This window comes from Mytilus trossulus, chromosome 1 (genome assembly GCF_036588685.1).
Source record: "Mytilus trossulus isolate FHL-02 chromosome 1, PNRI_Mtr1.1.1.hap1, whole genome shotgun sequence".
Taxonomy (NCBI): Eukaryota; Metazoa; Mollusca; class Bivalvia; order Mytilida; family Mytilidae; genus Mytilus; species Mytilus trossulus.
This window is the reverse complement of record NC_086373.1, coordinates 32,664,577-32,736,665: the sequence shown is the minus strand read 5'-3', so window position 1 is coordinate 32,736,665 and position 72,089 is coordinate 32,664,577. Positions and strand designations below refer to the sequence as shown.

At 31.8% G+C, this 72,089-nt stretch overlaps 4 protein-coding genes across 5 annotated transcripts; 1 reads left to right on the top strand and 3 right to left on the bottom strand.

Annotated features, from left to right (window-relative positions):
• Nucleotides 1-16,583: 16,583 nt before the first annotated feature.
• Nucleotides 16,584-29,807, bottom strand: LOC134707558 (sodium-dependent lysophosphatidylcholine symporter 1-like). Its single transcript, XM_063567436.1, has 14 exons — nucleotides 29,686-29,807; nucleotides 28,314-28,484; nucleotides 27,660-27,781; nucleotides 26,403-26,529; nucleotides 26,005-26,083; nucleotides 24,791-24,918; nucleotides 23,651-23,741; nucleotides 23,177-23,289; nucleotides 22,534-22,617; nucleotides 21,685-21,768; nucleotides 19,635-19,747; nucleotides 18,783-18,920; nucleotides 18,341-18,517; nucleotides 16,584-17,465 (listed from the first exon to the last, which is right to left on the bottom strand). The coding sequence occupies exons 1-14, from the start codon at nucleotides 29,701-29,703 to the stop codon at nucleotides 17,348-17,350; spliced, it is 1,563 nt and encodes a 520-aa protein (XP_063423506.1). The 5' UTR covers nucleotides 29,704-29,807; the 3' UTR covers nucleotides 16,584-17,347.
• Nucleotides 29,808-36,652: 6,845 nt separating this feature from the next.
• LOC134721858 (ribosome production factor 1-like) lies at nucleotides 36,653-47,413 on the bottom strand. Its single transcript, XM_063585118.1, has 9 exons — nucleotides 47,229-47,413; nucleotides 43,842-43,898; nucleotides 43,248-43,325; nucleotides 42,100-42,195; nucleotides 40,533-40,686; nucleotides 39,582-39,664; nucleotides 38,736-38,914; nucleotides 37,528-37,654; nucleotides 36,653-36,927 (listed from the first exon to the last, which is right to left on the bottom strand). The coding sequence occupies exons 1-9, from the start codon at nucleotides 47,373-47,375 to the stop codon at nucleotides 36,886-36,888; spliced, it is 963 nt and encodes a 320-aa protein (XP_063441188.1). The 5' UTR covers nucleotides 47,376-47,413; the 3' UTR covers nucleotides 36,653-36,885.
• Nucleotides 47,414-55,270: 7,857 nt separating this feature from the next.
• Nucleotides 55,271-58,599, bottom strand: LOC134721866 (mitochondrial import inner membrane translocase subunit Tim29-like). The gene is made up of 2 exons (XM_063585131.1): nucleotides 58,455-58,599; nucleotides 55,271-55,825 (listed from the first exon to the last, which is right to left on the bottom strand). The coding sequence occupies exons 1-2, from the start codon at nucleotides 58,552-58,554 to the stop codon at nucleotides 55,302-55,304; spliced, it is 624 nt and encodes a 207-aa protein (XP_063441201.1). The 5' UTR covers nucleotides 58,555-58,599; the 3' UTR covers nucleotides 55,271-55,301.
• A 240-nt stretch (nucleotides 58,600-58,839) lies between these two features.
• LOC134721845 (protein YIPF1-like) lies at nucleotides 58,840-70,818 on the top strand. 2 transcript variants are annotated; one of them, XM_063585097.1, is made up of 8 exons: nucleotides 58,840-58,904; nucleotides 60,586-60,610; nucleotides 61,766-61,863; nucleotides 65,909-66,083; nucleotides 66,550-66,666; nucleotides 67,335-67,489; nucleotides 69,272-69,454; nucleotides 70,125-70,818. In XM_063585097.1, exons 1-8 carry the CDS (start codon nucleotides 58,872-58,874, stop codon nucleotides 70,431-70,433), a joined length of 1,095 nt encoding a protein of 364 aa, XP_063441167.1. In that variant the 5' UTR covers nucleotides 58,840-58,871; the 3' UTR covers nucleotides 70,434-70,818. The 2 variants fall into 2 exon arrangements, with proteins under 2 accessions (XP_063441167.1, XP_063441176.1); XM_063585106.1 differs by lacking the exons at nucleotides 58,840-58,904; nucleotides 60,586-60,610; nucleotides 61,766-61,863 and adding an exon at nucleotides 62,515-62,547.
• The last annotated feature ends 1,271 nt before the right edge of the window (nucleotides 70,819-72,089 follow it).

Genomic DNA, 72,089 nt, shown 5'->3' with positions numbered 1-72,089 from the left:
TTCCAATGAAATGTTATTACAATACTGTCGCAGTGTAATTAATTGTCCATTTTTAAATATCTCTTGAACGAAGAGCTACTTGTTATTCAATTCCTGAACTGACTAGAGCACTTGTGAAGATATGACCATATGAGGGGGAACAAGTTATGGTACATAGTAATTTCGTGTATACAATTTTGCATTGTAGTTTTATAACTCGATAGAGAATAACTTGGCGTAGATAACTATTTTGATCTGAGCGTAACTGATGTGTCTTATATAGACGAAACGGGAGTCTGGCGTTTAAATCATAGGGTATCACCAGCCAAGTAGTCAGCACTTCAGTGTTGGCATAAATGTCAATTATATGGTCATTTTAATTAATTTTCTGTTTGCAAAAGTATGATTTTTTTCAAAATACGAAGGACTTTCTTATCACAGGCATATATTACCCACAACTCAATGCTCTTCATCTTTATATTTGTTTGGCTTTATACTTATTTTGATCTGAGCGTCACTGATGAATCATGTGTAGACGAAACGCGCGTCTGGTGTATAAAATTATAAGCCTGGTACGATAACTATTGACACCTGTCGATGATAAATAGAGACAATCACATTACGCGGGATTTATACATGTACCTATACGCGTTAGCGCTCTCTCTATATATGTAACGACATGGTTGTTATGTGTTAACGTCATTTTATCATATACTTGTATAAAATAATACTAAAATTTTACAGTTCAATAACATTTGAAAATATCAAAAGGCTATAAAGCTAGGAAGGATTACTAGGTTTATTGACCAGATTCCTAAGAATTTCCATAGCGGGCTGATAAAGGTACCTTTATTAACTGCTTCCGGAATGTTATCACATGCCTTTCCGTTAATTTTCGTGACGTTCATCACATGCAACTTCGTGCATTTACGAAATTTGTTTGAAAACGACAACAGAACGCGGAAAACGGCAAGTGATAAGACTTTTCACAATTTAAATGGTTGAGGAGCAAAAACGAATTAAGTTAAACATGTTTTGAAAGACATAAATGAGGTGACAATATTATTGAAAAACATGATAATTGTTGTAAAAAGATAAATTAAATATTTGTTATATCAATACAATAATAATAACATTTAAAGATAAGATTTTTTTTTTGGTTGTCTGTAAATATTATCCGAAAGTGCAAAGATTATTTTAATAGTTCTTGTCTGTTTTTCTTCTGCTGAAGTATATGATAAAAAGATAATTACATGTCATTTTTCATATCAGACCCTTTATCGGCCCTTGGGCTGATATCATAACCTTGGGCCGATAAAGGGTCTGATATGAAAAATGCCATGTAATAATCTATACGTATTCCAGCATTAAATCATCTATTTGTATAGACGTCTTTTTCGCAATTCATAACACAACGCAAACTTCAATTATACGACCACGAGACACCACTGAATAGATGCCACCGCTAGTGGACGTTTCTTCCCTGATAGTATCATCAACACAGTGTTAAGAACTTCTGTGTTGACATGAATATCAATGATTTGGTCATTTATATAAATTTAAAGTTTACAAAAGTATATATTTTTTCAAAATACTAATGATTTTCTTAACCTAGGCATATATTGCCTTATCATCCGTTTTTGGAATTTTGGGTCCTCAATGCTCTTCAACTTTGTACCTGTTCGGCGTTATATCTATTTTGATCTGACCGTTTCTAATGGGTCTTATGTAGACGAACCGCCTATCTTGTGTATAAGTATATAAGCCTGGTAACTTTGATAACTATTTGGAATTTTGTTACTTTACTCTTTTTTGCAAAGAGTACAACCTATTTTGTTTAAACAGTTCTCCAATTCTTACACGATTTTATTGGTATGATAATTGTAAAACCGTATATTGTAATATTAAGAAGATTGAACAACTAGTAAATAGTTATCAAAAGTACCAGGATTACAATTTTATACGCCAGACGCGCGTTTCGTCTACATAAGACTTATCAGTGACGCTCATATCAAAATAGTTAAAAAGCCAAATAAATACAAAGTTACACAGCATTTAGGACCCAATATTCCAAAAAGTTGTGCCAAATACGGCTAAGGTAATCTACTCTTGGGGTAAGAAAATCCTTAGTTTTTCGAAAAATTCTAAGTTTTGTAAACAGAAAATTTATAAAACTGACCATATAATTGATATTCATGCCAACACCGAAGTGCTGACTACTGGGCTGGTGATACCCTCGGGGACGAAACGTCCACCAGCAGTGGCATCGACCCAGTGGTGTAAATAGTTATCAAAAGTACCAGGATTACAATTTTATACGCCAGACGCGCGTTTCGTCTACATAAGACTCATCAGTGACGCTCATATCAAAAAAGGTAAAAAGCCAAATAAATACAAAGTTGAAGAGCATTGAGGACCCAATATTCCAAAAAGTTGTGCCAAATACGGCTAAGGTAATCTACTCCTGGGGTAAGAAAATCCTTAGTTTTTCGAAAAATTCTAAGTTTTGTAAACAGAAAATTTATAAAACTGACCATATAATTGATATTCATGCCAACACCGAAGTGCTGACTACTGGGCTGGTGATACCCTCGGGGACGAAACGTCCACCAGCAGTGGCATCGACCCAGTGGTGTAAATAGTTATCAAAAGTACCAGGATTACAATTTATACGCCAGACGCGCGTTTCGTCTACATAAGACTCATCAGTGACGCTCATATCAAAATAGTTAAAAAGCCAAATAAATACAAAGTTACAGAGCATTGAGGACCCAATATTCCAAAACGTTGTGCCAAATACGGCTAAGGTAATCTACTCCTGGGGTAAGAAAATCCTTAGTTTTTCGAAAAATTCTAAGTTTTGTAAACAGAAAATTTATAAAACTGATCATATAATTGATATTCATGCCAACACCGAAGTGCTGACTACTGGTCTGGTGATACCATATGTCGTTTTGATTTGCTGCTTTTAAATATTTTGAGTGTTAAGATCCCAAACATTTCTCTTGAACGTACTGAACAAAGTTATGTTTTATGTTATTGAATAGGGATGAGCGTCTTTTCGATATTACAGCACGTACCACTATTTGTAATTATAAGCAGTTATCGATGCACAAATATGAATTCAAATTGTTTGCTGATGATTTAAGTACATAAAAGAATCACTCAGAAAAAAGTTTTTTGTATCCAGTTATATCACTCTTCAAAGTAACATTGGTATATAAGATTTAATGAAATATTCGTGTCTTTAACCATCTGAAATAAAATACACAACAAAACTATATCTAATTTTTTTAACGTTTCGTAAAATTGAAACTAAATGACTCAACAGTTTTAAGTATATAACTTCATTTAAGTAATTTATTACATTTTATCATTTACTAATAATGTTAATTTTAATGAAACTTTTGTAACACATCAAACCCGTAAGTTTTTTCTTTCTTCAAAGAGGGTCCATAAAGTTAACTTGAAGAACATCATAAACAAAAACACCAGACACAAGTTGGTTCCTTTTTCCTTTTTCCTTTTTCGATATTCAAATTTTGAAAAATATTACAAGTCCAAACTAAATTTTTTTTTGCTTCAAATTTTTTTTTCCTCAAATTTTTTTTTCCTCAAAATTTTTTTTTCCTCAAAATTTTTTTCCTCAAATTTTTTTTTTTCTCAAATTTTTTTTTTCCTCAAATTTTTTTTTCCTCAAATTTTTTTTCCTCAAAATTTTTTTTTTCTCAAATTTTTTTTCCTCAAAATTTTTTTTCCTCAAATTTTTTTTCTCAAATTTTTTTTTCCTCATTTTTTTTCGTTTCTTTATTCAATTTCTTTTTCCTTATTCGATTTTTATTTCCTTTTTCATATTCATTTCCTTTTTCGGTTTCTATTCCCTGAATCGGATTCTATTTCCTTATTGGGTTTCTATTTCCTTATTCGGTTTCGATTTCCTTATTCGGTTTCTAGTTTTTTATTCGATTTTCATTTCCTTATTCGGTTTCTTTTTCCTTTTTCAATATTCATTTCCTTTTTCATTTCTATTTCCTTATTCGGTTTCTGTTTCCTTATTTGATTTCTTTTTCCTTATTCAATTTTCATTTCCTTATTCGGTTTCTAGTTCCTTATTCGATTTTCATTTCCTTATTCGGTTTCTTTTTCCTTTTTCAATATTCATTTCCTTTTTCGGTTTCTATTTCCTTATTCGGTTTCTATTTCCTTATTGGATTTTCATTTCCTTATTCGATTTCCATTTCCTTATTCGGTTTCTTTTTCCTTTTTCAATATTCATTTCCTTTTTCGGTTTCTATTTCCTTATTCGGTTTCTATTTCCTTATTGGATTTTCATTTCCTTATTCGATTTCCATTTCCTTATTCAAATTTCATTTCCTTATTCGGTTTCTTTTTCCTTTTTCAATATTCATTTCCTTTTTCGGTTTCTTATTCCTAATTCGGTTTCTGTTTCCTTATTAGATTTCTTTTTCCTTATTCAATTTTCATTTCCTTATTCTGTTTCTATTTCCTTATTGGATTTTCATTTCCTTATTCAATTTCCATTTCCTTATACGGTTTCTTTTTCCTTTTTCAATATTCATTTCCTTTTTCAGTTTCTATTTCCTTATTCAGTTTCTATTTCCTTATTCGGTTTCTATTTCCTTATTCGGTTTCTTTTTCCTTATTCAGTTTCTTTTTCCTTTTTCAATATTCATTTCCTTTTTCGGTTTCTATTTCCTTATTTAGTTTCTATTTCCTTATTGGGTTTCTATTTCCTTATTCGGTTTCGATTTCCTTATTCAGTTTCTAGTTCCTTATTCGATTTTCATTTCCTTATTCAGTTTCTTTTTCCTTTTTCAATATTCATTTCCTTTTTCGGTTTCTATTTCCTTATTCGGTTTCTATTTCCTTATTGGATTTTCATTTCCTTATTCGATTTCCATTTCCTTATTCGATTTCCATTTCCTTATTCGGTTTCTTTTTCCTTTTTCAATATTCATTTCCTTTTTCGGTTTCTATTTCCGTATTCGGTTTCTATTTCCTTATTCGATTTTCATTTCCTTATTTGATTGCTGTTTCCTTTTTCGGTTTCTATTTCCTTATTCTGTTTCTATTTCCTTATTTGGTTTCTATTTCCTTATTGGATTTTCATTTCCTTATTCGATTTCCATTTCCTTATTCGATTTCCATTTCCTTATTCGGTTCCTTTTTCCTATTTTGATATTCAATTTTGAAAAATATTACAAGTCCAAACTAAATTTTTTTTTGCTTCAAAATTTTTTTTCCTCAAAATTTTTTTTTCCTCAAAATTTTTTTTTCCTCAAATTTTTTTTCCTCAAATTTTTTTTTTTCTCAAATTTTTTTTTTCCTCAAATTTTTTTTTCCTCAAATTTTTTTTTCTCAAAATTTTTGTTCCTCAAAATTTTTTTTTTCTCAAATTTTTTTTCCTCAAAATTTTTTTTCCTCAAATTTTTGTTCTCAAATTTTTTTTTTCCTCATTTTATTTCGTTTCCTTATTCAATTTCTTTTTCCTTATTCGATTTTCATTTCCTTTTTCATATTCATTTCCTTTTTCGGTTTCTATTCCCTGAATCGGATTCTATTTCCTTATTGGGTTTCTATTTCCTTATTCGGTTTCGATTTCCTTATTCGGTTTCGATTTCCTTATTCGGTTTCTTTTTCCTTTTTTAATATTCATTTCCTTTTTCGGTTTCTATTTCCTTATTCGGTTTCTATTTCCCTTATTGGATTTTCATTTCCTTATTTGATTTCCATTTCCTTATTCGATTTCCATTTCCTTATTCGGTTTCTTTTTCCTTTTTCAATATTCATTTCCTTTTTCGGTTTCTATTTCCTTATTCGGTTTCTATTTCCTTATTCGATTTTCATTTCCTTATACGATTGCTGTTTCCTTATTCGGTTTCTATTTCCTTATTCGGTTTCTATTTCCTTATCGGTTTCTATTTCCTTATTGGATTTTCATTTCCTTATTCGATTTCCATTTCCTTATTCGATTTCCATTTCCTTATTCGGTTCCTTTTTCCTATTTCGATATTCAATTTTGAAAAATATTACAAGTCCAAACTAATTTTTTTTTTTGCTTCAAAATTTTTTTTACTCAAAATTTTTTTTTCCTCAAAATTTTTTTTTCCTCAAAATTTTTTTTCCTCAAAATTTTTTTCATCAAATTTTTTTTTTTTCTCAAATTTTTTTTTTCCTCAAATTTTTTTTTCCTCAAATTTGTTTTCCTCCAAAAAAAAATTTTCTCAAATTTTTTTCCTCAAAATTTGTTTTCCTCAAATTTTTTTTCTCAAATTCTTTTTTTTCCTCATTTTTTTTCGTTTCCTTATTTAATTTCTTTTTCCTTATTCGATTTTTATTTCCTTTTTCATATTCATTTCCTTTTTCGGTTTCTATTCCCTGAATCGGATTCTATTTCCTTATTGGGTTTCTATTTCCTTATTGGGTTTCTATTTCCTTATCTTGGAAATGATCGCGATCCCCAACTCTAAATCATATACATACGTGTATATGGGACAATAAAACAAATCAAATGAAAATAAAATAAAAAATCCCCGATGTCGCCCAACCTCCTTCTGTTTGAGGATTTGTGAACGCTCAAGGTCCCCACAACTAAACCACATATATTCATTTATGGGACATTATAACAAATCAAATGAAATATATTGGAGTCCATGGGGTCACCCAATCCCTCCTGGTTTTGAATTTTGAATTGGTCGAAATCCAAACCCCTAAATCATAAATAGTCATGTATGGGACAATAAAACAAATCAAATCAAATATAGCAAGTGTCCCTTAGGGTCACCTCACCCCTCCGTTTTAGAATTTGGAAATTGTCGAGATCCCCACCTGTAAACCATATATGTTCATTAATGGGACAATAAAACAAATCAAATGAAATATAGGGGGAGTCCCTTTGGTCACTCAACACCCTCCTGTTTGAGATCTTGAAATAGGTCAAAATTCCCAACCCTAAACCATATACATTCATGTACGGGACAATAAAACAAATCAAATGAAATATATTGGGAGTCCCTAGGGTTACCAAACATCCTCCCGTTTGAGAACTTGAAATTGGTCGAGATCCCCATCCCTAAACCATATATATTCCTAAATATCAAAACAAATAAAATTAAATATAGGGGGATTCCCTTGGGTCACTCAAACCCCTCCTGTTTGAGAACTTGGAAATGGTTCAGATCACTACCACTAAAACCATATATGTTCATGTATAGACAATAAGACAAATCAAATGAAATATAGGAGGAGTCCGTGGTTTTCCCCATCCTCTCCTGTTAAGAACGTGTAAACGGTCGAATTCCCAACCACTTAATCATGTGAAGTCATGTATGGGACAAATCAAATGAAATATAAGGGGAGTCCCTGGGGTCACATCACCCCTTCTGTTTTAAAATTTGGAAAATATCGAGATCCCCACCCCTAAACCATATATATATATATATAAATAACCAATAAGTCAAATCAAATAGATTATAGGGAGAGTCCCTGGGGTTACCCAACACCCTCCTGTTTCAGAACTTGGAATTGGTCGAGATCCCCACCCCAAACCATATATCCATATATAGAAAATTAGAAAAATCAAATAAATTATAGGCAGAATCCCAATTGTCACCCGCCCCTTTCTGCTTTAGAAATTGTAAACTGTCGAGATCCAAATCCCTAAACCATATATAGTCATATATGGGGCAATTAAACAAATCAAGTGAAATATTGTTGGGAGTCTTTAGGATCACCTCACCCCTCCTGTTTTAGAATTCAGAATTGTCGAGATAACCACCCCTAAACCATATTTATCTATGTATGGGACAATTAAACAATTAAATGAAATATAGGGGGAGTCCATGAGGTCACCTACCAACTCCTGTTCGAGTTGCCGGGTGACCTAAGGGACTCCCCCAACTCATGTTCGAGAACTTGAAAATGGTTGAGTTCCCTTAAACCATATATATTCATGACAATATTACAAATCAAATGAAATACACGAGTCCCTTGGGTCACATCACCCCTCCTGTTTTAAAAATTTGGAAATTGTCCCCACCCCTAAACCATATATATATTCTTATCGGACCACAGATGAATTATCACGTTGTAATTGGTTGAAACTCCCTATGGATTTTACTAACCCTCTATGGATCCATAGGGGGTCAGTAGCGAACTATATAACTTATAATATATAACCAATAAGACAAATCAAGTAAAATATAGGGAGAATCCCTGGTGTCATCCCACATCCTCCTGTTTGAGAACTTGAAAACAGTCGAGATCACACTTCGTAGCCATATATATATATTCATGTATGGAACAAGAAAAGAAATCAATTAAAATATAGGGGAGTCCGAGGACTCACCACGACCCCTCACGTTTGGGAACATAGCAATGGTTGAGATCCCCACCTCGAAAAAATTATATGTTCGTGTAAAAGACAGTGAACAAATCAACCAAAATATAAGGGGGGTCCCATGGGTCACCCACCGCCTCATGTTTGAGACCTTGTAAACAGTCAAGATCCTCACCCCTAAACCATATATATTCATGTATGGGACAATAAAACAAATCAATGAAGTAAATGGGGAGTCCCTGTGGTAACAACATCCCCTCCTGTTTGAAAACTTGGAATTGGTCGGGATCCTCTTCCCTTGAACCATACATTTTTACGTGGGGGATGCTAGAACAAATCAAATGAAATAACAAGAGTCCCTGGGGTCACCAGCCCCTCCTGTTCTAGAACTTGTAAATGGTAGATCTCCACTCTTAAATCATTGGTTGTCATGTATGGGACAATAAAACAAATCAAATGATATATTCAGGGAGTACGTGGGTCATTATTTCCATCCTGTTTGAGAATTTGTAAACGGTCGAGTCCCCCACACCTTAACCACATATATGGGACAATAAACAAATCAAATGAGATATATGGGGATTCCCTGTGATCACCCCACCCACTCCTGTTTTAGAACATGGAATTGGTCGAGATCCCAATCCTTAACTATATATATCTATGTATGAGAAAATAAAACAAATCAAATGAAATATAGGGTGAGTCCCTTGGGTCACCCACCCATACCTGTTAGAGAACTTGGAAATGATCGAGATCCCAACCCCAAACCATATATATTCATCCCGCCACATGTTTTATGTATGTGCATGTCCCAAGGCAGGAGCATGTAATTCAGTGGTTGTCGTTTGTTTATGTGTTACATATTTGTTTTTCGTTCATTTTTTTAAACCAGAAAACATAATGCCCCTCTACTATCGTAGGTGGGGGCATACAAAAATTAATAAATAACACTCATAATGCTTAGAATGGTTGTCCTCGTGCAACACAGTTAATAACACCATATAGGAAAAACAGAACTCATTTTGTCATAAGACACTGTCAAACATCCATACATACTATCCACACTCATCTGTGTCCACACTTGTTTTTTTTACATAAATAAGGCCGTTAGTTTTCTCGTTTGAATTGTTTTACATTGTCTTATCGGGGCCTTTTATAGCTGACTATATGCGGTATGAGATTTGCTCATTGTTGAAGGCCGTACGGTGACCTATAATTTTTAATGTGTGTGTCATTTTGATCTTTTATGGATATTTGTCTCATTGGCAATCATACCACAACTTCTTTTTTATATCATGTATAACAAATATAATAAGGTTTATGGCGAGTCCCTGGAGGTCACCTCACCCTTCCTGTTTGAGAACTTGTAAACGGTCAAGATCCCCACTCCTAAACCGTATTTATTCCTGTTCGTCATTTCAAAAAGATTTGAATGTCATACAAGATCATTCTCCTATGCGTCGCATATGTATATCACTTTACTACTCTTAACCAATGTGTACTGGACTTTGTCCAATGTCAGGCTTCAACGTGAATGACGAATTGTTGGAGCTTTATTTGGGAGACTTCGTAACGGAATCCCGTTACAAATAGTATGTTTATTATAAAATTTTATTGGTGCATAAAATGAGACTAGGTTAATTGAATTTACTTTAATTATTTTAGGAATTATTTCTGGGCCTATCACAATTTTTAACCGGATTTTTGTGACAAAAATGTCGGTTATTGATTTGGGGATGTACGGCGGGCGGCCGGGCGGGCGACAACCAAATGTTGTCCGTGCATTTACTTATGAACCATTCAACCGAAGCTTTTCAAATTTTAATATGTTGTTACAGACAACAAAATGAAGGTCAAGTTCAATAATGACGATTTTGACTTTTACCGTTCAGGAGTTATGGTTCTTGAAAGATAGAAAAATGGCATTTTCAGTCGATTCCTTGCATTTACGCACTAACTGTTCAACCAAAGCTTCCCAAATTTTAATATGTTGTTACTGATGACAAAATGGAAGTCAAGTTCAATAATGACGATTTTGACTTTTACCGTTCAGGAGTTATGGTTCTTGAAAGATAGAAAAATGGGCATTTCCAGTCGTGTCCGTGCATTTACGAATGAACTGTTCAACCAAAGCTTCCCAAATTTTAATATGTTGTTACAGACAACAAAATGAAGGTCAAGTTCAATAATGACGATTTTGACTTTTACCGTTCAGGAGTTATGGTTCTTGAAAGATTGAAAAATGGCATTTCCAGTCGTGTCCGTGCATTTACGAATGAACTGTTCAACCAAAGCTTCCCAAATTTTAATATGTTGATACTGATGACAAAATGGAAGTCAAGTTCAATAATGACGATTTTGACTTTTACCGTTCAGGAGTTATGGTTCTTGAAAGATAGAAAAATGGTCATTTTCAGTCGTGTCCGTGCATTTATGCATGAACTGTTCAACCAAAGCTTCTCCAATTTCAATATGTTGTTACTGATGACAAAATTGAGGTCAAGTTCAATAATGACGATTTTGACTTTAACCGTTCAGAAGTTATGGTTCTTGAAAGATTGAAAAATGGCTTTTTTAAGTCGTGTCCGTGTATTTACTCGTGAACCATTCAACTTAAGCTTTTCAAACTTTAATATGTTGATACTGATGACACAATGAAGGTCAAATTTGATATTGACGATTTTTACTTTCACCTTTCATCAGTTATGGTTCTTGTAATATTGGCAGGACACAAATAAATGTTAATAACTCCGGTTTGCTGTCGTTGTGACAGCCTCTTGTTATTTATGGATCATTGTTAATTAATTTGCCATTAAATAAACATAAATTTACAATAAACGAATGTCTAATGTTTGAAATAAATTGAAGCAACACTGCCACAGTTTCCATAATTACGTTTGCCTTGCTTTTTGGTTAACTGCCTACATCGCTTATAGTGCTTTGATTACTTTCTTTGGATACTCACACCGATAGTAGAAAGGTTAATTTTGTATAATTCCGTATTTGATTTTGAAATTTAAAAATCAAATGAGGCGTCATTTTGCATTTGCGCCGATCTGCACTTCATTTGCGCCGATTTTTTCTTTCATTTGCGCCGATATTTTCTTTCATTTGCGCCGATTGTTTTACAGGTAAATTACAGGTGAATAATTCAGTTCAGTTCAGTTCAGTTCAGTTTCTTGTATATTCCTCCATTAAATGTGGAGCACTACCCAAAGGGTATAGTTTGAGCAACTATTTACACCTTAAAACATAGGGAAACAATTAATTATATTATATACAGATGACTGAATTTGGTCATAATGATCACTAAATAATAGATATCATAATTAATTCATAGGATTGTCATCATAAAGTTTTGTGTTTTTTTTGTATTTTTTTTTTTAATATATAATAATTTATATGTGCTAGGGTGTAGGAAAATGCCGATTAAAAAAAAAACCTGCATATACATGTATTTACAGGAATTAAAATGGTCAAAAGTTTTAAATTACTTATAATCATTAGCTGAGAGTGCTATACATATAATAATTACATTAGATGTATGTTTCATTGTAATACGTTATTCTAATTGGCTAACAGTACATCACATGTTATTCCGTAAACACTTGCATGAGACAATAACATTTATCATGCATGATGACACAAGGTCCCACAATAAAGTGCACGGGTGAATTAAATAAAACTGGATAACAATCGTGTTTTCATGATCCTAGCTAAAAAATGTAATTATAAGTATTGAATGCTTCTTTTTGTAACTTTATAGTGTTGTAAAAGCGTTGACCGTGCGTACATTTTAAGAATGAAGCGCGGAAGCGCTTCATACAAAATGTACTTCGGTCAACGCTTTTACACCCCAATAAATTTACAAAAAGAAGCATTCAATTCTTTAAAAGATATAAGAAGATGTGATATGAGTGCCAATGAGAGAACTCTCCATCCAAGTCATGTTATTTTTCATTTTACATTATAGACCTCTTCCATTAGCCACTTGTACAAATTTATGAATTGTCAATCATAACATGTATATAACTGTTGTCCCCTGCTCACAGTGGGGAGGTGGAAGAAGGCCTACAAGATACATCTCCAGACATTTTCCCTGAACGTAACCGTAGTTCTTCACCCTCTGTCTTTCGGACATCTGCCACATATTTATGCTCGATCTGTGTTTTGACAATAAAATCCGTGGTGACTCTGGCTTTACACAGTTTTATAGTACATTAGTAAGATATGTTGTTATATTTCAGGACACTTATCTTCCGATATGTATGGCCCTTGATGATTAAAGAATTGTCTCCGCGGCTAGTTTCAGTGGGCAATATGTCTATCATGTTACAATGAAGTTGCAGAAACATATGAATCAAAATTATCTTAAAAACATAAATGAAAAACATTTAGAACCAAATTTTACCACTGGTATAGTACATGTACAAGTATTAACTTACCTGTAAATCTAATTAGGAGCAAATAAAAAAAATCGGCGCAAATGAAAAAATGAAATCGGCGCAATGAAAGAACGAAAATGTTCAAAATCGGCGCAAATGTCATACGCCCAAATGAGGATGAGAGTCGAGAACTGACATTTGATCTCGAGTGTTCGAATTGATATATCAATCAATCTACCTTTTCTCTTATCATAAAAACATGTTCTTTAGTAGAATAAACAATGCAAAAAATTTAAAGACAATAATGAATTCAGCGTTGAAAAAACGATTTGATATGTCTACATCGCTCAATATATAACGTCGACTGCTCGTGCCACGCAAGGTCAAGTAATCGACATTTTTAAGCTAGTGTCCGAGATAGCAAGTCGAACACTTCCGATATTTAGTTAGTAACTTGATTGTTTTTATAATTAAGTCGAACGCTACAGGTATTATGTTGGGCGCCCAAGATATTGTAATCGAGGCTCGAGATATAATGTCTAGCGCTTCAGATGATATCAGTGATATTGTTGACTTTTTTCAAAACTCAAATGATGAAATCATAATCTTTCAGTCAGTTTAATTGAAGTCTGGAGCTGGCATGTCAGTTAACTGCTAGTAGTCTGTTGTTATTTATGTATTATTGTCATTTTGTTTATTTTCTTTGGTTACATCTTCTGACATCAGACTCGGACTTCTCTTGCACTGAATTTTAATGTGCGCATTGTTATGCGTTTACTTTTCTACATTGGTTAGAGGTATAGGGGGAGGGTTGAGATCTCACAAACATGTTTAACCCCGCCGCATTTTTGCGCCTGTCCCAAGTCAGGAGCCTCTGGCATTTGTTAGTCTTGTATTATTTTAATTTTAGTTTCTTGTGTACAATTTGGAAATTAGTATGGCGTTCATTATCACTCAACTAGTATAAATTTGTTTAGGGGCCAGCTGAAGTACGCCTCCGGGTGCGGGAATTTCTCGCTACATTGAAGACCTGTTGGTGACCTTCTGCTGTTTTTTTTTTATTAAGTCGGGTTGTTGTCTCTTGACACATTCCCCATTTCCATTCTCAATTTTACGTATGGTTTGGGTTATAGGTTGAGATCTAGACATTATAAGCATAGTGCTCATTAGTTTAGCCTTGGTATAAAACACATAGTGCTCAGGACGATGAATATTGAAAAAGGAAAAAGAAACCGAATAAGGAAATGAAAATCGAATAAGGAACTAGAAACCGAATAAGGAAATCGAAACCGAATAAGGAAATAGAAACCCAATAAGGAAATAGAAACCCAATAAGGAAATAGAATCCGATTCAGGGAATAGAAACCGAAAAAGGAAATGAATATGAAAAAGGAAATGAAAATCGAATAAGGAAAAAGAAATTGAATAAGGAAACGAAAAAAAATGAGGAAAAAAAAAATTTGAGAAAAAAAAAATTTGAGGAAAAAAATTTTGAGGAAAAAAAAATTTTGAGGAAAAAAAAAATTTGAGGAAAAAAAATTTGAAGCAAAAAAAAATTTAGTTTGGACTTGTAATATTTTTCAAAATTGAATATCGAAATAGGAAAAAGGAACTGAATAAGGAAATGGAAATCGAATAAGGAAATGGAAATCGAATAAGGAAATGAAAATCCAATAAGGAAATAGAAACCGAATAAGGAAATAGAAACCGAATAAGGAAATAGAAACCGAATAAGTAAAACAGCAATCGAATAAGGAAATGAAAATCGAATAAGGAAATAGAAACCGAATAAGGAAATAGAAACCAAAAAAGGAAATGAATATTGAAAAAGGAAAAAGAAACCGAATAAGGAAATGGAAATCGAATAAGGAAATGGAAATCGAATAAGGAAATGAAAATCCAATAAGGAAATAGAAACCGAATAAGGAAATAGAAACCGAAAAAGGAAATGAATATTGAAAAAGGAAAAAGAAACCGAATAAGGAAATGAAAATCGAATAAGGAACAAGAAACCGAATAAGGAACAAGAAACCGAATAAGGAAATCGAAACCGAATAAGGAAATAGAAACCCAATAAGGAAATAGAAACTAAATAAGGAAATAGAAACCGAAAAAGGAAATGAATATTGAAAAAGGAAAAAGAAACCGAATAAGGAAAAAGAAACCGAATAAGGAAATAGAAACCGAATAAGGAAATAGAAACTGAATAAGGAAATAGAAACCGAAAAAGGAAATGAATATTGAAAAAGGAAAAAGAAACCGTATAAGGAATGGAAATTGAATAAGGAAATGAAAATCCAATAAGGAAATAGAAACTGAATAAGGAAATGAAAATTGAATAAGGAAAAAGAAATCAAATAAGGAAACAGAAACCGAATAAGGAAAAAGAAATCAAATAAGGAAACAGAAACCGAATAAGGAAATAGAAACGAAAAAGGAAATGAATATTGAAAAAGGAAAAAGAAACCGAATAAGGAAATGAAAATCGAATAAGGAACTAGAAACCGAATAAGGAAAACGAAACCCAATAAGGAAATAGAAACCCAATAAGGAAATAGAATCCGATTCAGGGAATAGAAACCGAAAAAGAAAATGAATATGAAAAAGGAAATGAAAATCGAATAATGAAAAAGAAATTGAATAAGGAAACGAAAAAAAAATGAGGAAAAAAAAAATTTGAGAACAAAAATTTGAGGAAAAAAAATTTTGAGGAAAAAAAATTTGTGAAAAAAAAAATTTTGAGGAAAAAAAATTTTGAGGAAAAAAAATTTGAGAAAAAAAAAATTGAGGAAAAAAAAAAATTGAGAAAAAAAAAAATTTGAGGAAAAAAATTTTGAGGAAAAAATATTTTGAGGAAAAAAAAATTTTGAGGAAAAAAAATTTTGAGGCAAAAAAAAATTTAGTTTGGACTTGTAATATTTTTCAAAATTGAATATCGAAATAGGAAAAAGGAACCGAATAAGGAAATGGAAATCGAATAAGGAAATGGAAATCGAATAAGGAAATGAAAATCCAATAAGGAAATAGAAACCAAATAAGGAAATAGAAACCGAATAAGGAAATAGAAACCGAATAAGGAAATAGAAACCGAATAAGGAAACAGCAATCGAATAAGGAAATGAAAATCGAATAAGGAAATAGAAACCGAATAAGGAAATAGAAACCGAAAAAGGAAATGAATATTGAAAAAGGAAAAAGAAACCGAATAAGGAAATGGAAATCGAATAAGGAAATGGAAATCGAATAAGGAAATGAAAATCCAATAAGGAAATAGAAACCGAATAAGGAAATAGAGTCCGAAAAAGGAAATGAATATTGAAAAAGGAAAAAGAAACCGAATAAGGAAATGAAAATCGAATAAGGAACTAGAAACCCAATAAGGAAATAGAAACTAAATAAGGAAATAGAAACCGAATAAGGAAATAGAAACTGAATAAGGAAATAGAAACCGAAAAAGGAAATGAATATTGAAAAAGGAAAAAGAAACCGTATAAGGAAATGGAAATGGAATAAGGAAATGAAAATCCAAAAAAATTTTGAGGAAAAAAAAATTTGAGGAAAAAAAAATTTGAGAAAAAAAAAAATTTGAGGAAAAAAAATTTGAGGAAAAAAAAATTTGAGGAAAAAAAAAATTTGAGAAAAAAAAAATTTGAGGAAAAAAATTTTGAGGAAAAAAAAAATTTGAGGAAAAAAAATTTTGAGGAAAAAAAAATTTTGAGGAAAAAAAAATTTTGAGGAAAAAAAAATTTGAAGCAAAAAAAAATTTAGTTTGGACTTGTAATATTTTTCAAAATTTGAATATCGAAAAAGGAAAAAGGAAAAAGGAACCAACTTGTGTCTGGTGACAAAAACATAAGTGTACAATTATGATACAATGTACATAAACATAAAACAAAAGCAAACAATGAATTTATGATATATATGTTATTTAGTCTTACAAAACATATGCATATATGTCTGAGGTTGGCAATGTCATAAGTTTTAAAATTTGATTTGTGTATTTGTCAGTTTAAACAATGTAGCCTTCCTTTTACCAAAAACTTTGAAGTTTTTTCATTTTGAAATATTAAATAGAAATTTCATCATGCAATGTTAATTTAAGGTTCACTTTGCATTCAACTTGTCCAAACTTTCCTTTAAAAATTAGTGCAAAAAATATTTTGACAATTAAAAGTTTTATGTTATTATGTTTTAACAGAGGACAAAATGTAGGTCAAGTTTAATATTGATGAATTTGGCTTTCGCAGTTCAGGAGAGAAAATTAAAACAAAAATACTCAACTCCGAGGAAAATTCAAAGCGGAAAGTCCGTAATCAAATGGCAAAATCAAAAGCTCAAACACATCAAACGAATAGATAACAACTGTCATTACTGACAGTGTACAGGCGTTTTCGTATGTAGAAAATATTGGATTAAATCTGGTTTTCATAGCTAGCTAAACCACTCACTCGTATGACAGTCCCATACTGTTCTATTAATTTGATAACGACGTTTGAAAAAACCCAAGACATAATCAAATAATTTACAAGGTGTTTTTCTTTTAAATTAGAGAATCAGAGTACGCCTTCGTGTTAAAAAGTTTAGGCCTCCAAGTAAAATGTTCTAGATGTTAAAGTTATGAAGATCAACTATCCGCGGTGAGATTTTCTCCAATATTTTGATAACTACGTGATGATTGACACATCTCATCTGGAGGGGGAGGATCTTCTACTTGATCCACTTCCTTAGGTTTTCGATCTGTTCTGGAAAAAAGAATATATGAATCAATCAAGACAAACAAGTATTGTCTCTTACATGTAGGTTTCATCATTTAACAATGTTGACTTCGATTTAGAAATAAAGATAGCAAATAGGAAGAGAATAAATTAAAAACAAGACTTAACGATATACATGAAAATTGCGTCCCAATGCGTTTTCCTCCCATTATATTCGTAAGTTGTCATTGACATGCTTCAATTGAAGTAACCGTGAAAGTTATGATTTCATGATAATTTGTTGCCTAGGTATAGTTATCTTTGGATAAGATGCAGTCTCTTTTCCTTTATACATGCCATCTGAATGCCTTTTAATTGTTTTTGTCGTAAAGTTGCTAATTCATTGATTCTTACTCCATGTTTAATTCAGTCATGTAGACAATCTTGTTTATTTGGAGGAATTATGATCAATTATGAAATAATTTTGCAATGGTGCAGTTTCCATTTCCTATTTGAATATTTCATTTTTCGTGTGGACTTGGTAATATTACATATAAATGTTTTGTTTGTACATCGTTCTTTTGTAATACTATTTCCTGTCTCGGCGAAATACTGTAAATGTAGAAATAATTGCGCGTGCTTTCATTTGCATTTGTTAAATAATTAACGAACATATAAGACTAGTAATTGCGATTTCATGATGCATACAAATTATGCTACCAAAACTAAACTGCGGGTTTTTATTTTTGCGAAACCGATCCGATCTTAAGAATAAAAATATCGCAATAATTTCGGAATTCATCAAATTGACATTATCATATTTCAAGTCTTTCTGTATGTACAAACGAATGCATATAACAATAAAAATGATTGCTAGAAAATAAAACAAGCATATTATAAAAGTGTTTCTCTCTCTCTCTTACTTTAATTGTTCAAGCTCTCTTTTAATTTGTTTTCTTCTGTTTTCATCAATAGGGTATCGCCATAAAATCAGTAGAGCTATAAGCGTGAACACAACAGGACCTGGTACTACCAAGTATCGTAAAGCCTGTCCGACCGATGCTGGTTGATCACACTCCCCTGTTTTATAGCCTCCAACACTAAAGCAGAACAAGGTCGTAAAACATTATTTCAAAATGAATTGAATAATCATAATACGATACTATTAACTGATAACAATGTTCTCTGTTCGGGAGCGAATAAAACCATTTACTTTTTTTTAAACAGAAGAGTTTAAAATATTGTTCGAACACATTTTTATTAATTTTGCAGTTATTTCAAGCTGTAAATCATAAAGGACTCAAAGAAATTCATGGAAAGAGTTTTTTACGAATCATAAACACTCGAATATTATACTTTACTTACCCTAATGCGAGCTGAGAAAATCCAAGGCCTACACCTACGGCTAATTTACTAAAGAATACATAAAAAGAATAAAAAATGGCGTCCTGCCTTGTTCCTGTCTGGAGCATGAATTCATCCAACACGTCGGGCAACATAGACCTAGTAAAGATGAAATTGCAGATCAATCTTAATTGCAGAATCCTTAAGTAAACTTATAAATAAAATATATAGGCATGATCACCTCAGTTTTCTTCAAAGAAGCTAAACGGGACAGTCGATTTGTTTATTTGGATTGAATCGGGTAATATGAGTCTCAGGCAATGAATATCAAATAGTAATAAACAGATTGATACAGAAATCTTCAGGCTTAAATGTCGTTGAGTAAGTGAAACTTTGACGTTTATAAATCTGGAAAATCATTTTTTTTCTTACACTAAGAAGTCTGAGTTAATTCTAATGTTAGTGATAATGTGTGTGGTATATGTGTGTTCGTAATAACAAATTTCCAAACCACTCGCAAGCTAAAAAAGAACAAATACAGAACTGTAGATACTGCTGAAAATCCAATACTAGTATATACTTCTAATTTAGTATTTCTAGATATTGTTGTATCGTTTACATATATATATCAAACCCTAAATCACGTCGTTCTCTATTCCTTAGTTATTGTACCAGGACTTCAAATTTAAAACCAAACATTGTTTAGATTAAATAGCTACATATAGCACAGTTCAACAAGTCAAGAATGTGTTGTTATCCATTCGTTTGATGTGTTTCAGCTTTGAATTTTGCCATTGATTAGGGACTTTCCGTTATCAAATTTCCTCGGAGTTCAGTATGTCAGTGATATCAGTGAAACACAACCAATCTTACCATGGAAGTAATAAAGCAACAGCGACACTTATGCCAGCCAATACTAGTACAGGATAGTACGCATAAACATTCCCTGGTATATACAGCTGTGATATCAGAACTGGAATGAATATCTGTCAAAATAAATCACAGCTAAAAGTGACAAATGACTAAAATTTTTAAACTTTACATACATTTAACTAGTGTAAAACAAGTATAGCAAATATTAAAACACAATTGTGTATGTGAGTTTGGACACTTTATGAAGTATATTATCTTTCTAAAGATTGTGTTTTGATTTTCAGAATTGGTTTTATGTAGACTTTACGTTTGGAATGCAAGAATAGACTTTCTATTTACAGAAAATACACATAATAGTTATCAAAAGTACCAGGATTATATTTTTATACGCCAGACGCGAGTTTCGTCTTCATAAGACTCATCAGTGACGCTCAGATCAAAATAGTTAAAAAGCCAAATAAATACAAAGTTGAAGAGCATTGAGGATCCAAAATTCCTAAAAGTTGTGCCAAATATGGCTAAGGTAATCTACTCCTGGGGTAAGAAAATCCTTAGTATTTTGAAAAATTCAAAGTTTTGTACACAGAAAATTTATAAAAATGGCCATATAAGCTAGTAACTGTCTTTCATCAGGCAAAATTTAGTTCTTATGTAGATGAAAACAAGTTACTGTAAAGAATTATGTATGTATATTAAATATATCACAAAATTAAATATGTTGCGAGCATGTATTCGGGAATAAATAATGCATAAAAGATCAAACAAATTTGTACACAGAACAAAAAATAAAAAGATGAAAGCAACGTGTTATATTATATCCATTCGTCCGAAGCGATTTTCTTGATTAAGCTTCATCAGGAACACTCAAAGCCAAATATCTGAAAGCCAAGCATTTACAAGAACCAAATAAATGGAAGAGCCAAATGACCAAACTAACCTGATTATATTGACAAATCCATATAGGGCCAAGTTTAGTCTTAAGTGCATGATTGTTTTCGTTAGCTTTGAACTAACTGTCAGTAATTGGGAGTACTCTCAGATCTATATTTATAGTGTATTTTTGTTGTTGGAATATACAAGTACCTGGCCACATTCATTTTTTGTACATAAATTAGGCCGTTAATTTTTTCGTTTGAATTGTTTTACATTGTTATTTCGGGGCCTTTTATAGCTGAGTATGCGGTATGGGCTTTGGTTATGTTGAAGGCCGTACGGTGACCTATAGTTGTTAATTTCTGTGTCATTTGGTTTCTTGTTGAGATTCCTTATCTTCTTTTTTATATTTGCCTGAGAGAGTTAAAACTTTATTTTCTTTGTAATTTCAAAATTTACAAACGGACAATTTTAGAAAGGATTTTTTTAAATCATGTCATCACCGAAGTACTGAATACTTAGCTGATGATACTGGTCATCGAAACTTATAATCCACCAGCTGAGGTATCGACCCAGTGAAGTGGAAAAGGAAAAAAAACCACGTAATGTAAATTGCATGCGTCCGTTTGTAGACAATCACATTAATAAAATAAAATGATTGAAATGAATCTGCATATATATTAAATAGTTATCGAAAATATTATCCCAACTACGTTAATTTTTAAAACAATATCACACGAAATATTTTTGAATTAGTGTAGTAGGATCATTTGACCCTACCAGGATCATATCAGCCCACCTCCAGCTTTTTGTTTTGTTTTATTTGTGTATTTTGCTTAACCTTTAGTTTTATGAGTAGTTTGTAGTGAACAATTTTGTTGTCTTTCCCTTTTCACCATGGTGGTGTCTGTTTAAGTTTCACTTTTGTTTTATTATTCCCTTTTTTCTGAATTCGAAAAAATTCAATGATTTTTTAAAGGTCACCATGATGCACGGGATGCAAAAAATTATCTGTCAATAGACACAATCCAGTGGTATATTTAAAATGTTTCAACAGTTCCGCCTTCAAAACGGGGCAACAAAATGTCCTCTTATCGCAATTATAAGACGACCTCATGCGTTAGTATCGAGAGGAATTTCATTATTTCGTAATATGAATATATTAAACTATACTTACAATCATTCCTATTGCAAAGGACCTCTTTTTGCCTATTTTTACTAATGCAATTTGCCAAATGGGGATGAATAAAATTGCAGATACCTGAAATGTATAATTGTCAATTTAATCAATATAACATTAAAAATATAAATGCCAGTTTTTTTAGATAAAGTAAATGAATTATGCCACAGATGCATCAATGTTTGCTTGTTGAACTATAGTTTGCTTGTTGAACTATAGTTCAACAAACCAAAATCGGAAAATCGGGAAAATAATGAATTTAACTGTTTTATTTTTTAAGATTTAAAAGAACCGTCCCCAATTTCTAATGAACAATTTTTTCCTTAAAACTAATATGTCGTGGATATATTGACCTGTTAAACCTGTCCGTGACAAATCGTCCTACAGACTGGTTTAAACGACCAGTTAAAATCTGAACGATTGACATATCTAGCCGATCAGTGACAACCCATACTCTTGACTTGTTTAACTGATCGGTAGACAACCGTTCTATTGAATTGTTAAATCGATTAGTAACAATCTGTACTCCTGACTTGTTTGATCGACCAATAACACATTGCATAATTGACTTGTTTAAATGACCATTTACTAACCGAAAATTTACTTGTTTTAAAATAATTAGAAATAACCTCTACTAACACTTGTTTAACTGATTAGTAGTCAAACTAATCGACTTATTAAACACTTCATCAACAAATCAAATTCTTAGTCAAAACAGCACTAAATACTGACGTTTGTTATACGGGTTAATCGTGAATCTGGTACGAGATGTTAATTAAGACTCTTTTCGTGGAAATATTCATACACAGAAATCTTATTAGTACAATGATTTAGAGTTTTACCTACCAACAATATAGTGATGAATGTTGAGAAGTGTTCTCCTAAATCTAAACTATGTGTGCAGAACAGAGCGAGATTACCTTGCACAATCTGTAAAATAGTGAATAGAAGTAGAGTATATCAAATAATAGTGCACTGTGCTCAAAACATTTCTCATGATGAACCACAGAAATATCGCTAAGAACCAAATAAATCCAAAGAAAATATGTGTACATAAAGGCAACTATCTATTCAACAAAATATTTAAATTCTCATTTCAAAACATAACATTGAAACCATACTTCTTTGCTTGCTGTACTTGTCAAATATATATAGCAATGCAAAATCTTCTCAAACGATTGATTAGTGAAAACATGTTTATTGCAACGATATTTCCATAAAATGATTCAATTAGTTTTGTTATTTGGTGAATTGGGTGTGAATAGCAGATATTTTGGTGGTTTTTTTTGGTAGATTCTTAACGACTCAACTCTGACAGATTGTAAAACCACTTGTGTATTGTTGAAGACTGTACTACGCTGCAACTCTGGATTATATTACATATTTATTTGTGTGTTGTTTATTTGCTGTATCACTGGTCAATAACCTATGTTAACTTTAATTCATCTATGTACTAGTATCAGTGTTTTACTTATTGTATTCAACTTACTGATATTCCTAATGATAAGAACAAGAAAGAAAACGATAAAAGTTTATATGGTCTAAAAGAAAGTGTCAGTTTTAAACCTTTCCAAAATCCTCCATGGCCTTCACTAATTACACCTGAAAACAAAACCAAATATCAACTATAACCAAACCTGTACTGAACTTGTTAATCAATGAGAGAAGCAAGTAAATGTAAACATCCCTGTTGGATTCGATAAAGACTTTCCAAATTAAGCTTGCATCCAACATTCAAATCCGTGTTACTTAAGCATAGTTTAAACTAAAAACTGACCTCCACAAAATAGCTTAAAAGCGTTGCTTAAAAGTGGCGTTAAAACACACAAACACAAAAATCTAATCAAACTATTTTGAAAAACATTTTCCTGCTTGAGAGAAATAATATCTTTACTGGATGCCTTTTATTGAATATAGTATTATTTTGCATACTGATTATTTGTCAAAATATTTTAATGTTTACCTATTCTCTCCTTGGTACCCAAGAACACTATGATAGACGATAACATGTACACACTAATCATAACAACTGCACCCATGTTGTAAGACCATTTCTACAATAAAATTGACTAATTATACTATACACTGAGCCGAATTTGTAAGATAATTTTTATAATATGATTGATTTATTATACAATACATTGCGCTAGTGGTGTAAGACCGTTAAATCTTCTACAGTAACAATAGGATTGCTATAATATACACTTCAATGTTGTGAGACCATTTCTTAAAAAAGAATTGATTTCATATAACTTCACTGCTGCATTGTTGTTAATCTATTTCTAAATTAGGATTGGTTAGTTATACATCGGGTCAATGTAGTGAGACTATCTGCAATACGATTGGCAAGTTGTTCTATAAAAAGTTACCAAAGGTACCAGGCTAATAATTTAATACGCCAGACGCTCGTTTCGTCGACATAAGACTCATCAGTGACGCTCAAATCAAAACAGTTATACAGCCAAACAAGGACAAAGTTGAAGAGCATTGAAGACCTAAAATTCCAAAATGGTATGCCAAATACTGCTTAGGTAATTTATTCCTGAATAAAAATCCTAAGTTTTTCGAAAAAGTTTTGTAAAAAGAAAATACACTATACACTGCGCCAATAGTTCAAGATCTGATGAATGACTTTATTTAATGAGCCAATTACGTAAGACCTGATTAGCTATCATATTCACTTAGCAAACAGTACAAGATCAATTTTACATGTACAATAGAATTAATAAGTTATTCTATACGCAGTGCAATGTTGGACGACCATTTCTAGAAAAGGGATGATAAATGATACGATAAACTGCGCCAGTAGTGTATTTTAGTTCTGATTAGTTATTATATACACTGCACCAACGTTGTAAGATCATTTCTACAAACGGATTGAGTAGTTAGGATATACGAGAATGCCCTAATTATAGTTGGACAATAATGGGAATGTTTAACAATTTAAAACTAAACGACCTAGTCGAAACATTTGGCGAAGCTGGACATCTTTCATTATAAATATTATTTGTAATGATAAAGTTTAATTCTGCAAAACATAACTACAAATGTGTTACTATAAAAATCATGAAAATGATACAAAATAAGGTGTATTAAGTCCTACTTGATTTTTAAGTTCCTCGGCAGTTATTTTGCTGTCCTCATCACATTCACCAGCTATGCGATACTTGTTCACAAACGCACCTTGTATGACAGAGGCAGCTAATACACCTATGGCTTCAGCACCCATTCCTTCACAATTCAAAATATTTGTGTAAAAAATAAACATTATCATATTATGAAAAAATTAAGGCTTTCAAATCGCAAATGAGAAAGATTATGTATACCTCTAAAAAGTAAAATCACAAAAATACTGAACTCAGAGGAAAATCAAGTGGACAAAACACATCAAAAACGAATGGACATTAATTGTCATATTCCTGTTTTGGTACAGGGATTTTCAAATGTAGAAAATGGTGATTTGAACCTGGTTTTATAGCGCTAAACCTCTTAATTGTCACTTTTAAATAAACGAAAGAAAAATCATTAAAAGAGGGACGAAAGATACCAAAGGGACAGTGACATTGAAATGTTTTCGGCTATATATTTTTTTTAATCATAACGAACAAAACATTCTTCTTGCAATTACCACAAAATTAGTGGAGGGGAAAATTGTATAATTTGAAAAAACAAACCTTTTAAAACTTCTATCAACATGTTACAAACAATGTTTTATAAGAAATGTATATTAATCTATATGCAATACCCAAATTAATTTGATATAATTCCGTTACAAAGAACTCAATGTAAAATTCCATTTTGACCTAACCTCTAGTGGTTTACTTTTACAAATTGTGACAAGGATGGAGAGTTGTCGCATTGCACTGATATTCCATCTTTTCATATTCATTAGCTCAACCTTTTGTAATTATGCAAATTTATATAACTATAACGATTGAGTTTCTTTTTGTATACGCTAGCTCATTTAATTTTCCGTTTGCAACGTCTATGTACAATAGGATTATCTATTTCTTGGGGGATGAACACAACCAGTATACAGGCTTTGCGTTCGAATATCCAATATGATACCAGAGATTTTTACAAACAGTGTAAACATTTTATTTAGTTCGTAAACATTAACGAGTTGGCCGCAACGATTTTAGAATTAAAGCGATAAGGAAGGAATAACAGTACTGTAGTTGAAGGGTTGTACAGTTATACTGTTTCACTGATGGTAACTGATCAATTGCAGTAATGTTTCTCCGATTTTAATGCATTGACAAAAGACAATAATATCTATGATGAGTTTATTTGAAGCTATAAATGAAATGTACTTGCTGTAAGCTGTAGCCGAGTCTCTGTCCTTTTGATTATTACTGATCACCATGGTCAGTGATGTGTATGGTACATGAAGACCCTGTAAAGCAGACAATTATTAGTAGTACTTAATTAGTTTATATAGGTAACATTATTTTTACATTCATGTTTTCAATGCATTTGCACAGCGTTAAACAGTCGACCAATTTGTAAAATGTATATGTTCTATAATAAATAATTGAAACAAAAATACAAAATCTGCTACACTAGAATAATTTTTACCATCAAAGACCAATTTTAATATACTAAGTTTTCAACCAATAGATTTTTTACCTGATGAGTTGTTGAATTTGAATATCAAAGTTATATTTTTTATCAACAAAAAAGAATCAATGCTTAATTGGTGTAACTGTACTTACAGACATCAGACACTGGAATAAACAATAGAAAACAAAGTACCATCCTAGTTTACCCTCTTCTGAAAAGTCTGGTACGTACCACAGTAAGAAGTAGGTTATACAAGCAAATGGTGCAGAAAACAATATCCTGTAAACAATTAAATAAACAGTACAGTGAAAAATGTACTAGTTGTTTCAGACTATGCATGGTTGCAGTACATATCCAAACTCAGGTTGACATGTCTCTTAGGGAATAGGGTTTTTGATTGGTGATTTTTTATTCTATTTTTATAACAGCGGTCAAATTAATAGTTTTAAATATTTTCCTATTTGATCAATATTTTTCATTTTAACTATGGTTGTAATTAGTTCTTCACTAGTATATTATCCTCGGTTTTTGGTGAGATGTGTGTTGCTTATTCATTATTTTTTAATCTTGTGTTTTGACCCTTTTAGATTTTATCCGCGACATTGTCAGTTAACTTATCTATTTATGAGTTTGATTGTTCTATGGAATATAAAGTAAAATCACTGAACTCTGAGTAAAATTCAATCGGAAAGTCCCTAATCACACGGCAAAATCAAATGAGAATACACATCAAACGAATGGACAACAACTGTCATATTCCTGACTTGGTACAGGCATTTTCAAATGTAGAAATTGGTTGATTGAACCTGGTTTTATAGCGCTAAACCTCTTACTCAAATTTAATAATATTGATAAAGACGCATGAACAAGGCAAACAGACACAATAGGTAAAATTGTCACAACACAGTATCTTTCGCCTCTCTTTTCTTTACACTTTAATCTAGCCTTTTGTGGTTTTTAAACTCTTGAAACTTATATATTATAAAAGCTGTATTATTCTGCATTCTCCTTTTTTACGTTTTTGTAAAATTAAACAATATCTTCGTGTCGTTTTGGAGCAAAATGTATACAAACTACATATGACGCATTTTACACTATAAAGTGAGAAAATATATCAAGGTTATTGACATCTTAATCATGTTAATTACAAGCTTTATGTTCAATTCAAAGAAAACAACGACTTTATGGTAAAATGTGTCCTTTCTTTCAGGTTTCTTAATGATGCCATAACATGTTGGAACTAGATAATAATTCTTTCATTCATGATTGTCAAACAGCTTCTTATACTCTCTCTTTGTTTCAATTTCTTATTGGGATTGGGGGTTGCATTTCAATTTGGAGACAACAATTAAACTACTTGACATGAAAAAAAAGGTTTGTGATAATGCCCTGGGGCCCTTCAAACTCACCAGGGTCTAAATTTTCCAAAGCGAGTGTTCGTTCTGCTGACAAGAAAGCCACACATAGGATCGGTAAAAGCATCCCAGACTCTTCCTCCAAAGACGATAATAGAAGCATAAGTTGGCCTGATCTTCAGAAATAGATGACATTTATATCCATTTGATTATTGGTACCATACATATCATTTTTATCGTATATTAGTTACTTTGCATTTTTTTAAATGACATGTGAAAACTGTTCAATTTGCAATATAATTAGAATATATATGTCTGTGAATTCGCTTTGCCTATTATAGTCAATAATGTTACCAACTAGAGTTGCCCTTTTTTGTTAACTGAAAAATTGAAGTTTTGGTGATATGATTTGGATTTTTTTATTTCCTTTTGCGTAGAACCACTTCCAGTAAACTTAATTTAGCATAGTCGATTTAATGATATACATGACGACCTTAGATAAAAAAAAATAAAAAAAAGACATGTCGGTGCACATTTTACCTCGTGTGTTCAGTCAAACATAGGTAACGCAGATTCAAAGGTGATGTACACAATTTCAAATGTTATTGTGTAGTAATTGCGATCAAAGCTGCAGACAAACAAACTTTCTTTGTGTCAATTGATATGACTTTGTGGGTGTGTTTTTGTGAATCTTACTTTATGACATACCTCTGCTACTTCAAGGAGAAAGATACTGAAAAAGAAGCTGACCACAGCGTTTGTCATTTGGTATGGTACTCCACCTATGGCGAAGCATATTTTCCTCCACACAGGAAGTTGATATCCGATAACATTATCATCTTGTATCAGTACAACCAATCCATCGTCCCCATCTTTGCTCTGCGTGTAAATATACAATTGTATAGTACTGTTTTTATTTTATATAACTTTTAGGTTTATTGAGGTGCTTTAGATTGTGTATATTGATAATTTTTTGGGAAAAGGAATATCATCGAAAAATAATCTCTGTCTGGTGCACGGTTTGATATTTTGTGTTAATTTTTAATTTTACTAAATCAAATTGCAGTTTTAAAGATTGTGGTTAACAGTTTCAAATACTCACTCATGTCACAAATAAAGGCAACAGTAGTATACCGCTGTTCAAAACTCATAAATCCATGGACAAAAAACAAAATCGGGGTAACAAACTTAAACCGAGGGAAACGCATTAAATATAAGAGTCACAAAAGTGTTGATATGATTTCTTTTACCATTGTTATTTTGATTCAGTTGAAAGTCTTATTTAAATCATTGTCCTTTGATTTTCTTGCTGCGATGACCAAGGTTATGAGTCTTGCTTCTCAGTTACGATTATGTAATTACACTCAGAAATATCCCAAAATAAGTTTAATGCATTACTTTTAGTTGAAAAAATTAAGCCATATAATCAATACTTGAATCGGTAAGGTAAAAAATCATAAAATAACAGTTTCTTTCTCAAATATTCTGTTGACAACTTAAATTGTCATTTCTCGACAAAAAATCATGAGACTAATTGATGACAGTTTTACTCGTGAACATTAACAAATGTTTGATATGCACAACGTCAAGAAACAGGATTATGCAATGTCACTTAATTAGAAAAGGAGGGTCGAAATCAAGTTCTTAAAACAAATTTTATAACCGAAAAATGTTGAAGAATGAGAAAGAAAATGACAAAACTAATTAACATAAAATCATATGCCTAACTCGTTTTTTCTAATAAATTAAAGTTATAATAAAATAATGATTAGGTAATCTCGATAAAAAAATATACAAGAAATGAAAATGGGCAATCATAACTTAAAGAAGTTAAGATCAAACCATGATTGATAGTTTAAACTTGAGACGAAAATTAAGACATAATATTAAACATAACAGGACACGGAAAATCTGAATCATAGCAAGGAGTATAAACATGTATTCGTTCAGTATATATTTTCTTTAATAAATGTCATGTTGTAAATTGCAATTGACTGATATACATATGTAAATAGCTTCATACATGTACTTATTTAAAGTTCTATTTTTCAACCAAATAAACTAAATATTATATAAATACCTTTCTGTATTTGGACATTCTGTTTCATAGCCATCATACAAACAATCTGAACTTTGACATCATATTAAATATGTTTAATATGTAATGTTGTTATATATCAATATCAAATCTATGATAACAAGAGTAAACAAATAAATGTAAATAAATGTTGTCAGTGCATTACCCAGTACATACTGCTATCAGGTATTGCTAAATAATGATCACTTCCTGATGATGAATGATTCACTTCACTAGTAGTTCATTTACTGAACGGATCGTCCAATAGAGGAAAAACTAACAAAATCGTCGATTCATAGAAGAACAAGAAAGAGCCCTCAGAGTAATCTATTTGCCAAATACGTTTCTTGTGCTTCTCTGATTATTCCTTTGTCAAAGAATTTTATAAGCGTAACACAATCTATTATCCGGCTCTTCTATTTTAGTCTACTATAAATCCCTCTGTACATAGAGCTAAAGTGTTCATAAAGCTCAAGTGTTCATATGTACATTTTTTGTTTAACTTTCATGGTGAACGTAAATCAAGAAAAACATTTGGAAAATTACAATTTCATTAGGTGTTATTTTTTCTTTCCTAACATTCGGAAGATTACATTACCGGTGAACTGAAAACTCACGAGGTATCATCAGATTCGATTCGGGCTAGATTTTTTTAACAAATATATTTTAAAATTTTCGTTGATTCATTTTGAAATGATAACGCGCTGAAGTTCCAACCAACTTAGTCAAAGTAAAACTTCGACGGTTTTGCCATTTCTATTAATGTCCCTTTCAGTTGCGTCTATAGGCTAGCTTTTATTAATTTTGCCACAAAGTATATATGATTTTTTTATGAACTAGGAGTGTTTCCTTTTATCAAAATTGGTCTCGTTTCTCATTAATTGAATACAAAATTCATTTTTGAAAACTGTTATCTATGTAAATGTACATGTTTTTATTCTATTTTAATCTAAATTATTGATTGAAATTATATACATTATTAATTGTTATATATGTTTGCTGCAATGCAAAGCAAAATAAGCAGAACTGTGAGCTATTTGCTCACTCAGCTAATTTCCCTAAAAATATGAATGAACAGGATTTAGAATAACAATGAAGATAAATATTCATCACACAGTTTATCATAACGCTTTTCTCAAAAAGCTGTAATTGTCGATTCCTAGAAAATTGTATCGAAACTTTGATTTACTTAGTAATGCGATTCTGTGTAAGAAAATATAAGTGTGTTCAAGAAATGTATTATTTACTTATAAAGTTTGAGATAAGATAATTATTTTACTCTATGGCTGATACAAATGTCTATGTCTAGATTAGTTGAATTTCCCAAAAGAGTGAAAGTTCTTGGAACAGGTGGAATGCTTACTAACAAGGGCTACTTGAAAAGTAAGAATTTTCCCGTGTTTAATAAAGGTATCAATAGTATATCGCTGTTCAACAGTCATAAACCGATGAAGCGAGGAAAAATCTGGTTCAGAAACAAAAACCGAGGGAAATAGTTATCAAAGGTACCAGGATTATAATTTAAAATACGCTACACGCGCGTTTCGTCTACATACGACTCATCAGTGACGTCCAGATCAAAATAGTTAGAACCAAAACAATAAAAAGTTTAAGAGCATTGATGACCCGAAATTCCAAAAAGTTGAGCCAAATACTGCTAACGTAATCTATTTCTGGGATAAGAACATCCTTATTTTTTCGAATAATCTATACTTTGCAACAGTAAATTTAAAACAAGAACTATCTTTAAAAAATATATCCGACGTATTTAAATTTGAGTATATGTTTAAAACTATCATTTCGATAACCTTCAGAAGCACAATGGCTTAATGATGCAGGACCTCTTTAATAAAATCACCATCTGAATGTAACTACAAGAAATTCTTTACTAAGTCTGGTTATATTAAGACAATAATATATAGGAATATTGTGATGACACCTAAAAATTTTATTTGTCAAAAAATCTAGTGCAAATTAAAAGAAACAAATGTACATTTACTACTGTTTACATTTAACTTAATTCATGGTTAACAAATCTAGAAACTATTGGTAGTATAAGTAGTATCTTACTGTTTACATTCACCAAAATCCCGCGGAAATCTCACATGGCGGTAGGCGCGTTCTAAAAGTCATGTACGTTCGTACAACAAAGTTTACTTTAAAAATTATATAATTGTCCCCAATAAACAGCTGTCATGGATGCAAAGAGCTATTGCCTTTGGAGAAACAATTATTTTAATAAAAAATATAAATCTTTGTAAGATCTAGTTCAAATAATTATAATTTTTCACTTGCTTTCAATCACGATATAATTTTCGAGACGTTTTTTCAAACACAACCAAATCACCCACCATGATAGCATTTTGTCCAATCACAGAAAGGATTTTCGAGCATGCGTAGTCTGTTGCCATAGTGAAGCGTCCTTAAGTTCAAAGTGCACAAACCGAAACTATACCGACTACGTCGGAAAAATTACCATATACTTGATATTCTTGTCAACACCGGAGTGCTGACTACTTTGCTCGTTATACTCTGGGTGAATAAACGTCCACCAGCAGTGGCATCGACCCAGTGGTGTAAATAGTTATCAAAGGTACCAGGCTTGTAATTGAATACGCCAGACGCGCGTTTCGTCTACATAACTCATCAGTGAAGCTCAGATCAAAATAGTTAGAAAGCCAAACAAGTACAAAGTTGAATAGCACCAATTTTAAAAATTGTGTCAAATACTGCTTAGGCTATCTTTGCATTGGATACTAAAATCCTTAGTTTTTCGAATAATTTATAGTTTTGCAACATTAAGTTCATAATAAACTGTTATCTCAGATATGTCTCGCTTTTTTGTAATTTCGATAATGCAAATGTTAAAATTACAAAAGCAACACTTTAACATGTAAGTTTTGCAAATATTTAAGGTCAATAAACCCTAACTGAAGACCATGAAAAAGGGGTTTGGCCAAAAAATCTCCATGGAAATGAGCTTTGTCAATGCTTATACAACTGCATACCAATTATTATTGACTTACCACTAGTGTTTCCCCATAAACTGGCCTAATCACAAACTAATGCATGAAAACAAAGCAAAAATTTCATTCAATAGACCATTACTTAGGGGGTGGGGCCAAAAAACCTACATAGTAATGAGATGTGCCCGTACTTATACAACTGCTCATATAAGCACAAGCCCAGTAGTCAACACTTTTTTGTGCCGACATGAATTATCATTAATATCGTTATATTTATAAATTAACTGTTTACAAAATTTTTAATTTTTTGAAATACTCAGGCTTTTCTACCTCAGGCATAGATTACCTTGGCTGTATTTAGGAATTTTGGATCTCAATGCTCTTCAACTTTGTACTTTATTTGGTTTTTTAAAACTTTTTTTGGATTCGAGCATCACTGATGAGTCTTTTGTAGACGAAACGTGCATCTGGCGTATATATAAAATTAAGTCCTGGTATTTATGATGAGTTTATTATCAAATATCTTTGAGTAACAACTATTTGTTCACCTTCTACAGAAACACCATACCTATGTCTCGCTTTTTAACTCCTTCAAGTGAGACAAAAATGACCACACAACTATGAGGACAAAACAAGAGAAACACTGAACTTCTACAAAAAACAAATACCAACATAAAATACTGTCCATAAGAATGCCCTTTACCTTTGAAATTAAAAAAAAACAGTCATAAATCGATAAAGGTAGATCATCTGTATATATTTCTTCAGATAATTTTTTTTTAAACTTTGCCAAAATGAGTTTTTTTCCATGCTTTTCTCAACTATGAGAGAAAAAGGACGGAAAAAAACAGAAACACTAGCTATATAGATAGGTACAAAAATAAATGCCGACAAGAAGTGTTTTCCATTAGAATGCCCAATAGCATTGAATTTTTAATAAATAATTACAAAATCCTGACAAATATTTTCTAGTCTGGTTTGAAAAAAAAAAAAAATCACTTTTACAGATCAAGAAATAATACATCAAATTGACTGCAAACCAGATTTTCTGTATATTTTGAAATGGACCAATATAAACTGAAATGACTAATGTTAAACTTATGAGGTAGTACGAAAAAAATTGATATATTCTTAAGTTATAGTATGGTATTTTCATGATTGTTGACCTGCTATTTTCTGTTCTTATCTTGCAATCTATCAAGGACTCTTGGTCTTGAACGATAAGAGAGAAAATTGTCAATATCAGACTTTAACCTCCATTTTGTCATCAATAAGAATATTAATATATTAAAATTTGAAAAGCATTGGCTGGTCAGTTCATAAGTTATGATCAAATATAACACAACATGCTATTTTCCAATTTCTAGATAACCAGTATTCCTGAAGAGCAAATGAGAAAATCATATATATTAAAGTTGACCTCAATTGTTTTATTAGTAGACAAAATATTTAAAAAGTTGAAGTTTTAGTTCACAGGTAATAAGTAATTGCATGGAAACCACAGAAAGTACCGTTTTCCAATCTTTCAAGGACCATAACTCCTGAATGGTAAAGTAAAAATCCTCAATATCTCACTTGACAATGACAGAAGACAACACCAAGTGATGAGTAAAGCTCACATTCCCTCTCGGCCAGGAGAACTAAAACATACATTTCAGGGGCAATAACTCCAAATGGGTAGTCTTGATTTTTCTGGAAATTTATTAGGAGCGAGACATTGACCTGCTTTAATTTTTCAGATTTACTTTTGTTTACTAAAAATTAAGATTTCAAGTGAAAAAACTCTTAATGTGGTTCAAAACGTTTACTAAATTTTATCATCGGTATAAGGACATTATTTGTAAATATAGCTCAACATGCAGACTTCTTATACGTTCAGGTATTTCACATCCAATTTTTTATGGAAATATTCTTTATAAAGCACAAAGGTGTCAGTTTTCACCTCAGAAACTAACTAAACCTTTGAATAGACTTATTAAGAAGGGATATGGTTGCGATACTGTTGTCAAGTCATTAAAGATTGTATATTTTGGCATTAATATTGAGTCACTGATAGGGTCTTTGCATCGGAACTAAACACATTTATTAAAAAAACAGTTGTTGGCATGACACGGGTTATGTTCTTCTCATATACGTTATGATGGTATGATACTAAACCCCTAAGGAGAAGGATTGTGCCTGATGTTCATAGGATGAAATCATAATCTTTCAGTCAGTTTAATTGAAGTCTGGAGCTGGCATGTCAGTTAACTGCTAGTAGTCTGTTGTTATTTATGTATTATTGTCATTTTGTTTATTTTCTTTGGTTACATCTTCTAACATCAGACTTGGACTTCTCTTGAACTGAATTTTAATGTGCGTATTGTTATGCGTTTACTTTTCAACATTGGCTAGAGGTATAGGGGGAGGGTTGAGATCTCACAAACATGTTTAACCCCGCCACATTTTTGCGCCTGTCCCAAGTCAGGAGCCTCTGGCCTTTGTTAGTCTTGTATTATTTTAATTTTAGTTTCTTGTGTACAATTTGGAAATCAGTATGGCGTTCATTATCACTGAACTAGTATATATTTGTTTAGGGGCCAGCTGAAGGATGCCTCTGGGTGCGGGAATATCTGGCTACATTGAGGACCTATTTGTGACCTTCTGCTGTTGTGTTTTTTTCTTTGGTCAGGTTGTTGTCTCTTTGACACATTCCCCATTTCCATTCTCAATTTTATTTTATTGTCTGATTTTTCTGAAAAGTTAATAAGAAATACACCTATATCTGATGATAATGTTTATCAATGTCAGACTTGCACCAACGGTTTAAGATTAAGTGATGCAAGTTAAATGCTTCATTATCTCTATATTCTATTGTTTAGCTTTAATTGCAATGTTTATTGACTGACAAGTATTAAGAACATATGGTGTGAACAAGATACCCTAAGACTCATTCAGGAAGAGTTCATTGGTTTCAGGAGAGAAGATCTCTGATCACATGACATCAGATGAACAGAAGAATTGACGCTGGTAGTAAAGGAAGGCAAAAGCTCACATAGCAATAAAGACTAAGTGAGCTAAGCTCAAAGTATCAGAAAGTATGAAGTAAATGTTTGACAGATCTTGGATAATGCTCACAAACACACTTTACAACTAATCATTGTCAATCAGCTGTTTATTAGTAGCTGTAAAAAGTGTAAAGGAAAAAGTTTTGAATGAATGGAGAGATGACATGAATGAAATATAGACACCTAGAATGAAAATTAACATGAATACAATAGGGCTCTTCATGGTTAGTTCTGCCATATTGGACACGGGGCAGATTTTTTAGAAAGAGGTGGAAATAGTATGAAAGTATGGGAAATCCTATGTGTGTTTCCAAGCAACTGCTCTGTTTTAGCGATGTTTTCCCTTATTTTTCATACTATTTTAACCTCCATTATGAAAATCTGCCCCTATCCAATATGGCCGAACTAACCATGAAGAGCCCTATTGATAAAGGTTCCACACATTCATTCCTTTCATAAACATATGGATTTGTATGCGTCCAAATTGTGACAATCCTAATGAATATTGTCCTTAAAATGTAACATGTTATAAGTTATATGGTTCGCTACTGACCCCATACGGATCCATAGAGGGTTAGTAAAATCCATAGGGGGTGAGGCCGGAGGCCGAGTCCCTATGAATTTTATTCACCCTCTATGGATCCGTAAGGGGTCAGTAGTTAACCGTATAACGAATTTATCGGACGCTGGACTTTTTCTGCGTCGTTTTGTTGAAAAATAAACAACGAAACGCAACAACATTAATAGATGACGTCGCCATTAACGCGTCATGAACCCCCTATGAAACCTACTAACCCCCTACGGTCTCATAGGGGGTCACCACGTGACGGCGTTAAACCAATCACAACGTGATATTTTATCAATGGTCCGATAAACAGTATTGTATATTTCGTAATGACAGTTATCTTCAAAATTTAAATTGACTGTAATGTTTGTAACATAAACTCAATTCTAAAACAAATTTACATAATTTATTAATTTACAAACATTAACAATATCCATTTTTCATTCTTTCTGGTCCTTTTCTTTTTTCAATGTGAAATAACTTTTTCCTGACAAATTGGTCAGTTGGTTGGTACTGACAAAAAGCATTCATATGAACTTGGATCTCAACTTTGTATTTATTACTATACGGCTAATTTCCTTTTCATTTCCTTCGAAGCATAATGATGACTGAGTAAGATAGTTTGTTACAAATGAAATTTCCTTCTGCTGGAATCCATCTCATGACGCTGTAAAAAGAAAATGTATCCATGATAAGAACTTGTTTTTATATGGTTAATGTACAATCTAGTTTATAAAACAAACAAAACAAAATCTTAAATTTTTCTCTACTCAAGTTGGGTTAGGCAACTATTGAGTGTGATGAAGGGAAATTTTTTTAATGATATTATGTAATTGAATTTTACTGAATAGGATATGAATACATGTAAAGAAAGCAATCTAAATGTTCACCCTCTAAAATATGATATTGAAAAGCTCCTGTTTTTGTATTGGAAACACCATAAACCATTTTGATAAATAAAAATACAATAGCTGATGCACAAAAACATTAATCAACAAAGATTATTTGCAAGTTTTGATGAATTCATTCTTTGGTTTAAAAAAATTGTCTCGACAGACAAACAGAAAGGGGGAAAATACCCTGGTTATTACATACCTAAGCTTCATGAAGAGTGTGTATATAAAGGGTTGTAGATGCTTTATAATCCTTAATATTTTAAGTAAAAACATTAAAACACATTAGTTCTTACTACTTATATATCTTGAAATGAATGATTTTAAGTTTTAAACTAGCAGTATATACCGGTACCCAGAGTGTAAAAGATTACCTTGTGTATCCATTCATATTCTCCATATTTTGAATCAAATGTTCCTTTCTGTAAAGATCTCAGCTTCAATGTGAATTTTGGTCCTAACTGTTGTAAACCCACTTTTTTGTTATTCCTGAACACATACCTGTAAAAAGATCACAATAGTATGCAATTTTTCCATATCATATTGGAACAAAGTTCTGGAGAACAGCAAGAAAATAAAAAAAAAAAAAAAATTATCATCCTGATGGACTTAAAATTGTTAATTTTATTTTCTAACAGTTGTGCTGGTGCATTATCCTGTTCCTGTTCTGTTGTAGATGCTGCTATGTTGTCAGGTCTAAGATTTCAATTACAAATTTGTATACATGATTACCAAAAAAAAAATGACAAAAAGATAGTAAAAGATCATAGTGAAAACTCTTTTCAATATGATTTACAATCACAATCATATGGGTGTGGCTAAGGCTGCCATACAAATGGAAAAGAGAATGATTACAGACACAATAAGTTTGTACAAGTAGTTAATTGATCTTTTTCCAAAATAGTTAATGGCATGTCTATGCAAAATGCTAAATCTGCCTTCAAAAAATACTATCAGAGGTCTAAACCTTCATTTGATATCCAATATAAATTTATTTTCTCACTCAAGAGTCAGAGAGCAGATGCTGAAATGTTGCCTGCTGTACTGACCATGAAACATTTATGTTGAAATCTTTAAGATACTACAAGTATCAAATAATCTTGTGGAGATTTGTCTCATTGGCAATCATACCACATCTTCTTTTTTATATATTAAAATGATGGATGAACATCTATGTAAATGAGGTAAACCCTGCCGAACAGACATGAATATCTCACAATCATTCCATACACATAATATAATTCATATTGTACTTATAGTATCAAAGAAACAAACTTAACCAGGAAAACTCAATTTTGACCTATGAACTATGAAAATAAAGATGAAACCTGCTCGATGGACATGCACAAATTACAATCATTCCATACACCAAATGAGTTAACCTATTCATTGCATACAGTATCTGAGATAAATACTTGATCATTGATCCATATAACAAGGTCAAGGTTATGTGAACCCTATCTGCCAGACATGTATACCTTCTAAAAATTAAACAATTCGACCATGAGTGAGTATCATCATTGAAATTTTATGACTAACTGCCAGTACAAAGCACTAACATATATACAATAAATCATTATACCTATGATGCCGTACAAATACAAAATCTCTTTGATTATGAAATGTTACAACTCTTCTGCCATCAAACTGTGGATCATGGGGGAACAAAGAAGCTATTAATCTTCCAACACTGTGTCCCAATCTTGTGTTAAAGTTATTTAATATCACTTCTGGTCTATGTGCACTCATTCCTCCAGGCCTCTGCGAAAAAAGAAATAATCAATTTTGGCAACAAAAAATCCCCCAGAGTTTCAAAAACATAAACTTTAGACTATGAAAAATCATCATATAAGTCAAGTATGCTATACAATTTGTTTTCCTTCATTTAAAAGAGTTAAGACCTAATGTACAGTAAAAGAATATATTTTTCATCTCTATGAAAAAGAGGTAGATAGAGTTGAAAGTGTATTCCAGTTAGATTCAAAAATAGACTTGTTAGGAATTGATTCACTAAACAGTCCAATTTAGAAAACATATTTTGCTTTAACTCATTGATATTCTTATTACAGTCAGATTGATAAATACAGGTATATTGCTTGAACAGCACTGACTCTGTTAAGTTGCAATTGGTCTATATAGGTCTGAAATAAGATGATTTTCATCAACACTTTCTTATATATGCCTGATTCACACAAAACTGATAATTGCGCTAAAAATCCCTTTTTTTCTAAAGGAAGATCTGGAACATAAAATTGAATGCAATCTTGCTCTATCTAAAGTTTTAAATTGATGTGCAGAAAATCTGCATATTTTGGTAAGTGAATTATGACAGAAACATCAATAACCTTTGCTAGATTTTAATTTGCGTTTTATTTTGTTAAAAGTTACTTTGATTAGAGAAAAAACATTTAATTTATTAATTACTAACCTTTAATTCTGTTGACAATCTGAGATTACTTAGTTTAAAGTGAGCTGTTGGTCCTTCTGGTAAATGTGTTATGACTAGACCATCTTATCATTGTTAAGGAAGTATTTTCATCAATACAAAAAATAATTACAGTACATATAGGTTTTAAGAGGAATTCATCTTTTTGACTGAACATCATCAATCATATGGTGTTTTAAAAAGATTGTTTATGTCCTTGTAGAAAACAAGTTCAATTAGAACACCCACAGTGTCTGACACTCTGTCATGTATTTATATAGCATACCCTCGATCATAATCAAAAGTATTTGAAAACAAGAATTAGCTGTCTGTCATATCTGCAAAAGCACATTAAAGTTAATACTCATGACTTTAAAGCTGCTCATGAAATATATAGTTATTCTATTTAGAAGTATTGGAGAAATGTGTGATGAAAAGGTTCATTCAACATATTGAAAAGTTCATTTTATTGGAAAACAGAAAGAAGGAATATGACAGATCTGAAATGCACTTATTCTGCTTAGCATTTTCTTGAGAAGTAAGATAAAATATTTGTTGGACAAATGGACAGACAAGGACTTGATTGCTTCGCTCTCAAAGACAAAGTTACACTAATTGTAACTTTTTTAATTAGGAATAATTTTTGTTAAAACCAAACCAAGGAATCAATTAATTTAACTTTTAATTTCTGGGTTTCATCATTAATATGTTATTATAAGAATGAATGCTTCTTTTTGTGTTGTATAAGCTTGTCAAAGTATTGACTTTACACACAATTTTGTTAGAGGTGATTCTGTTGTAAAAATTCTTTCAAATAGAGAGATATCAGTAACTTCACAAACTTCTGGGTTTTTTTTGTTTTTTTAAATCAAATTCTTAATCCATGGCTGTGACAATGTTTGAATGGATAAAAAGCAATGTTGATATTGAATAAAAAACATTCAAAAAGGATACTGGGCTCTTTTCTGTCTTCATTTACCACTAAAATATCTGTAAAATCTCTTTCCATAGCCTGTGGTATAATTTTCTTTAAATCCAAACCTCTTCTATATTTAATTTCTGCATTAGGCAGCATTTTCTTCAACTCTTTGCAAAATTTATTTGTTCTCTGAAAAAAGTATCATATTAAATGTAATTACAGGTGTATAATAATAAATGCTTATTACAAATATATTTTTTATCTTTTTACTTAGGCTAGGATTTTTTAATTTGTTGGTTTACAAATCCGCAGACCCGATTTTTCTGATTCCTAGAATAAAAATAAAATTGACTTTTCATGCTTTTTTATTCCCGCTGACCCAAACAAATACATTATCCCTGAAAAATAATTAAATTCTTCTTTATTTATGAAATGAAATGCATGAATCACTAACAAAATTGATAACACTCTCTGTTGTGAAAAAATAAAACTTTCAGTTTACGTTTCTAAAAATAGACAAATCAATTATAACTGACCTTGAAATGTCGTTTGCGCAAATAATTTTGCGGAACGAAATCTGTGTTTAAAACCCATTACACAATAAGTTCGTTTCTCTTATTTGTCATCAGTCCATAAGATGCATAATCTCATAGAAATAGACTTGTCCAAATGTGGACAGGTGGAAAGCACCTTGGAAGTAAAAGTTCTGAATATCAACAAGTCATTAAGAATTTTCTTGTTATATGGATAATAAAAAAAAATATCGTCCATTTGGATTAAAAACGGAAATGCATGACACTAGTCTTTTACGTTTTTGACACGTGTGTTAAAACTTATTTTCGTACGACGTTTTTTACATTTTTTTCTTTATCAGTTTTCGTTTTTGAAGATCATTACTCACCAAGTTTTCTGGAATTGATTAAGAGCTACGCAAATTTGTTTTTCTTGTTTGTGAAAAGACGATTTAATTTCGTCTTTGTCTGTGAACCCCCCCCCTTTTTTACAGCAAATCATTAGACAATGTCATGCGATATTTATGACAGCTGAGCAAGAATATTTCATCGAACTAAAATTTGAAATGATGACAACATAGTATAAAAAACTTTTTGTTAGAAAGGTGAAATGTATATTTATTTTGCATTTTTTTTCTGTCTTGAAAGATTTTTTTTAATTTTTTTTTCTTACCAACCGACACGACTTTTTCATGGGGAAAATCCGTAAACCAACAAATTAAACCGTGGCCTTACAGAGCTTGGTGAGAATCCTTCAAAACAATTACAATTAAAGAACACTTTGTTTAAATTCCTGAAACCTAGAAAGAAGTAATAGTGCAAATAATTACATACAAAATCCAAATCATTGTCCCTTAATTAAGATACTGTGGTACAAAAATTAATATTTCCTACAACAATTGTTGATCTAAAAACATCACTCCAGAAATTAATATAATCCAAACAAACAGTATTTTGTTCAAAGCACTTCACACTAGAAACGGAAAAACAAATCATGATTGTGTAGTTTATTTGTTTAATTGAATTCTAGACAAATACTTCAAATCTTATGTGTTAAACACATATGATAATTATTTATTTTTTAACTTACCGCACCAGGTCTATCACAGGTAGTAATTAGAAGTTTAGGTAGTGTTTCTCTGTTAAAGTATGAAGCTAATTCATCTGTAGCCTCATCTAACATAACCTGTAATAAAACATATCACATATTTATCAACATATATCATCATATCTATGATCTTAGGACAGAAGCTATGTTCAATTTTTGTGTAGAACCAGATTGATTAAAATATAGATTGAACTATGCATACACACTTAACATTTAGTGTTTTTTTTATATACATATGTCATGAATAACTTTATTCATCATCAAATAATTACATTAGATGTATGTTTCATTATAATACATTATTCTGATTGGCTAACTGCACATCACATGTTATTCCGTAAGCAATTGCATTAGACCATCAAATTTATCATTCATGATGACACGAGGTCTCACAATAAAGTGCACAGGTGAATTAAATAAAACTTGATGAAAATCACGTTTTCACGATCCTAGTTTAAAAATGTAATTATAAGTATTGAATGCTTCTTTTTGTAAATTTATAGGGTTGTAAAAGCGTTGACCATGCATACATTTTTAGAATGCTTCATACAAAATATACTTCAGTAAACGCTTTTACACCCCAATAAATTTACAAAAAGAAGCATTCAATTCTTAAATAAAAATGAAACTTATAAAAACTATGAGTAGCAACAATTAGGTATAATTAGCAAATTAACAAAAGATCTGAATATCATGAATAACAATGTTTTAGTAAGCTGCATATCAATACAAATTTGAACCCTAGAAATATCTGCAACATACATATATCAATATAAATCATAAAGTTCTAGAGTGAAGCTGTATTACAATGATTTGCCTAAATAAGCTTTAAGTAAAAAAAAACATGACTTACATTGAATTTGAGATATATCAACAAATTCAGACAGAAAGTCTAAATTCTTATATTATCAAGACCTGTACAGAAAATGATGAATATGAAAAATCTGAAATTATTTTCTTTCCTCCTGCATCAAACATGTTAAATGGATCATGAGATAAATGTTTTACAGACTAGTTAAAAATACTTTTCTGTAATTCAGCATCTTGAAATCGTTTTAAATAAAACATCGTTACTCACTCGTATAAAAGGTTAAAGTCATGTAAACAATATTTTTCATTTTGATAATTACCTCTTCATCATCTGGATTAACCATGGTCTCATCATACACTCTCATACTTTCTATAGTTTTGGGGACTTTCTTTGGCTCCTACAAAACAAAATATAATCTGTAGTTATAGGTTAACAGCATTTAAAACCTATTTGTACATTGTACACACAAACCATATTTTTATCACTTTATGAGAAAGTTCATTCTTTTTCAAGAAAATTTGTTAATTTATAAGCCTGACAAACTTTTTACTGCTCCTGAAAGGTAAAAGTGGAAATTGTAAATGTCTCACTTGACCTCCATTTTGTCATAAATAAACTACAAATTGAAAGTTATTGCAGGAAAAGGACATAAAGTGCTGCTTTAAAATATCAAGGACCATAACTCCTGTCAGAGACAGTTAAAGTGAAAAATATGGAACTGCACCTCCATTTTGTCATCAGTACCCTCATAATAGAATTTCACAGTAATTGATTGAATGGGTAGTTATTTATTGGACAGAAACCACTGGAAGCTACCCAAAGCCCTATAAGACAATTATACAATGGAAAAATATTCTGGAAACAACTAATACATGTAATGTATCAATTTCCATACTTTTTCACATTTTCATACCTTTTCACCCGAAGCTTCTTCTTCTCTTTTTCTTTTCTTCTTTTCTTCTATTTTGGTCTAAAATATAAATATTTACAAGGAAAAATGTTTTGTGTATAACAGTCTTTTTCTAAAACCCCTGAGAGGAAAAAGTAATCTTTGGGAATTTCACAGTTGGCAGCTAACATGGCTAACAAGAAAACTTGATATAAGTACATATCATAAATTTATGATGTAGCATATTGCCAAAATGAGACAACTATACATCAAAGACAAATGAACAAATTTAAAGACTTACAGGTTACTTAATGGCTTTCAACTATTAACAATTTATATTGTAATGTAAGCTATAAAATTCAAAGGATGAAAAATTATGAATCAATTGAAAAAGAAACAAAAAGCCTGTTTTAGATTATCATATGTATATATCTTTTATATTCATTTGATGAAATTTACTGTTTGCAATATATCATAAATTGGTCTAAATAATAAGGATGTTCTTATCCCAAGCATAAAAACATAGCTGTATTTGACACAACCTTTTTCAACTTTTGACCTTCAGTGCTGTATAACTTTGTACTTTTTTTCACTTTCGATCTTTTATATCTGGGCGTCACTGGTGAGTCTTGTGTGGACGAGGCGTGTTTTTGGTGTATTGAATTTTAAACCTGATGCCTTTTGTTATCTATTAATTATTTGTTTTTTTGTCTAATACATTCTCCTATTTATTTGTATTGTAGTCCTGTAATATTATGTTGTCATTTCAATGTTATATTTAAAATTGCCATTAAAGTGCGAGGTTTGGAATGCCACAAAACCAGGCTCAACCCACCATTTTTATCTTGAAAAATTTCCTGTACCAAGTCAGGAAAATGGCCATTGTTATATCATAGTTTGTTTCTGTGTGTGTAACATTTTAGGTTGTGTTTCCGTTATGTTGTTTGATTTCTCTTATATTTGAGTGTGAATTCACATTACTATAAGACGTGTCACTGTCCTTTTCTATCCCAAATTCATGTATTTGGTTTTGATGTTATATTTGTTATTCTCATTGGATTTTGTCTTATGCTTAGTCCGTTTCTGTGTGTGTTACATTTTAATGTTGTGTCGTTGTTCTCCTCTTATATTTAATGTGTTTCCCTCAGTTTTAGTCTGTTTCCTCAATTTTGTTTTTTGTCAATAGATTTACGAGTTTTGAACAGCAGTATACTACTGTTGTCTTTATTTAGACTACATAAATAAACCATCAGTTTTGAAATGTGGCTTTTGTCTTGATACTGAACAAGCACACCTTTTCAGTTGGTTGACCCTTATAATATATCTGGTTAACAGATGATATCTGATATGTTCCTAATGTCGTAACTACAATCACATTCCCCTATTTCACAAATGTGTACTACAGAATGGGACTATTTATCAGATTATAATAACATGATCAACACAACAGGTGCCACATATGGAACAGGATCAGCTTATCCTTTCGGAACTTCTGAGACACACCCAGTTTTTGGTGGGGTTGGTGATGCTTAGTCTTTCGTTTTCTATGTTGTGTCTTGTGAACTATTGTTTGTCTTTTTCTATTTTAGCCATGCATGACATTGTCAGTTTATTTTCTATCTATGAGTTTGAATGTTCCTCTGGAATATTTCGCCCTTATTTGTCAGGATATCATACATGGTAACAGAATCTACCAAGGTTTTCAATTGCTTTAAAACCAATAGTATGAAGATATACATGATATACAGAAATGAGAAATGTCATAAATTCCAAAACCTACCAATTGTGTTTAATAAAAAGCTTTATCTGAGGGTCCTTATGTCCAAATGAAATTTCTCATTGCATAACAATATTTACAAATTATACTTATAAAAAAATAAAAATTGATATTGGTGTGGGCTGCTTAATAACAATTAACACAAACTTTTTAAATTTATACAGTTTTTAATTTTCCTTATTTAACACCTTCATGTTACTTTTTAAATATCTAATTAAAAGGTTTTAATTTTCACCTTTTTACACCTTTAAAATATCTAATTTAACTCCTAACCACATTGTAAGACTGAAAAGTTTATAGTTTACTGATCCACAACGGTATCGGGATCGTTCGCCCTGATTACATGTTCGCCCTAGGTTCGTTCGCACTGAGTTTGTTCGCCCTGGTGTTCCGTTTGCCCTGAGTTCGTTCGCCCTATTCTCATTTATGATATGTATATGTTTCATCATAAATGAAAGAAATGCATATTTATATTAAAATTTATGTTTATCTATTAAAAGCTGAATACAGAATATTAATTAAATAAAATTCGTGGCTGCATTGTTACACTTTATTTTATAATAACTTTTAATTACTGTTGATTGAATTTTGATTGCTTATTAGGTATAATTTGAAATCTTTGATATCACTGATTGTTATATGAATTGTCTTTGAGGGATTCATAATGAAAATAACATTTTTCTCAAATAAAATATTCAGCTTGGATGGGTAAACCACTGATGTACAAACTGTTAGACATGAAAGGGAAATTATTTTCGCAACAAGAACTTATAACCTAGTAGCAGCTAGCTGTTGCACAATGCATCGTAAATATTCGGCGAAATTGTCAAGAACTTATGACCTAGTAGCAGCTAGCTGTATACAACACAATACATCGTTAATATTCGGCGAAATTGTAGACTGACTTCAACATATTTAATTAAATACACACAACACAACACTGTAATAAAAAATATAAATCAGGGCGAACATACCCAGGGCGAACAGGTATCAGGGCGAACGGTCTCAGGGCGAAACGGAACTAGGGCGAACAGTAATCAGGGCGGACGGACCCGGATTCATCCACAACTCTAATTGAAAATTTATGAAGTATATATGTGTTGTAAGTAATCTTATCCTAATAACTTACATGATTCATATCCTTAACAAGTAAGGTAGTCCTGCTTTGGACAGATATAAATTTGAGAATATCTTTTAAAGGTGAGGGGTAGGAGGGGTCCTGATCCTTAAATCCTTAAAAACACAAAATCCAGAAGTCCCAAATTTAAATAAATCTAAATCCTGACATCCCAAAATTCGATAAAAGAATTCCTGGATCCCGAAATCCCAAGGTTATAAACAACAGATCCCAAAGTCCTGATAGAGGTCCTATCCTCCCTCTATGGTGTTGATCCAGATACTTCCAAAAATTAAAGGGGGGTCCACTGACTGCCTGAGAAGGGGTCTACCTCCAGTCATGCCTCACCGATTCCCTATATAATCAACAACATTTCCCCCATAAAAGGGCGCCAGGGCAGCACCTTAATCCGTCTCTGATATGTAGCATATGTAAATTTCCAACAACAAATATATTTTATCAGTATTTCATTTTCAGTAGAGAAACCTGTTTTGACCCAAGTTATTCTGTCTCGTACCTTAGCTTTTTCTTTTTTGAGTTTTTTATATGCTTCATTTCTGAGTATTTTGTTTCTAATGCCGGATATATTTCGTTGAGGAATAGTTTGGACAGTTTCTTCTTCTTCATCGCTCCCCACGTTTTCTTGTTTTCCTTTAGTAGCCATTTTGAAGGGAGAATGCGTTTACTTCCCTTTTGTTTTTTTATTATACCTTTTTAAAAGACTCGTCATTTTTTTTTAGATTAGACAAAGATGATAAAACAATCACTTAATTTTGTTTTTAAACTCGTATTTAAGCATCGTTTGTCTCTTAGCTACATCTTAATGAAATAAAAAAATACTGCTCCCACAGTAATCTACAGTCAACGTTTTGCAAGACTGTCGAAGAGTGCCGTAGTTGGCGCAATGGGTGCTCTCGTAGACGTCCGCGTCAAAATGAAAAATTGTGCTCTTAGGCTTGGACTATTATACTAGACAATACTACGTTATTGTCACATTCTTTCCTAAAGTGGGCATAACAGGAAAAAAGGTCATTCAAAAATAAACGATCTTTGCCATTGGTGCATGTGTATATCTGCCACAGTGGACCGATACCGTAACTTAAAATATTTTATCAGGAACAAATATAATTAATACCATCTTTTTGGAAGAATCAAGATTTTGTTTCAAATTAAAAAATCCAATGATTTCAATGTATGATATCAGAATTCCATTACTAAACTTATTATTATACAAATCCTTGTGAAAAATAATATAAAAAAAGATTACAAAAAAGGCAGTAGCTATAGAAATATCCTAGTATATTTTGCCGACTCTGATTAAAATTTCTGAATTAAAGCAGGCAAGATAGCTTCTTTCTAAAGCAATTGAAATTTTGCCGGTGCCGGCAATATAGAGAATTTGTGTTTTTGCTGATCCTATAAGTACTAAGAAAATGTGCAATGTTTTTGTTAATTTTACATTGCTAGTAAAGTATAGGGCAGGGTTCAGATCTCAGTCTCCGTGGAAACCGTGCCGATGATTTTTAACCCAAATGGAAATAAGTTTCAAAGGACGTACCCACTGGAAATAAGTTTAAATAACTTGTGTGTTATTCATGTCTAGTGCCCTGGATGCCATTGTTATGCCCCACCTACGATAGTAGAGGGGCAGTATGTTTTCTGGTCTGTGCGTCTGTTCGTCCGTCCGTTCGTCCGTCTGTTCGTCCGTCTGTCCCGCTTCAGGTTAAAGTTTTTGGTCAAGGTAGTTTTTGATGAAGTTGAAGTCCAATCAACTTTAAACTTAGTACACATGTTCCAAATGATATGATCTTTCTAATTTGAATTAATACCAAATTAGAGTTTTTATCCCAATGTCAGGGTCCACTAAACATAGAAAATGATAGTGCGAGTGGGGCATTCGTGTACTGAGGACACATTCTTGTTATTTATTGTGTCTGTCAATTTCATATCTTTTATCTCGAATAAACATGATGACTGCGTCGCATTTTTAAAGTGCGCCTACCCAAGTCAGCCGAACTTCTGGCCTATCCTAGTCTTGTTTTTAATTTTGGTTCATTTATGTGTTTTGGGGTTTAGTGTGACATCCATTTACTCGAAACTATTCACACATTTTTGTTTAGGGGTCAGTTGAAGCCTGCCTCTGGATGTCTTATTTTCTTGCTATGTCAGTGAAGAAATTTTGGGATATTGTACAGTTTCTTGTATTTCTCGGGAAATCGTGGTACCGGGCTGTTTTTGCTAATTGATCATTTCCATCTTCAATTTCATAAACTTTTTTAAACCGACTTTGACACACCTAAAATATAAAACACTGAGCCGTGACAACCTGACTTTAATACAGCTGACTATGCGATATGTACCGTTTGCTCATTGTTGGAGGCCGTACAGTGGTCTAAATATGTCATGTCAAGTTTGTCATTTGGACACTTCTTGAGAGTTGGCTCGTTGGCAATCATATCACATCTTCTTTTTATAGCTTATAAATAGACACACACACATATATATATTAGACGAGTTGTATATATATATATATATATATATACAACTCGTCTAAACATCAACCCAACAATGTTAGATCTGTAAATTTGCTTTCGCAAATTTTTGGTTCTTCCCTCGCCGGGATTCGAACCCATGCTACTGTGATATCGTGACACCAAATCGCCTGCACTGCAGCCGTCCCGCTAGACCACACGACCACCTGGGCTCTCAAAAAAAGAGCTTTCGGTGGCCATATGTTACCTTTCCACGTCAGTTTTAATCTAGCGGTGTACTACAGTACATGATATATTAGGCATGAAGATGTTATTGTTACAGATCAGCTAAATTATCTATAGTAAAGGATCCTACAAATTAATGTAAGATACAGTCACAGAAAATAATTATATTCATAACTGAGTACGTCTGAGTCAGTGACAACCCTACAACAGATGTGTCCATCGGATCGCCATCAATGATGGTGATACATGGCTGTGTACATAATGTATATACAACTCGTCTAAACATCAACCCAACAATGTTAGATCTGTAAATTTGCTTTCGCAAATTTTTGGTTCTTCCCTCGCCGGAATTCGAACCCATGCTACTGTGATATCGTGACACCAAATCGCCTGCACTGCAGCCGTCCCGCTAGACCACACGACCACCTGGGCTCTCGATAAAAGAGCTTTCGGTGGCCATATGTTACCTTTCCACGTCAGTTTTTAATCTAGCGGCGTACTACAGTACATGATATATAAGGCATGAAGATGTTATTGTTACAGATCAGCTAATATATATAAGAATTTGCACATGTACCGAGCACAAACATCAGCTAGCGTGCTAAATGATTGATATACAACAAATACATAAAACTACACAAGCCTACAAATTTTAATTAAGTATACATATTATAGTCACTCAGTTGCAGCATAATGTCTAGCAAAGCGGCACATATATATAAAAATAGAGTAGTATAGCTGTTATGATTTGTGATATCCATTGCATATCATTCATTGTAGTGACACATTTTGTCGTTCCGCGAGTTTATAAGGTTTTTGAAAGTGTTCAGGTGAATAATTCCTTATTCATCTGCATTGCATCTAAAAGAATGCAACATGACTTTTGTGTCCGCCTCAACTATGGAAATTGTGCTCAGATATTAATATCTAAAGGAATATTTGCTTTATTTAAATTGAAACAGATCATCGGCATCACTCACTCGCCATGTAAATCAAAGTAGGCTTATAAGTTAATAGTTCTGATCATTCTTACTTTATATGATATAGTTTGATTTTTTCTTCTTCTCCAAAACTGAATTCTGTTGAGTACTGTTTTGATCACAGATAAATTTTAACGCTCCTGATCATGAACTGAATTTCCATATTCTTTTTGCCTCCCGGTCCATGTCATTATGTGTGTGCATATGTTTTTCTCATTGTTGAAGGCAAGCGTACGGTGATCTCTAAAGTCGTAAACTTCTATACCAATTGATCTCTGGTGGAGAGTTGTTTCGTTGGCAATCATAAACGCACATCTTCATAAATTCTTTATTAAAAAATCGTAAAGAACAATAAAACAAGAATGTGTCCAAAGTACACGGATGCCCCACTCGCACTATCATTTTCCATGTTCAATGGACCGTGAAATTGGGTAAAAAATATAATTTGGCATTAAAATTACAAAGATCATACCATTGGAAACATGTGCACTAAGTTTCAAGTTGATTGGACTTTAACTTCATTAAAAACTAACTTGACCAAAAACTTTAACCTGAAGCGAGACAGGCACGCATAGACCAGAAAACATAATGCCCCTCTACTATCGTAGGTGGGGGCCTACAAATTATAGCGATATGTTTATAATTTTTAACTCCGGCCGTTATTTAACCGTTTATACTCAGATGTTTATATTCACTTATCATATCTAATAATATTTCTTTTAAATGGAAATATTCGTTTCTGCACCACTTTTACTATCAATGCAATATGTCTAAAAGATGTCGGGATTTGCTTTCATTTGCATAAAGGTTAAAATTGAGAATGGAAATGGGGAATGTGTCAAAGAGGCAACAACCCGTCCATAGAAAAAATTAAAATAACAGCAGAAGGTCACCAACAGGTCTTCAATGTAGCGAGAAACTCCCACACGTGAATTAATGATTTTAAACGGTCATTTTCTGATATTGAATTATATATTGAAATATCATTTCCACCATTACAAGTCCTTACTTTGTTATCATCCGCATAAATTAATTATCGAGTGCATGAGCTGTATCTAATTTAAAAAAATGTCGTTTAAAAATATGTTTAATAGAAATGCATGGGTTACAAAAAAATTGGTTAAACTAGTAACTCGGGGATAGCTGGTTAAACTTGGACAGCTGTACCTCTGTGCTTATAAATCAAGAGACATATATGATAAGAAATATTTTTAACTATGCGACAACTGATGATATAATTTGTATTGACCATCCTTTTAAATGATAGGTTTCCAATAATGATTGGAACATCTCAATATATAAAAATTTACCTTCAATAAAAATTTAAAATGCCACTGAAATCGGATAAAGTAAAGAATCCGTTTTAAATATTAGACGAAGGCAATAATAGATTGGGAAAAGAAGGGCTACATTTATTGCATCAAGGGGATATTCCGTTCACTTTTTCTGCAAAACTAGATTGTTCTTTTATTATCCGAATTCAAGTAATTCCAACATACGTCAGCTATATCTGAAACTAACTTATTCGGCATTCAACTTGGACATTGTTCTTACTAAAACTATGAAATTATTATTTGTTACCTTTCTTGATTTAAAGTATTAAAAGTTATCATTCAGCAAATTCAATTTTGTGTATTATGTGATATGACAAAGATTGATTGGTCAAATTATTCTTTGCTTTACATCCTGTGACAAATATTTCACGGCATGTCAAGTTCAAGACGCTGGTATGCCAGTGCATGTTGCTGTTTAACAGACATGATTTTTAAAATGTTTATTAATTTTAGACACATTAAGACGACGAACAGGTAATGGTAATGAGTGAATATTGGTGTAATATTATTATTCAAATAATGTTAATTCTAAGTGATGCTGATTTTGTTTAATCTGTAAATAATTATTGAACTGTTTTCAACTTTCAAAAAGTAAATTTTACTTTTAAATCACTTATTAACAAAACGTCATTTGGAGTTAAAGTTTGGTTTTGGGTTTCTGAAACTACCAGTGGTAAATATTTCACGCATGTTCAGGACGATGTAGTTCATTTAGTTTACACTCAATATTGTTGGCGAGTCAGTTGAGAATCAGTTGAGATTACACATCATTAAAGTTCTTTACAATAACCTTTATTACCATACTTCTATGCTAGATTTGTATCATTCATTGATATTCATTGTGACAGTCCACGTTTCAATGATGGTATGTAGAACGAGCCTTAATTTCTATATGCTTTATTTTTATACAGAAAAAAATAAGATGTGGTATGAGTACCAATGGGACAACTCAGCATCCAAGTCACAATGTGTAAAATGTGAACCATTATAGGTCAAAAACTGTTAAATGTCTAAAATAATCAATTAACAAGACACAGGCATGGAAATACGAAGTTTCGTTTGGTGTGTAGTTTAGTCTAGCTGCCATCTAATTAACTATCGAGTTGACCTCTAAAGCCATCCGATGACCATGATAAGCGATGTAAACATAATATAGATATAAATATAATATAGATATAAATAGATTAAGCAAAATCGTGCTGTTGAATTTTTTAGGTCTATTCAATTTCATATTATAGATGAAAAATAAATGTTTATCATCCTTTTTACCTGTAAAAGAATGATTTTTGTGGATCAAATCAGTCAATCAGACGTATAATACATCTCAAGCTAAGGGGTTAAATTGAAGGTCACATGAATACGGTTGCAATGAGGTCGAATTATTCACTTGCAAGTTAATAATTCATAACCAATGTTTTTTTTAGCTTATTTTGACAAAATTGAACCATACTGGCTGCTAAAAGCGAATTATTATTTCACTGTTTCCATTTCATAAATGATTGAGCAAAAAAAAAATGATGCATTTAATTTTTTTATATCTCGTAACTAGTGCCCCTTTTACACCTTTTTTTGTCCATTGTCCTTTTAGGTCCAATATTCTCTATTGATTAAATCTCAGATCTACCCTTTTCTATGATGGCATGAATGGATAACCTCAATTCTAGTCTATAAATTTTTCAATCATAAATTTGAATCTTTGAAATAAAGACTCTTCTTTAATCACTGGAAAACTATTCTGAAATTTTCTTTTCTGTAATCAGTATATTTTTACCCAATTGTTTACTTTTGGAAATTATTCTTTATATTTAAGCACCACATTATTATCTACTCCCCCCATTATTCTCTATACTGTAGACCACATGTACATCCACTAATCTACTATGAGGAATAAGGCACATAATTATTGTGGGGTACTACACCAGTATGTCCAATAGCTGCAAACTTACTTTCATGAAAGTCCATCATCAAACAGTTGCTTGCTTGAACAGACCAATTCGGACATATAATATTTCAGGAAAAAAATGTAATTAAACATAAAACCCTTTTCAACTTGTGCTAGTAGTCCTCAATTGACACATGACCAAATAAGACTTGGTACAATGTACTATTTAATGTGTGCATGCAATGAACAACATGACAGAATCCACTGGTAGATTAGTATTAGCTTACCAATCCACAGCACATGAGATCTCAGGGGCATATCCAGCCATTTTAAAAAGGGGGGTTCCCAACCCAGGACAAAGGGGGGGGTTCCAACCCCCGGAACCCCCCCTCTGGATCTGCGCCTGTATCTCCATCGTTTTTCGGTTGGTTTCATGTTTTTCCACGCCATTAGTTTTCTAGTGTTATGTGTTCTTGTTGGTCTTTTCGACAACTTTTGTTTTTTTGTCACTGTAATGTCAGGTTTCCTTCAACTTATTAGTTTTTAATGTCCCCTTGGTTTCTTCTGACACTTATATTTAATTATGTTTGTGTACATCATTCTAAAACCATCTTTTTTCCATTTATTGTCTCACTCTTAGTTTTTTGTGTGTGTGAATCTGATATAAAAGTTTTGTAGCTGTATAAATAATAAGCCAATATTCTTATAATATGTAATAAACTTTAAAGTCATTTCAAACTTAGGCAACAAATATGAATTTGAAATAAATGGGAAATGTGTCCATGGTACACAAATGATGCCCCTGTTTGTATATCATATAAAGTTTTAAAGGGACATAACTGAAGAACAGTAAAAGTGACGCTACCCATATTTGCACTTGATCTGAGTTTTTTGGCAATACAATGTAGGTATTGTGTATAAAAGTTTCATAGTATTTGGTTGATGCAAACTTCAGTTAGAGAACAGATACGAAATATTCAGCAATTTGTTTCCATTTGTAAAGGGGGATAACTTCAGAACAGTAAAAGTGACACCCCCAATCTTCATACCTGATTTGTATTTTGTGGTAATAAGCATTGTGTATAAGTTTTAGAACATTTGTTTGAGGTTAACTTAAGTTAGGGAACAGAAGCGAAAAATTCAGCAATTTTTCCATTTATGAAGGAGGAGGAAAAGGGGGGGGGGGGGTTAAAATAAATCATATATTATACTTTAGTTGTCACAATTAAGAAGACAGGACAAACTTAATTTATAGCTGAATATACAATATGAATTGTCGCCTTTTTGAAGGTAGTGTACACTAACAGTACCTATAATTGATTACATCCACATATCATTTGAACTTAGGTGGAAAGTAGTCTCATTGACAATAAAACTTATTCTCTTAATTTACATATATTCATTTCACTTCAATAAATTATGAGAGTGTAGCCACTTTATGGTGCAATAAAAGTTTAAACTTCAAGAGAAAATTTGTCAATTAGATGAATGTATTTTCAACAAACTAAAATTTCATCTACTTGATTTGTGAACAAGTATTTTTTAAGCCTAAAACCTTAACTGCATACTGAAGTTTTCTACTTGCCTTTCTAACAATCACATCTATAAGTATGATTGTATACATGTAAATTCATATTAAAACAATATATGAAAAACTTTTTATTTTTTTTATTAAAATCAATCATAAGGAAGCATTTTAGTTTTAATTTTAGGTTGTCCATCAGGTAACCATTCGTCTGGGTTTACATCATAGTCTTTCATAGCTTTATTTAGATATACCCATCTACCAAATATACCAATATCAACTATTGACTTGTGCCATTTTGTCCAGTGTGGTTTGGCATAGGTACAATTGGCTTCAAACAAACCAGAATGAATCGGATATTCTCTCATCGATACTACAGTAAAAAATTTCAAGTTTCGAACTTTCATCGTATTATCTTTCATAGCTGTCATCAATGTGGTCACATGATTGTCTGATTGTGGGTTACGTATCAACTCACCAACCATGGATATGGAATTTGAACACTCTAAAATTTCTGATTGAAAATTTTGTTCTGACGGATTAGTTTTCAGCATGACAATGCTAGTAGCTAACAAAGATCCATAAAATGATGCCTTCACCGGACGATTTTTGATATCTTGTATTGTCTCGTCAAATACTGCTCTATAGTCTTTGAATATGTTGAACAAATAATTTCCTGTAAATAAATAAGTAAAGAATTGATACAATGTCAAAATATATTTTTTCAATCTTCTCAAAAAATAAAGTTGGACAGATAGTCAGCATTTTATGGTATGGATATGGTTAAGTACATGCATATTGTTTTAATTGGATTTTTACGGTATGTTTGCCAAGCCTTTATTTGAAATAAAGGAGCTTAAACAATAATCTTATCACAAACATTATGATGAATGATGATCAGTAGTTTTTCTTCTTCAGGTTATGCTTCTCCTACAATTCTGTGTTAGCAATTACTTTTTATGTTTTGACACTGGCTTATGTATCCTATAAGCTGTATTGCTTTCAGAATAAAGTATATATAATAATATGATATTTGTCAAGAATTTGTACAAGTGCCAACCTTAAGATGGTGTGTGGCATATCATCATGACCTTCATGTGACAGTGACAATTGACTTCAGTAAAAATGCTTGGTTTGTTCTGGTAATTACATTTATGAGTGACAGTCCAGAATTTTTTTTTCTCATATGACATAGGCTTATGATAACTTGAAATATGGATGTTAAAAATAAGAACACTGTGTCATGTATACCTTGACCTTTATCCTTAATAATAATGTCCCCTGTCAATGGCTGTCATAAACTATATATTATTTTTATTTGTCACTGCAAGACCTTTTCATCACATCCAAGGAAATAAAGGATTTGCCAATAAAAAGGTCATTTATTTGTTACTTTTAACTTTTACCTCAAGTTTAAATTTTAATACTTATATTGACAAAACTTTTATATCCCAAAGATTTTGATATTCCAAATTATTATTGTCGTTAAAAATAAAATAATTCCTAGTTTAACATTGTCATGATCATGATGATACCCCTTATCGCTATTCGGTGTATTCCCAGCTGACTGGCTGCTTGAACTTTTGAAGGCATACAACAATCACTTTTCCTTAATTGTTGCGTCAGATATTTTGTTTTATGAATTCAAAATTTTACGGGAACCTGTGTGATATCCAGTAATAGCGGACAAATAGTGAAAAGGTGTATTATTATTCAACCAAATTGTATTGAAACTGCTTTTAGAGGTACATTTTTATATTGGAGGGTCTCACTTATTACAGACAAGAAGTATCAAGAAGCGTAATTCGAAAAAAATTCCTTGGATCATGTAATGGTCAATCCTGAAATCCCGAGCTTTAAAACCATGATCCCAGAGTCCCAATAAAGGTCCTATCCCCCTCTGTAATAGCTATATATAGCCTTTCAAGACATCATAATTATTTCGACTAGTGTGACAGTGAGTGTATTAGGGTAAAACTAATGCTATGGTATTTGACACATCATACTCATGATAATGTGTTATAGTCTGAGTTTCATGATCAAAATTAACCCCATCAGATACATCCTGGCCCTTGGTAAGGGGACGACCATTTGATATTCGGGGGGGGGGGGGGGGGGGGGGGGGGGGGGGGGGGGGGGGGGGGGGGGCAGGAGGATTTTGAAAATAAATAACTCAGCCTCGGCCTTGATAATCCCAAAAATAAATGGTTTGTTCTTTGGTAGTTTGAAAATAAATTACCTGACATGCAATGTATTGAAAATAAATAACTCAGCAGGTCTATAGCTTCTTGGGCCTTCGGCGGTTCCAAAACCCTTCAAAAAAAATTTGCCACGCTCCGCACGGCAAATATGTTTGACAATACTTTTGAAAAATGCTAGGTAAAACCAAACTTTAAAACTATGTATAAATGTATGCATAACATTTATATGCAGTTGGGAATATAAAAGATTCATTTCTGCACAGTAGGATGATTAATTCAGATTACAGAATGATACATAATGACTTGACTCTACATGTTTTGATTACAAATGATTCATTTTGTGAAGAAAAGTATAAAATACTTAAACTTATTATACCAATGGTCTTTTATAATATACTATAAGTATATATGTATTTCTGTTTCGTTTGTCCTGTCTCGCTATATATTATCTTAATATGTCTGTATACGTGTATATTGTCCTATTGTACACAAGTATGTGTCTGAGGTTATGACTAAAATTTTGAATCTTAAAATTTCTGCAGGGGATAATGATTAATTTTGATTAAATGGTACACAATAATTTGACTATACATGTATTATTCATAATTAACAAATATTCTAAAAATTATATGTTTTTGTATATCATAAATATAGTCATTGATAGTTGTGAAAATGAATAATCAGTCCCTTGCTTTAATGAAAATGAAAAATCATGCTTCAATCTTCAATCTTCAATCTAAAGGCCTGTTGGCACGAATTGTCCCAATGTGCGGTTTTCCTCTCAGGTGCATTTTCCTCTACGTATTTTCTTCTCTGTGCTTTAAATTTGGTATGCGCTGGTTAAGATTGGGATTGAGGAACAGCAGTATTAAATCTGCCCGTTCTGTCAATAGTCATGATAGTGCAGAAAATGAATAATCTTTCTCGGTTTACAAAAATAAATAACCGATCAAAAACAAATCCTCCTGCCTCCCCAGAATATCAAATGGTCGTCCCCTAAGGCCTAAGGGTCTGTAAACAATACATGTAATTATGCATGTGCCACAAGAAAAGGGGGAGGGGTAAAAAAGAAAAATAGTTTCGGCTGCTTTTGCTATCATGTACCTATTCTTTCTAGCTTTCCTCCTTTAAGTTTTGTTGGGACAGTTGGTTTAATTTTTCCAATAATCCTAGATGATGATTTGAGTCTTGAAACTGAAGTCATCTTTGTCCTTCAAAGAGAAAGATAAAGTCAAAAGTGTTCCAAACGAGGACAACAAATAAAAGGTGTCGCATCCCGAACCCATCCGGAAATTATATATACAAAATCAGGAATTATATGTAATGTATTTTAAATTCTGTTGTCGAATCTTTGTATACCCTTTAAATAGAATAATTGCATATGTGTTAACATGACCATTTAGATATAGACAAATACCTGGAAGTTTATGGAGGAACATTACTACAGAACAGGAGGTGCTATAATTATTTTGTACAATTCTCTAATTTATTTTCGGGTTTCTCTAGAGTGATCTTTGAAAAATGGACACGAAAGTTGACGTGGAAGACGAAATTGTAAACAAAGTTTTATATATTGTTACGATAATGTTTTAGTATTGCTTGATATATTAATTATGCATGAAACAATCTGTCTAACAATTTTTAAATACATCTATTTTGAAAAATTCTAAGAATTTTACCAAATCATTGATCTGCTCCTGCATCACAGGCACTTGTTTCTGTCAATGTGGGGTTTTCTATCCATACCATTACATTTTTTTGTACTGGTATGGATAGTAAACCCCACATTGACAGAAACAAGTGCCTGTGTCCTGCATGTTCTTTCATCCAGGAACATACAAATGTAGTCCAAATAGTTATGCCATTAGCATCTAGAAAGGCTATTTTTGACTTTGCTGTTACGCTCAAGACTTGAAGGAAGTCGTCCAAATTTTTTTTTATCAAAAAGCTGTACTAATTCAGCATAACTATACACCTTATTGCTATTTATACGCCATTACTGGATATTACACAGGTTTCCGTAAAATTTGGACGTTATTAAAACGAAATAACTGACACCACATTGAAAAAGTGATTGTTGTATGTGTCAAAATTTTAAGCGGCTGGGTCAGTCGGGATTAGCGATAAGGTGTATTTGACTATTTGGACTACCAGGAACATGGATATATGTTAATTATTTATTAGATATACTGTTTCTAGTTTCACCTGAGTAATAAGTTCTAATTATGATGTCTTGTAAGTCTATTAAAACATTTTGATCAACTTAATCGTTCAAATTGTTTAATTGAGAATCTTGACTTGTCAGGGCCTATTAATTTTACAGCTGAGGCTACAGATATCATGGGTTTTCGTTTAATTAAGAATGCATTATGACGTCACTATTTCCATTGAAAAAGCAAGCATAGTATGAAAACATATGACGTTCGAAAACATATGATCTGATATGTAATTTTCTCATTGTTGTCTCAAATGTAAGGCTTCTTTCAGGTATATAATATATATGAAGATTGATTGATTATAAATGTCCAGTGGCGTATACATGTATGTATTGCATGTACAAATGTATGTTCAGGACCATAACAAATTAACGTTGTATAAATACAACAGAGTTACTTTAAATAAGGATTGAACTAGATGAGGTGTTTGAAATTAAGACTGCCACAGGAACATTAGGGTTTATTATATGTTCAACACATTGCCTTGGCTCACACCAAACAGCAAGCTACAAATATAAAATGTATGTTTCTTTATAATACATGTACCTGAAAAGTTTTTAGATTATACTTCAAAATAATAAAAAAAGAAAAGATTCAAAAGTACATTGTAGTCTAGGAAGATATTTGTATATCCTAATAACCCTTATACAGCCAGATTCAGCTGTGCTTGTCCTAGTGTTACTCTTTTAGTGCATGTCATTTTTTTGGGCAACCAATACATTATACGAAAACACATTAAAATGATCATAACAACAATGCACAGCAACATTTCCTAATATAGTTATGGTAAACTTATATTTAAAAAAAAGTACAAAACATTGCAATTAAGATAGGACTAAAAGCAAGGTATTGATAGCCATATTGCACGTATATATATCATGTATATACAACATTTGTTAATTTAATATAATGCCAACAGATTAGGGTAATTTTGACTTCTGGTTTAAAAAAATGAATTGTTGCGTTTGACAGGATTATGTTGATACATGTACCCAATTTTAATTTTTTTTCTGTTTCAGGATACAAGTAAATTAGAGTTTCAAGGTAAATACACAAGTTTTAGACAAAAAGCAAGCTGCCATATGATATGTTCTGTTTGTTGGTGTAAAGATTTGACAGACACATATTTTGGCATTTAGAGGTTTCCAATGTCTCAGTCAATGATACAAAAATTAAAACAAAGAACAACTTAAATATTCTGCAAAATATCACTAAATTTTTCTTCAATATCATATGTCCATTGATCTTCATAATATATTTTTTTTGAATACTACCTGTTATGAACAAAATAACATGTATATAAGCATCTGTCATCTTTCATGTAGATGAATAAAGAAGTTTTTGTTCTCTTCTTTTCAATGTAGAAAATAACCAATAATATTTACAAATACATGATTTAAAAAAAAAATATGTGGAAATTTCAAAGTTCACCAGACAAAGAGAATGGACAGACACACTGAAATGATTCCAATTCATAAAATGGTCTGGCTTATTAGTACATACAGTATAGGATTTTAAAAAATCATATCGTTACTAAAGACAAACGTGACATAAAATGTAAAATGTAAATAAAATACTTTATGACAAAAATAAGTGACAACATGGTCAGAATAACATAAACTGTAAATTCAAAAATTTATGAAATGTGTTTGTTTAAGTTGAAATTGCATAGGGATAGGTTTTGTAAAAATGTAAAACTTGCATTTAATTTTTTTATATTTATAGCATAATTGAAAGCAGCAATATAGTTAGTTCCTTTAATTAGTTTAACTTTTTTATACATTGTTTAACAATAGCAAAGATAAATGCATTCTAAAATTTCTGATTTTAAAGTATAAATAAACATAACATGTAAACTAAGGAAACAAACCCACTTAAAGGATTCTGTATTATATAGGCCATGAAATGACTGGTAACATTTGCAGATTTTCAGACTGGACAGGATAACGTCTGAAATTTTGTATCATTATGATCATAAGTGTCAATTATCTAAGTTGAAATTTATATTTTTAGACAACAGAAGAGACTGATAGTTTTAACATACATGACTCGTATATCTGAAACTTAGGCGATTCTTCTCTTAATCTGATTGTTCACCAAAGAATCCAGTTTATTTCATAATACTAATTAATTATAGTATAGATGTATCCTCTTATAATCCTATATCAATTTTAAATAAGTTTTGGCTATTTATTTTAGATTTTCCTCAAGATAAAGGAAAAACACAGACTCATACATTTACTGACTTTCCTCATACAGCAGAATCAGACGAGGATGATGTTTATGATAAATCTGAGGTAATTGCTAGTCTGATTTTTTACCAATGACAGTCTGAATTAGTTATCGATGTCAGTCTGAATTTGTGACCAATGTCAGTCTGAATTTGTGACCAATGTCAGTCTGAATTCAAAGTGTAACTAATTACAATGTATGATAAGTCTGAGGTACATCAATACATGGCAGTCCTAATTCAAATTGCTACTAATTACAATATAATAAATCAGAGATACATGTCAGTCTGAATAAGTGACAAATGTCAGTCTGAATAATTACCCCATGCAACGAAGTTGCGGAGGATATAATGTTTTTGACCCATCCGTCTGTTAGTCCGTCAGTCATGAAACCTTTTTAGATAAAAAGGACATACTATGTAGATGTGCATATCGACAGGAAATAAAGATTCATTTTTTTCCTAGGAGTTATGCCCCTTTGAACTTTTTTGCTTCAATATACTTCTGCAACAGTTTGTCATCGCAACTTTACTCCTCTGAAACCACACAACAGAATTTCATTAAATTTTGTAGATAATAAGGACATACTATGTAGATGTGCATATCGACAGGAAATTATGATTCATTTTTTTCTCCTTAAAAGTAATTTTATTTCTCCAGTGACAATGCAGTGACGTGGGGTATGTGAGCGCACTCACTAAGGTTCTTTAATCTCAATTGTAAATAATTACAATGTATGATAAATCTGAGGTACATGAAGAATGTCAGTCTGAATTCAAAGTTGAAATTATCATGATTGATTGATTGTTGCTTGCTTAGCATCCTTAATTGTGTAAGTATATGAGACCACTCTCCACCAGATACCATTCAACATAGAAAAAACTTCTACATTTTTAAGAAGACACAAGTAGCAAATAAAAACATATATTCTATAAATCTTATTAAAAGAAGAACAAAAACAGAAGTATTTGAACTTTTATTTTACTAGACTCTTAATGGTAAATTGTTTGTAGAAATAATAGAATATTTCAGCAAAGAAAGAACCAGTATTTCCAACAAAAAAACTTTTTTATGAAAGAACAAAAAATTAGAACAAAGTATAATTGTCAAAGCAATAAGGTGTGAAGATGATCATGTGGTTAATATTTCAGTTGAAATCACATTAAAACACAAAAATTGCAAATATGTTCAGAGTGATGACTTTTAGAGTAAACTATTTAGTTTGAAAATTTTAACTTATATACATGATATATGACATGTATAAGAAAAGAAAATTCTGCTGGTTAGTTCCATAATTATTTTTTTTAGGCAGTTAAGCTGCCTTATGCAAGCACCCTGGATTTGTGTGCTACCCAATAAATGCTGAAATACGTGCCATTGTCATCATCTAGCTGGCTACTATATTATTTATAACTTATTGGACAGTTTTTTCATACTTTTCATTCTGGATTACAAAAAAATATGACCAGAAAAACCTTAAATGATCGTCGATTTTCCCAAAATTTTGAAGTTACACATAGGAAGTAGAGCACATTAGGAATCCGTATGTAGTTTATTATCCCCTGAGCTTTTGGCTAAGATGTCAAAGAACAAATGTATGAATTATTTAATCGCCGAAAATTTCTAAAGACAAGTAGTTAAGATTTCCCAAATTGCAAAAGTCGTAAGAATATTGTTTGGTGTCAATACGTAGTCAACTACGTAATATAAGTTCAACTGATCACGCTGTTGGCGGCAATTTTGAATGATAGAAGACGAAATGTTTGTGTCTTTTCAAATTGTACGCAGGGGTTCAAATAAGTGGTGGTCCGAGGTCTGCGACCTTCCAATTTTGCAGTAGGACTTTCTCCTTGCTACGCCCAACATGCCTGACGGACCTTAAAAGAAATAAAAAAATAACTTTGCAAACATTTTGACCAAAGTTTCCTATTAATAAACGATCTCAAACTTATTTTCATCATTACTATTCATGACAGCGATGTTCAATTTGTGCAACCGCTAGCTTTATACAGAAAATCGCCGATAAATAATGTGTAAATCCGAGTAACATCGTATCTCACTATCTGTCAAAAACAACATTGAAAACAAAATGGCTGCCGCGAGATTACAATATCGGATCCGATTCCGGAAGCGTATAAGGGTAATCCCGGGTATGGCTATCAACCAAAAAAACACAGACAGGTGACAAAATACATCTATGCATGGTAAATAAATATAAACACTAGAATTGAAAACCAAAAGATATATGTAAAAGAAAGAAAAAGCAGAAAATATTTTGTACACCAATTTTAATGTCAAAATCCAATACAATGTGACAGCTGGGAACAGTTTATCTAACAATATATATATGTTCCTGTAACAGATATACATTTTTTTATCAGTGATAAATGTTGGTAATGCATGTTAAATGCTTTTCAAGTTAAACATATTACTGCAATTTCAATGGGTATTTTTTTCTTCTCAATTTTGATAGGTCAGTTAAAATAGCTGGAAGTTTCTTATATAAAAAAAAGATGTGGTATGATTGCCAATGAGACAACTATCCACAAGAGACCAAAATGACCAAAACTTGGTAACGGTCAAGATCCCCACCCCTAAACCATATATATTCATGTATGGGACAATATAACAAATCATGAAGTTAGGTGGAGTTCGTGGGGCCACTCTACCCCTTTCTGTTTGAGAATTTATAACGGTTGAGATCCACAATCTTAAACAATATATATTTATGTATGGGACAATATTACAAATCAAATGAATTATAAGGGGGTCCCTATGGTTACTGTTCACCCTCCTGTTTGAGAACTTGGAAAAATTTGAGATCATCACCCCTTAACCATATATACTCATGTTTAAGACTATAAAACAAATCAAATGAAATAAAGGGGAAGTCCCTGTGGTCACCCTCCCCTCATGTTTAAGAACTTTGAAACAGTTGGGACTCCAACTCTAAGTTAAATGAAATATAGGGTGAGTCCCTGCAGTCACCTGATTTAGAAATTGGAAACAGTCGAGATCCCCACCTTTAAATTAACCCATATATATTCATGTATGAGAACTAATCAAATGAAATATAGGGAGAGTCCTTAGGGCCACCCTACCCACTCCTGTTTGATAACTTAGAAACAGATGAGATCCCCACCGCTCAACCATATATATATTCATGTATTGGACAATATAACAAATCAAATAAAATATAGGGGATGTCACTGGGGTCCCCACCCCTTCCTGTTTGAAAACTTGATAACGGTCGAGATCCCCACCCATAAACAATATATATTCATGTATGGGACAATATAATATTCAAATGAAAAATAGGGGTAGTCCCTAGGATGACCCCACACCCTCTTGTTTGTGTTTTGAGAACTTGTAAAAGATTGTGATACCAACGCCTAAACCATATTAATTCCTGTTTGTCATTTCAAAAAAGATTGAATGACATTGACATACAAGGTCAATCTCATAGGCGACACATATGCTATATTACTTTGCTAGACTCTAACACCTGTCATTTTATTCCAAACTTAGACATCATGGACTTGCGGTGAAGGTGGGAGCCATTTACATTTACTATGGACAGGTCAGTCAGACCTCACCATTGATCCCTGTGGTAGTAAACATTTGTCTGATTTGTGTCTCATAACTTTTGTACTGTACAACACAAACTCAGTTTTCTTTCCAGGGAAGCAAGTCCATTCATACTTTTACAAGCTCGTACTAAAGTCAACTTGAACTACTAACAGTCAACTAATACGAACAATTACGATCAACTAGAAGAACTGCAATCATTGCAAATTTGTACCACTGCTGACTCATGAAAGACTCATGACCATTCGATACAATATGAATTATTTGCCTTAGTGATTAATTCATTAAATGAACATCAATGTACAATTATATATGAATGTTTAATATTTGTTCTTTTAAATCTTTAAAAAAAAAGTTGAAGCAACATTGCCACAGTTTTCATAATTATGTTTGCCTTGGTTTTTGGTTAACTGCCTACAGTGCTAACAGCGCTTTAATTTTAATGTGACCCAAGGTTATGTGACTTACTAAAAGCTGTGCAGCTTAAGTTATAAGAACTTAGTAATTCTTTTTTTATCTTCAGCTTCTCAAAGAAGAAAAAACAGAATCCAAAGTATCATTCTGGACATTTGAGTACTATCAACAATTTTTTGATGTAGAAAGTAAAGATGTTTTGCAGAGAGTATTGGGATCTATGTATCCACATCCAAACAGGAATTATCTGAAAACAAAAATCAGACCTAGTCCTGATTTATATGGTAAATTATTATAAAGGTTCTAGTATCAACTTTGAAATCAACATCTTCATATTGTTGCTTTTATATCATTGGACAAGTTCTGCCATTTTTTTGTTGTTAAAATTTTACCTTCAGACTAATGTACAAAATATGAAAACAAATAACTATCAAATTTTTAGCTAGTGCTTCCAAAGTGGTTAACATGAGCTACTGGGACCAGATACCCAGCAAATTTCAGACCCTGCTATACAGTACAAGCAATATCAAATATCAAGGCAGAAAACTATACTGAATTTGAGGGGAATGAGAAATAATTTGACAGTGAACTATTTTCATCTCAAAACATTACTTTTGCTGGAGACTTGTGATCTCATCACTTTAAGACTATGTTACTAAAATGTAAATTATTAAAGGAAATTATAAATACCAATATTGTTGTCATTTTGATATTGAGTAAACATTAAATTGTCTTATATTTTCATTTTAGGACCATTCTGGATCTGTACAACATTAGTGTTTACCACAGCTATAGCTGGTAACCTAGCCAATTATCTCTCTACTGGAGGTTCTGCAGATTATAACTGGAAGTATGATTTCCACAAAGGTAAGTTTCAGAGGTATTGTGTTGTGTATACTGTTCATTTCTCTTTTTTTCCATGGCGTTGTTAGATTATCACAATCTTAAGAATATTCATCTGGTATCTTCTGTGTCTCTTTCAATCAGTGGAAATATTAATGTTGAATCTGTTTTCAAGTTGTATTTTCATTTTGATTAATGTACATGACATTAAGTCTGAACTTTAAACATGTTCATTTTGTCTATATGTAGTAGGAAAAAGTAGTGAATATATAATCGTAACAATGTAAATAAGAAGATTTGGTATGAGTGGCAATGGGACAACTCTCCATCTAAGTCACAACATGTAAAAAGTAAACCATTATTAATTTATTATTATCTATATAGGTCAAAGTACAGAATTTAACACAGAGACTTGACCCCCACTCAACAGCAAACTATCTAGGGCCCCAAAATGACAACAAATGTGTAAACAATTTAAACAGGAAAACCAATAGTCTAATCTATATAAAATCAAGAGACTAGCTATATTTTTTTTTAAATGGATCTTCACTTGCATTTATATATTTGTCTAGGAAGTGAGTAAATCCTTGAAATAAATCTCTGCTAACTTGCTAAGTCAGCTAGAAAGAACTAAATGCAAAAAAGGATCTGCTAAAATTTGTTGCTTTACAGAAATATTTTATTTTTTTCAGTATCCTTTGCTGCTACAGCTATATTTAGCTATTGGTGGATTCTCCCTGGAGTTATTTTTGGATTTCTGTGGTGGTCAGGAAATCAGATTGGATATACATTCCTAGAAATTTTATGTGTTTATGGTTACTCACTTGCAATATTTATTCCTATATCAGTAAGTCAATGTGTTATCATATTTGTTACTGGACTTTAAACACCATCCATCATTATTTGTGACATACATTTTGTTTAAAAAGTAATATAACCTTTTGATAAATGTATGGAAATGGTATTACTTGATTTATTTCACTTGACTTGGCGGGGTGTAACTGGTTCACATATCAAAGACCAGTCGATCTAATACTATAGACAAGTGTTTTGGGATAAACTCATAAATGAAATTTCCAGTTATTTGTCCCATATCATACACTCAATTCATTTGTATATATCCATTTGGTGACACTGATAGGTGATTAGAAATCAATAATAATTGCAGTATAACGGAATTCATCCCTATCACACACATCTTCTAATAGACCGTCCGTATGTGAATTAAAAACGACAGTATTGCACAAAAGCAAGAAACATCTAATTACACAATATTGTGCAATAGCAATCAATTTTCAATTGGAGTTATCTTTCTTTTTCCAGATCAACTTAAATCATTGTTTTATACAATATACAATGTATTTTCACTTTTACTACCAACTGATTAATTAAAACAATCTTTACCATTCAGTGATAACAAGCACTTTTTTTTTTACATTTTAATATTTTATGATGTATTTAAATGAGCAGTTATTGTTGCATCCTCCATTAGAAATTTGAATTGAGATCAGTTTTGGAATAAGGAAAAGGGGGATGTGAAAACAAAATTGGGAAGGGAGGGGGGGGGGGTCAATTTTTCTCATTTCAGATTTCATAAATAAAAAGAAATTTTCTTCAAACATTTTTTTGAGAAGATTAATATTCAACAGCACAGTGAATTGCTCAAAGGTAAAAAAAAAATTTAAGTTCACTAGACCACATTCATTCTGTGTCAATAACCTATTCTGTGTCAACTATTTAATCACAATCCAAATTTAGAGCTGAATCCAGCTTGAATGTTGTGTCCATACTTTCCCCAACCATTCAGGGTTCAACCTCTGCGGTCGTATAAAGCTGCGTCCTGTGGAGCATCTGGTTCAATTTTTTTAGAACACTAAAATCCACGATTAAAACCCCCCAACATGTAAATATTGCTCAAACCACGAAAATTGATACCCACGAATTAAAGTACTTTCACAGTATGATAATGAACATTTTTAACTCCCCTGTTCCAAAGGATGATTGCCATCAATTGGTCTCTGTGACCCTGTGAACCTGCCATCCAATTATCTGTTCTTTATCATAACAGATATTCATTATCTCTTAAATTTATCAAAATAACCATGAATTAATATGTATGGAATGTACTTTCAAAATAATGTGTTATCGTGTATCATATTATGTCAGTTATAATATTTCTCACCCGTCTTATCAAACTTGATAGGAACAAGTATAAGGAGACCCTGTACAAAGATTTCAAAATTCTTTTGGATGTGTACTATATCTAAAGATAAATAAGAATCAAGATTACTGTTCCTTCATGTTGACATACCCTTGACCGAATAAAGACATACGAAACATTTACTGATTGTGCCTAATTTATAATAAAACAATTTTTGAGAAAAAAACCAATAAAACAGACACGAACAAACTGCAACCACTGAACTTCATGCATGTCACTTTTTTTCATTTTTCTTAATGTTAATTTTATAATTTCCTACAATGTGCAATATTATATCTATTTATTTTGTTGATGTCATGGGACCTTCAGTTTAATGAGTATATTTTTGTAGATATCATGGGTGGTATATTTTAATTAGATTCTATTGTAGATTTTATTGTTAGTACAGTCTACCGTTTTATTTTGTAGATATTATGGGTTGTACAATTTAACTGGTTCCAATGGATGCTAGTTATACTAGGGACTGTTTTATCAGGAGGAGTATTAGTATTCATATTTTTACCTGCTGTTAGAGAATCTACAAAGAAGTATACCTGGGCTTTGATTGTGATCATATTTTTACTTCATGCTTCATTAGCAGTAGGATTTAAGGTAAACTTGTAATGTGATACAGTATATATATAGATTAATTTACTTTTTTTTTGGCAGTTACACTTTAAAACAAAGACAGGGCTTAATGTTTAAAGCATCACAAACCTTTGTTTAAAACCTATGAAAGTTATAGCAGTCATCGTTACACATTTACATTGACATAATTTTTGGGTGAAATGATATCCTTTGTCATATATAGCACTTTCTTGCAGACCTAGGATGATTTATTTTAATAATATACAACTTTTGGCCTGTGTGTCTATTTGTTTATTCGTTCGTCAGTCTTCCACTTCCATACCTGCCAACTTTTGAAAATGCCCATGGGGGTTTTAGCGTGCGACAACAATTTCAAAGTTTAAAATTCTTTAAAAGTTTTTGGTCAAGGTAGTTTTTGATCAAGTCCAATCAACTTGAATCTTAGTACTCATGTTCCCTTATATGATATAATCTTTCTAATTTTAAAATTAGAGTTTTTACCCCAATTTCAGGGTCAACTGAACACAGAAAATGATAGTGTGAGTAGGGCATCCATGTACTATCAACACATTCTTGTTTCTTTTTCCAAGTTTCTTAATTTTAAAATTCTTGAAAATAGTTTATCAATTTGCAATATTTGTTATATTGCTATGTAAAGAATTAAATTAAATGTATATTTAAATATTTATTTCAGTTGTACTTTTTCCACATTCCTCAGTCAACAAATATGGACTTATTAACTAATACAACAGCACCACTAAAGAACACGGTTCCCCCAAAACCTTTACCACAGAAACCACTTGCAAAAGAAATTCATTTTCCTACAACTAAAGAGCCACAAAATGTAGTTAAAGAGAAGCAAGGTGATGGAAATAAGTTAAAAGATGCTATCAAGGTACCAGAAACACAGAACAACAATCTTACTCCTCTAAAGAGTAGTATAAGCAACCCAAATGCAAAAAGTGCATCACCAGTAAAACGATCTTTATCTAGTAATGGATAAATTAATTTATTCTATGTATATCTATGTTTAGGGGTTACGTAAAATGGTCAACACATAATCATAATCATGTGACTGTATATACCATGGTGTGAACCATGAAGAATTGATCATAAGAAATCCATAGAATTTTTGCATGAAGAAAGTAACTTCTGTATGAATATGTCATAGTGTCCTACTCTAGACATTCCAAGGAAAGAAATCTGATTGATGTGAGCATGTTTTAACTACAGAACTCTTTTCTGTAGTTTTGGGAACTACAAATAAGGACTTGTTTATATCCTACTTGCAGTTTACCGGGTACTCAATATCTGGGCTTGTTAAACCTTTTATTTGTTGAATACAAATGTGTTATTCATATGTTACCTTCTGTTTGATGAATATAAGTGTATTATATACATTTAAGGTCAAAGTGACCAGTTAAAAGTATTCAACTTATCCAAGGTCAAGTTTGTTGTCATAAATTTGGAATGAGTGAAAAATGGCATGAGATTATTGATGTGTAACCTTGTGTGTGTGTTTAATGGATACAAATGTATTTAATATTTATTATTAGGTCTTTCCACTTTTCGTGGAAAGACCTTTTGTTTTTCTTCTGATTATTTTTTTTTTTCTTCTGCCGTCTGAGATGCTTTATTGTTTTACAACAGATCGAATGGATGTTTGGCCAACGATGTTGTTCAGTAATGGAGATTTCAAAACTCACCCTGTGTGACCGAACACTTATTCTTGTAGGAGTTATCTCCCAGCGTCCCCTTTTTCTTGTTATCCCTATATCTCTAAAACCGTATAAGATTTTTACAAACTGTTTTCACCAAATTGTTCGTCTACTCTTTAGAATGATTTGTTTTACTTTGACTGAGGTGATCAGAAGACATCTTATGGGAGTTATTTCCCTTTGAAAATTTAAAATAAAAGATATGTTAAGTTATTCATACAGTATAAGTTGTAGAGGCCTACAGTCTTTTGATATGAAGTCCTTGGTCCATATAAAGGAAATTGAGGTCAAGGTCATGTAATAAATTTTGAATTTTGCTTGTTATCGTTATTCAAAAGAAACTGTAACAGTTAATGATATGATATGTTTGCAAAATCACTGTTTACAATAAGGCGCAACTTCAAATTATTCAGTCGAAGAGTTTTCTCCCCTTATGTATTTGAAATCATTATTTCTCCACAACCATACAAGTGATTGACCTCGGAACTTCTAATTTGAGTTCACTGACCCATGACCTTGAAATTGAGGTCAAGGTCAAAGGTCAAGGTCATGTTATAAATTTTGAATTTTGCTTGTTATCGTTATTCAAAAGAAACTGTAACAGATAATGATATGATGTGTTTGTCAAATTACTGTTTACAACAAGGGGCAACTTCAACCCATTTAAGTCGAAGTGTTTTGGTCAACCCTTTTAGGAGTTTTCTCCCCTTATGTATTTGAAATCATTATTTCTCCACAACCATACAAGTGATTGACCTCGGACCATCTTATTTGAGTTCACTGAACCATGACCTTGAATTTGAGGCCTTGAAAATATCGTTATTCAAAAGAAACTGTAACAGTTAATGATATGATGTGTTTGTCAAATTACTGTTAACAACAAGGGGCAACTTCAACCCATTTAGTCGAAGTGTTTTGGTCAACCCTTTTAGGAGTTTTCT

What these genes read in the sequence shown, in the direction of transcription:
- LOC134721866 (XM_063585131.1), bottom strand. Translation starts at nt 58,554, where the DNA reads ATGACTTCAGTTTCAAGACTCAAATCATCATCTAGGATTATTGGAAAA. An exon ending in AGGAAAGCTAGAAAGAATAG is followed by an intron (nt 55,826 to 58,454) that starts GTACATGATAGC and finishes ATTTATTTACAG; the next exon opens with GAAATTATTTGTTCAACATA.
- LOC134721845 (XM_063585097.1), top strand. Translation starts at nt 58,872, where the DNA reads ATGGACACGAAAGTTGACGTGGAAGACGAAATT. An exon ending in TTGACGTGGAAGACGAAATT is followed by an intron (nt 58,905 to 60,585) that starts GTAAACAAAGTT and finishes TTTCTGTTTCAG; the next exon opens with GATACAAGTAAATTAGAGTT. An exon ending in ATGTTTATGATAAATCTGAG is followed by an intron (nt 61,864 to 65,908) that starts GTAATTGCTAGT and finishes TTTTATCTTCAG; the next exon opens with CTTCTCAAAGAAGAAAAAAC.
- LOC134707558 (XM_063567436.1), bottom strand. An exon ending in TATTCCAGTGTCTGATGTCT is followed by an intron (nt 26,084 to 26,402) that starts GTAAGTACAGTT and finishes TCTGCTTTACAG; the next exon opens with GGTCTTCATGTACCATACAC. An exon ending in AGACTCGGCTACAGCTTACA is followed by an intron (nt 24,919 to 26,004) that starts GCAAGTACATTT and finishes TGAATTGTGAAG; the next exon opens with GAATGGGTGCTGAAGCCATA.
- LOC134721858 (XM_063585118.1), bottom strand. Translation starts at nt 47,375, where the DNA reads ATGGCTACTAAAGGAAAACAAGAAAACGTGGGGAGCGATGAAGAAGAA. An exon ending in CCTGTGATAGACCTGGTGCG is followed by an intron (nt 40,687 to 42,099) that starts GTAAGTTAAAAA and finishes TACTTTTTTCAG; the next exon opens with AGAACAAATAAATTTTGCAA. An exon ending in GATTGTCAACAGAATTAAAG is followed by an intron (nt 38,915 to 39,581) that starts GTTAGTAATTAA and finishes CTTTTTTCGCAG; the next exon opens with AGGCCTGGAGGAATGAGTGC.